The 72,089-nt window shown below is 37.0% G+C and overlaps 4 protein-coding genes across 9 annotated transcripts; 2 read left to right on the forward strand and 2 right to left on the reverse strand.

The window, feature by feature from the left end:
• Positions 1 to 33,020: 33,020 nt before the first annotated feature.
• On the reverse strand, positions 33,021 to 33,956 carry LOC113305858. The gene is made up of 2 exons (XM_026554853.1): positions 33,838 to 33,956; positions 33,021 to 33,644 (listed from the first exon to the last, which is right to left on the reverse strand). The coding sequence occupies exons 1-2, from the start codon at positions 33,913 to 33,915 to the stop codon at positions 33,021 to 33,023; spliced, it is 702 nt and encodes a 233-aa protein (XP_026410638.1). The 5' UTR covers positions 33,916 to 33,956.
• A 195-nt stretch (positions 33,957 to 34,151) lies between these two features.
• Positions 34,152 to 39,992, forward strand: LOC113302341 (putative threonine aspartase). 2 transcript variants are annotated; one of them, XM_026551246.1, is made up of 11 exons: positions 34,152 to 34,319; positions 34,424 to 34,474; positions 34,915 to 35,035; positions 35,157 to 35,238; positions 35,548 to 35,626; positions 35,966 to 36,104; positions 36,723 to 36,895; positions 37,393 to 37,556; positions 37,934 to 38,060; positions 38,140 to 38,244; positions 39,675 to 39,992. In XM_026551246.1, the coding sequence occupies exons 1-11, from the start codon at positions 34,176 to 34,178 to the stop codon at positions 39,789 to 39,791; spliced, it is 1,302 nt and encodes a 433-aa protein (XP_026407031.1). In that variant the 5' UTR covers positions 34,152 to 34,175; the 3' UTR covers positions 39,792 to 39,992. The 2 variants fall into 2 exon arrangements, with proteins under 2 accessions (XP_026407031.1, XP_026407032.1); XM_026551247.1 differs by having other exon boundaries at positions 36,726 to 36,895.
• Positions 39,993 to 40,153: 161 nt separating this feature from the next.
• On the reverse strand, positions 40,154 to 44,721 carry LOC113302342 (tetraspanin-10-like). 3 transcript variants are annotated; one of them, XM_026551249.1, is made up of 11 exons: positions 44,543 to 44,721; positions 43,926 to 44,038; positions 43,738 to 43,792; positions 43,571 to 43,623; positions 41,929 to 41,976; positions 41,717 to 41,765; positions 41,544 to 41,627; positions 41,401 to 41,468; positions 40,972 to 41,097; positions 40,807 to 40,882; positions 40,154 to 40,503 (listed from the first exon to the last, which is right to left on the reverse strand). In XM_026551249.1, the coding sequence occupies exons 1-11, from the start codon at positions 44,594 to 44,596 to the stop codon at positions 40,435 to 40,437; spliced, it is 795 nt and encodes a 264-aa protein (XP_026407034.1). In that variant the 5' UTR covers positions 44,597 to 44,721; the 3' UTR covers positions 40,154 to 40,434. The 3 variants fall into 3 exon arrangements, with proteins under 3 accessions (XP_026407034.1, XP_026407033.1, XP_026407036.1); XM_026551248.1 differs by having other exon boundaries at positions 43,571 to 43,626; XM_026551251.1 differs by having other exon boundaries at positions 40,154 to 40,518; positions 43,571 to 43,626.
• A 93-nt stretch (positions 44,722 to 44,814) lies between these two features.
• Positions 44,815 to 48,438, forward strand: LOC113302343 (tRNA(His) guanylyltransferase 1). Of its 3 annotated transcripts, none has more exons than XM_026551252.1 (9): positions 44,815 to 45,159; positions 45,387 to 45,498; positions 46,321 to 46,472; positions 46,746 to 46,877; positions 46,974 to 47,018; positions 47,330 to 47,499; positions 47,635 to 47,720; positions 47,898 to 48,002; positions 48,194 to 48,438. In XM_026551252.1, the coding sequence occupies exons 3-9, from the start codon at positions 46,369 to 46,371 to the stop codon at positions 48,326 to 48,328; spliced, it is 777 nt and encodes a 258-aa protein (XP_026407037.1). In that variant the 5' UTR covers positions 44,815 to 45,159; positions 45,387 to 45,498; positions 46,321 to 46,368; the 3' UTR covers positions 48,329 to 48,438. The 3 variants fall into 3 exon arrangements, with proteins under 3 accessions (XP_026407037.1, XP_026407039.1, XP_026407038.1); XM_026551254.1 differs by having other exon boundaries at positions 45,387 to 45,397; XM_026551253.1 differs by lacking the exon at positions 45,387 to 45,498.
• Positions 48,439 to 72,089: the final 23,651 nt, after the last annotated feature.

Genomic DNA, 72,089 nt, shown 5'->3' on the forward strand with positions numbered 1-72,089 from the left:
GATACATTACGGAGCCTCACAGTAATACGAAAAATATGGATCAGGGATGATGAATACTACGGAATACACAAGGATTCATTCTATCTTCAATCACTATTTGCATAACGACAATAAATAGACATAATCCTTGAAAACAAAAGATTTTAACCTATCTTCCATCAAATATTTGACAATATAGGCTTAAATTTTGTATTTTCAAAAGTCCATTCATTCTTTTATCAACATGTGAATACCGATCACGAACGAATTTACTTTTGACAAAGTAATCTGCACTTCTTGTGGATTTAACGCAGATAACATTTGAGTTAAAAACATAATCATCCAAACCATTGTGTATAAAGTTATTACACCACAGAGTCATAAACATCAAATCCAACAAGGATAAGTTTAAACAGACAATACCAAAGAAAGATATAGATAAGAGATATCAGTCACTCCATCCATAATGATCTCTTTCAATTTCATAAAACTTCTCTAGCAACTATGGAACAACATTTCCTGCAAAATCTACTTGCTCTCTGAGAACCGCATTTTCTTCTCGTTGTTCAGCAAGTTCTTCTCGAAGGCGTGACAGTTCTTCAGCTGGAGTCCTAGGATCTCTTGAGTCTACTCTGACTGTAGAGGGCATCATCTTCTCAATTCTTGACATAGTCATCACAGTTGGTCCTCCAAAATCAGAGCCAAGACAAGAATATTATAGTTAACACAAATTCTTGAAATGAGACAAGGAAAACCTGGTTTCTTTCTTGTGTTGTGTCTGACACTCGTCGTTTGATCAATGATAATTCCACAGAAGTCAATATTTCTCTCTTCAAAAATGTAGTAAATGAACTCAGTAAGTCCCTTGGTCCAAGAGTTGTTGTCGCAAGTACTGGGCATCATATTTGCCACAGTAAGTTTAGCTGCAACTTTGAGAAACAATCCTGCTCCTCTTACATAAACCTTACCATCATTCCGAGAGAGGTCTTTATCAAACAACTGTTTGAAGACACTCTCCCAAACTCAGGAGGGGTATATCTATCACCACCTAGAGGCACACTAAGCAGGTTGGAGATGACAGAACGATTCATAGTAAAAATAGTGCCTCCAACCATGGTTTTGAAGGAACAGAGAGCAGTGTCTTCATCATGAATATTAGCATAAAATTGAGCGACCATATCAATACGAACACTCCTTAAAGGTTTATGAATTAATCCCCAATTATGCTTATTGAAAAACCCGACCAAACCCGGAACATCTAGTTTGGTTGCATCATAGTACCTTTCACATATGGGTGCTTTGTTTTTGAGCACTAGGTACAGTTCGCGAGCGGCAGGGTTGATGAACCCAACACTAATACTAAGGTAAAAGAAAGGTTCATCTCTAGCTTGTTGGCTTGAACTCCCTATATGCCTAGTTCTTCTACTCATGATTGCAAAAATACAAAAACAAAATCGAAAACTTACTTGGTTTGCGAACTGGTGCTAATGGTGAATTACGAACACGGACTTAGAATAACAAACCGTTTTTAACCCAAGAAGCAGTGTCTTCTTCCGATTACAATGGTATAATCTATTTAGCAAGAGGATTGAGAGAAGAAATCGACGACAGAGGAGGGAGAAGTATGCGAACTGTTGGTTCTTCTCTTTAAGTTCTCGAACTGAAGAAGAAGGTGATGAGAACGAGAATAAGAAGAACTTCTTTTAGATGTCAAACAAACAATTTGACACGTTCGAGTACTAGACTCGTTCATGAGACGGTTCCTGAATCCGTGTGTGAACCGCTCGTGTGTCAACTAAGGACCTGTTTGTTACAAGGAGGACCATGAATCTAACAGTGTTTTCACATCATAACACCATGAGAGGGCTTCTTTCCAACAACTCTTACATCTTGAAAAACTGAGACCATCCCAGAACATAATTGATATAAAACTTTCAAAGAGCATTATCAGAAGTAAGGAATTTTTGAAGATCTGATTTCTCTTTTTCCATCATATCAGAAATTGTTCTTGACAGTAGTTTTTTCTGAAACTATCTTCAAAATAATTACCAGGAATTGGGTAATGACAAAATTTATTCGTAACGAGGTATTCATGTGACTGAAATTTAAAATCCGATTGAACCAGGACTTGCAGGTTATTGCTAGAAGATCCCAGAAGAGGATCTCATTGATAATTGAATCAATGTCAACTTCTACATAAATATTATTTGTCATGGCTTGGTTTAGCCTTTCAAGAGATTCTTGCTCATTCTGGAGAAACATATCAACATCAGAAGACAGGCTTTCAAGTTTCTTTTCAATTTCAGAAAAGATTTCAAGGGATTTTGTACCTGGTGGAGGTTTAGATAGAATTTCTTCTACAAATTTTAATAAATCTGTCATGGAAGAGAATTCTGAAATTCTGGATCTGGTGGTGCATTTATTGAGATAGCACCATCGTCCATAGAGTCATATCGCTACAAACACAGACTTGTAAGGTATTAAACATGTTTGTCTGCTCTGATACCAATTGAAAAAGCGGGGGTCTAACAACACCACCCAATATTTCGCTTAGCAATCTGTATGGACAAACTCGAATACACTTTTAATAGAATCAACAAGACTCAATCAATTTAAAGTATATCAACGAGTTTATATCTCTCTCTTTATTTGATTTACTCAAGCAGGAACTGCGAGTTCTAATCAAATGCAAGGAATAACTTGGATGGTACCAAAGACCAATATCCAAGGATCAATCAATGACAATCAACAACCAAAGGTTGGATTACTCTAATTGATGATCTAAACGCACAACCTGTATTATTTCAATTATATAAACAAATATAATGCGAAAATAGAAATAACACAGACACCAGAAATTTTGTTAACGAGGAAACCGCAAATGCAGAAAAACCCCGGGACCTAGTCCAGATTGAACACACACTGTATTAAGCCGCTACAGACACTAGTCTAATACAAGCTAACTTCGGACTGGACTGCAGTTGAACCCCAATCAGTCTCCAACTGATCCAAGGTACAGTTGTACTCCCTACGGCTTTGATCCCAGCAGAATACTGTGCACTTTATTCCCTTAGATGATCTCACCCACAACTAAGAGTTGCTACGACCCAAAATCGCAGGCTTTAACGATAAACAAATCTGTCTCACACAGATAAGTCTATCAAAGGATCAATATGTCTCCCACAGATAAACCCTAAAAGGTTTTGTTTCGTCTTTTGATAATAATCAAGGTGAATAGGAACCAATTGATAATCCGGTCTTATATTCCCGAAGAACAGCCTAGAGTTATCGATCACCTCACAACAATCTTAATCATATGGTAGCAAAATAAGATGTTGCGGAATCACAAACAATGAGACGAAGATGTTTGTGATTACTTTTTATATCTTGCCTATCGGAGATATCAATATCAAGCCAATCAATTTGATTGTACTCGTACGATTGAAGATGCAAGATCAGATCACACAACTACGATAAAAGTAGTATCGGTCTGGCTTCACAATCCCAATGAAGTCTTTAAGTCGTTAACCTGGTTTTGGAAGAAGAAAACCAAAGGTTAAAGGATAACCAACTCTAGTATGCAAACTAGTATCACACGAGAGGTGTGGGGATTAGTTTTGCACAGATTCTAGAGTTCCCCTTATATAGTCTTTCAAATCAGGGTTTGCAATTAAGTTACCTTGGTAACAAAGCAATCAATATCCACCGTTAGATGAAAACCCGATTTAGATTCAAGCTAATATTTCTCAACTGTTAGATGAAAAACTTAGCTTGTTATACACACTTGACAATGCACGCTTCTAGGTTTGTTATCCGTACCCACACGTATGCACTTGTTGGTTCAACAATAGTTAACCAAATGGTTAGTCATATGAGTATTCCATATCAACCATGTTCTTCTTCACCATAACTAGTTCAAATGACTTCAAATGAACTAGTTAGAGAGTTGTTCAATTGCAAGGAAATATCATGTACTACACAAGACACAATTGAAGCAAAGATGATTTGATTCCCTCGAATCGATTCATGAACTTTTATAGCCACGGTTTGAAAACTGTATACCTTAGTATTTTTAAGTTTAAGTTTAGAAATCATCTTCAAATATATAACCTTCTCAAGTTCGCAGATTAGGTTCGCGGACTTAAGTTACCAGACAGAGTTTACAAACTCCAGCAGAAATTCTCGGGTATGAGAACTTCACCGGGTTCGCGGACTTAGCTTCACACAAGTAGTTTGTCAACTCCGGCAGAAATTCTCGGGTTTAAGAAATTCGGCAGTTCGCGGACTGCAGTTCGCGGACTTGGCTCACGCCATTCTTCCGGTTCTCTTGATCAAAAAAGTTCGCAAACTTTGGTTCAAGGAATAGGACTTATACATAAATGTGTTTCCACAACAATGCTTATGTCCACCATTGGTTATGTAATCTAAACTCTCATTTCAATCATTGAAACATTCTTAGAGGACGATATACAGTTGTTAAACCATTTCTCGTCAAAGCAATTTTCAAGATGATTGAAAAATATCATGACTTTCGTCACATGGTAAAAATGCGAAAATCTTACCAACTCATATTTCGAGATATAGATAGGCGAGGTATACTCGGCTCGAAATACCAAATGTGTATAATCAAAGTCTATATATAGCATACGACTTTTTGTCTCAAGAAGTAGGAGATAGAGTAGATAGACTTTTGAGTGATAGATAAGTTCAAGTCTTTACATACCTTTTTGTCGATAAGTTCCACCGGTTCCTTGAGTAGTTCTTCTACTTGTATGATGAATCTCCATGAAGTCCTTGAGCTCAACTACACTTTCTATCCTAGTCCGAGACTTAGCTATAATAGACTAGAAATCAAGACTTATAGTTTTGATCACTAACATTGACAAACATGCTTGAGATAGAAACACATGCGAGTTCGACCGAGCAATGCTCTAACAGTTTGTGATGTTGATGTTGAAAACATGATGCTTAAGGTTAAGAAATATGTTAGCAGTCATCAATGTGGTGTGGGATGTGAAAGGCTTTTCCACAGGCTCAGCAGTAAATTTGTTTCTAGTCTTATCAAGGATGAAATCAGAAGTGATCTGAGTTTTAAAGCTTCTAATTTGAAAAAGTTTTTCAAAACTAGCTACGAGATCAATGTGAAATAGTATCAAGCATACAATGGAAGGGAGAAAGTGTATGAGGATATATTTGGTGAGGATGCCATGTCGTATTCGTATCTGGTGTGGTATGTAGATACCATTCGCAGCACAAATCCTGGGAGTTGGATTGATTTTCAAGTTCAAATGGATGAAACTGAATCGAACGAGGATAGTTCAACTGATTCAGAAGTTGAAGCACCTTCAAATAGGTTTGTGCGCCTTTTTACTGCTTTCGAGGCATTCATCCATGGTTACCGTTACCTTTGTCCCATGATTTATGTCGATGCTACCTTTCTTACAGGGAGATTTAGAGGATGCCTCATGGCTGCAACCGCTATCAATGCTGAAAATGGTAATTTTTATGATAATGCATCCTTTTTACATATGTGCATAATGTCTCATGCATTATTTATTTTGGCTTCATAATGTCTTATGCATTATTTATTTATATACGTAATATCTTATAGATTATTAATTTCACTTTTCTGATTATGCATCATTTTTTTTAGATGCATAAGACATTGTACATTATTTTGTTTTAGCTGCATAATGTCTTATGCATTATTGTTTTCACTTTTATGATTTATGGATTTTTTATGCACGTGCATAGTGTCTTATGCATCATTTTGTTTAGATGCATAAGACATTATGCATTATTTCTTTTTAGCTGCATAATACTTTATGTAGACGTTGCCTTGATTTTATATTTTTTTTAAGTCATGAAACATGTTTTCTTCTGTGCATAGTTCTTTCCACTAGCGATGTCCCTAGTACCTGTTGAAGATAATGATAACTGGGAATGGTTCTTGAGGAATTTGAGTAATGTTCTTGATCATGATCAAAGGCCAATCACATTTTTATCTGATCGTGCAGAAGGATTAAAGAGATCGATTCCAGTTATTTTTCCTGGAGCCTTCCATAGTTTATGCTATTATCATCTTAAGATGAACTTACCTATTAATGCTTCTAACGAAAGGTATGGTGCTCTTATTGATGCATTGCAAGCTGATGCTTATGTTCATAGTCCCGAAGGTTTCCAAACTGCCTTCACTACAATTAGGTGTCTTGGTTGTGATTGGGTTGCAGACTACATTAAAGATATCCCTCCCGAGAGGTGGTCAAATGCCTTTTTTCAGGGATGTAGGTATGGAAGGACATCTTCTACTCTTGCTGAATCCTTCAATAGTTGGATGAAGGTACACAAGAAGTTCCCTGCAAATGCTCTGCTGGATATGATAAGGAAGGATATGATGAAGATGATGTCAGAAAAGAGAAATACTGGTAAAAGTTTCATAACAATTCTCACACCGAAGAACGAAGCAAAGATGAAGGCTCTTATTGATGAGGGTTTAACCTGGATGGTTATACAGTCCGATACTCATGTTTATGAAGTGGAAGGCGGTGAGAGTTCTCATAGTGCTAAGCTTGAAGCAAGGACATGTACCTGTCAGAGGTGGCGCGTACATGTGTTTCCATGTGTGCATGCTTTTTCTTCGATAACAATGTCTGGTTCTAACGTCTCGTATTTGGATGATAAGGGGCACCCCAGGGAGCCAAATGCTATTCGCACCCCAGAACAAGATAGGGGCACTCCACCTTCTTCTTCCTCTTTTGAATTTCATTTTTGGCAGGAAAACTTTGCAGACACACGGGCATATTTTGACTCGAGATTTGAAGGTCTTCTAGAGAGACTCAATGGCTGAAACTTTTTGAGATGATTTGATAGTGTATAACAGAGTTATTACGGGCAATTTGATCGCTGAATTTTGGTTGTATATTGTTTCCCAACAAAACAGGAGAGGCTAGTTTTCTCGGGTTTCTGGGAAAGTTTGGGCAGAGATTTACGTGGATATTTTCACGGGAAAGGTTTTGTTTGGGCCTGTGATGATGAAACAGGTTTGGTAAATCCTTTGGTTTCGAGAAAATAGCAAACTTTACGTGGATTTAACAAAACAGAGAGGAATATTCTCCCGTGAGATATTATCGAGATTTTGTGCCATTTTTGGTTGATTTGGGCGTGGCTGAGTGTGTTTGACAACATCAGAGATGAGTAAGAAGCATGGTGGGAGTGTGCTGGCAGAAAATCAAAGCGTGAAAAGGAAAGAAAGGAAAGTTATTATTTCCGAGAACAATTATCTTTACTGTCGAGTTATGGGAGATCTTTTTGAGTTATGAGGAGTAATCCTTGGGCCTGTCGAGTATAAAAGAGTTTCTGGGGTCAAAGAGAGGGGGATCGAGTGTTTGGGGAGAAGAACAGAGGGTTGCAGAGCAGACTTTTCTGCTGCTGCAGAAAAGAAGAAGAAGAAGAACAGACTACGCTTGTAGTCTGTCGTTTAAAACTGTCACTGTTTCTACCTGGAACGACAGTTTTCTGCGACAGATAAAAACAATAGTTTTCTGTAATATTCATTGTAACAGCTTTGTAACGCCTTTACAACGTTACGAAACTCAGTTTTCTTATCTCTTCACCTCTTGTAAGCACTTTTGAGCAATAGAAAATGAATTTTGAGCGTGTCTACAATATGAGGAGTTAAACCCCTACTCTGGGTTGACGGATGAATCCGAATTTCATACATGGGTGAATTTATTTTATTCTCTATATGACTTTTCCACTAATTAAAATTGTTTTATGATTTGAATTAATTGGTTGTCATTTAATTTGATGGGTCATGCTTGCTTGGATGTTTTGATGCCCCATACTTAGGATTTACAACTAATATTTTGGGAATCTACCTTGGAAAAAACCAAGAGTCCATGTTGTTTTACTTATTGAGCGATAATTGTTGAGAATGAATAATTGAGCCTTATGATTATGAATTCGGTGAAATCCTAGTCCCAGTAACGCTCTCTTTTGTCTATTATTTTCAGTAAACCTTTAAATTTAATCTTCACAAGTCTCAGAGTTCGAATCTTATTTAGTACAACAATAATCACATCACAATACATATGGAATACAAAAAAGATAAAGAAACTTTAGTAGCTCCTATTCCACATGTCTAATCTTCAACATTCCTCGAAATCTTTGTCACTTCCAAGTACTCCAATGATCCCAAAGGTTGTAAGTTTAGCATCACCGTTGTTGAAGATCCGTAGCTATAACAATGAGAAAGCATTGGTCTCGATCATTGTCATACATCGTCATAATATTATTACACAGCGTCAAAGTCCAATAGTATCATAACTTCAACAATAATACTATGGTGATATGTATCACTCCCCCTTAGTCAATACTCCATATCACATGGAAACCACTCCCTCTTACACAATGATCCGAAAACCATATGTATTTGTAGTGTGAACTACATATTAATTCTCCCCCTTTTTGTCAATAAAATTGGCAAAGGTACAAGAACGGGATCATAATGAAATTTCCGAGAGAGACATTTCATGACAAAAGGAAAAATACACACCAACTAATTTAGATGCAATCATAAAGCCGAAGCTAAATGCATTCATCAAGGAGTTTAAAGATACAAGATAACCCCTCTAAAATTCCACATCCGCACACCCCTCAAGATATGACCATTAAGCACAAGTTCAAAAGAACTCTCCCCCATTTGATGTCATTCCCGAAGGAACAACAAGAGCGACCTTAATTTCGAAAGAAAATAAGGATTTTTATTGGACACCAAACCATAGAAATGATTTTTATATCCAAAAACTCAATCAAATTAATCACAAGTAAACCCATGATTAATTTAATCAGAATATGCAATCAAATTAACCACAAAAAGTGATTAATTCAATTGATTATGCTCAACATAAGAGAACCTATGGAGACACAAAGATACTCAACTAGATTAATTACAAGAGAACCCATAATTAATCTAATTGGAATACACAACCAAACTAATTACAAAAGTAATCAATTTAATTGTCATTTGTTTTGCTCGACATAAGAAAACTTACGGAGCAATAACTAAATAACCAAACAAGATGATTAATTTAGTTCAATGTGCTCGACATAACATATCTCACGAAACACCAACTAAGCTAACAAACCAACTTGGTTGTATAGTGCTCAACATAAGATACATTACGGAGCCTCACAGTAATACGAAAAATATGGATCAGGGATGATGAATACTACGGAATACACAAGGATTCATTCTATCTTCAATCACTATTTGCATAACGACAATAAATAGACATAATCCTTGAAAACAAAAGATTTTAACCTATCTTCCATCAAATATTTGACAATATAGGCTTAAATTTTGTATTTTTCAAAAGTCCATTCATTCTTTTATCAACATGTGAATACCGATCACGAACGAATTTACTTTTGACAAAGTAATCTGCACTTCTTGTGGATTTAACGCAGATAACATTTGAGTTAAAAACATAATCATCCAAACCATTGTGTTATAAAGTTATTACACCACAGAGTCATAAACATCAAATCCAACAAGGATAAGTTTAAACAGACAATACCAAAGAAAGATATAGATAAGAGATATCAGTCACTCCATCCATAATGATCTCTTTCAATTTCATAAAACTTCTCTAGCAACTATGGAACAACATTTCCTGCAAAATCTACTTGCTCTCTGAGAACCGCATTTTCTTCTCGTTGTTCAGCAAGTTCTTCTCGAAGGCGTGACAGTTCTTCAGCAGCTGGAGTCCTAGGATCTCTTGAGTCTACTCTGACTGTAGAGGGCATCATCTTCTCAATTCTTGACATAGTCATCACAGTTGGTCCTCCAAAATCAGAGCCAAGACAAGAATATTATAGTTAACACAAATTCTTGAAATGAGACAAGGAAAACCTGGTTTCTTTCTTGTGTTGTGTCTGACACTCGTCGTTTGATCAATGATAATTCCACAGAAGTCAATATTTCTCTCTTCAAAAATGTAGTAAATGAACTCAGTAAGTCCCTTGGTCCAAGAGTTGTTGTCGCAAGTACTGGGCATCATATTTGCCACAGTAAGTTTAGCTGCAACTTTGAGAAACAATCCTGCTCCTCTTACATAAACCTTACCATCATTCCGAGAGAGGTCTTTATCAAACAACTTGTTTGAAGACACTCTCCCAAACTCAGGAGGGGTATATCTATCACCACCTAGAGGCACACTAAGCAGGTTGGAGATGACAGAACGATTCATAGTAAAAATAGTGCCTCCAACCATGGTTTTGAAGGAACAGAGAGCAGTGTCTTCATCATGAATATTAGCATAAAATTGAGCGACCATATCAATACGAACACTCCTTAAAGGTTTATGAATTAATCCCCAATTATGCTTATTGAAAAACCCGACCAAACCCGGAACATCTAGTTTGGTTGCATCATAGTACCTTTCACATATGGGTGCTTTGTTTTTGAGCACTAGGTACAGTTCGCGAGCGGCAGGGTTGATGAACCCAACACTAATACTAAGGTAAAAGAAAGGTTCATCTCTAGCTTGTTGGCTTGAACTCCCTATATGCCTAGTTCTTCTTCTACTCATGATTGCAAAAATACAAAAACAAAATCGAAAACTTACTTGGTTTGCGAACTGGTGCTAATGGTGAATTACGAACACGGACTTAGAATAACAAACCGTTTTTAACCCAAGAAGCAGTGTCTTCTTCCGATTACAATGGTATAATCTATTTAGCAAGAGGATTGAGAGAAGAAATCGACAGAGGAGGGAGAAGTATGCGAACTGTTGGTTCTTCTCTTTAAGTTCTCGAACTGAAGAAGAAGGTGATGAGAACGAGAATAAGAAGAACTTCTTTTAGATGTCAAACAAACAATTTGACACGTTCGAGTACTAGACTCGTTCATGAGACGGTTCCTGAATCCGTGTGTGAACCGCTCGTGTGTCAACTAAGGACCTGTTTGTTACAAGGAGGACCATGAATCTAACAGTGTTTGCACATCATAACACCATGAGAGGGCTTCTTTCCAACAACTCTTACATCTTGAAAAACTGAGACCATCCCAGAACATAATTGATATAAAACTTTCAAAGAGCATTATCAGAAGTAAGGAATTTTTGAAGATCTGATTTCTCTTTTTCCATCATATCAGAAATTGTTCTTGACAGTAGTTTTTTCTGAAACTATCTTCAAAATAATTACCAGGAATTGGGTAATGACAAAATTTATTCGTAACGACGTATTCATGTGACTGAAATTTAAAATCCGATTGAACCAGGACTTGCAGGTTATTGCTAGAAGATCCCAGAAGAGGATCTCATTGATAATTGAATCAATGTCAACTTCTACATAAATATTATTTGTCATGGCTTGGTTTAGCCTTTCAAGAGATTCTTGCTCATTCTGGAGAAACATATCAACATCAGAAGACATGCTTTCAAGTTTCTTTTCAATTTCAGAAAAGATTTCAAGGGATTTTGTACCTGGTGGAGGTTTAGATAGAATTTCTTCTACAAATTTTAATAAATCTGTCATGGAAGAGAATTCTGAAATTCTGGATCTGGTGGTGCATTTATTGAGATAGCACCATCGTCCATAGAGTCATATCGCTACAAACACAGACTTGTAAGGTATTAAACATGTTTGTCTGCTCTGATACCAATTGAAAAAGCGGGGGTCTAACAACACCACCCAATATTTCGCTTAGCAATCTGTATGGACAAACTCGAATACACTTTTAAGAGAATCAACAAGACTCAATCAATTTAAAGTATATCAACGAGTTTATATCTCTCTCTTTATTTGATTTACTCAAGCAGGAACTGCGAGTTCTAATCAAATGCAAGGAATAACTTGGATGGTACCAAAGACCAATATCCAAGGATCAATCAATGACAATCAACAACCAAAGGTTGGATTACTCTAATTGATGATCTAAACGCACAACCTATATTATTTCAATTATATAAACAAATATAATGCGAAAATAGAAATAAAACAGACACCAAAAATTTTGTTAACGAGGAAACCGCAAATGCAGAAAAACCCCGGGACCTAGTCCAGATTGAACACACACTGTATTAAGCCGCTAAAGACACTAGTATAATACAAGCTAACTTCGGACTGGACTGCAGTTGAACCCCAATCAGTCTCCAACTGATCCAAGGTACAGTTGTACTCCCTACGGATTTGATCCCAGCAGGATACTGTGCACTTTATTCCCTTAGCTGATCTCACCCACAACTAAGAGTTGCTACGACCCAAAATCGCAGGCTTTGACAATAAACAAATCTGTCTCACACAGACAAGTATATCAAAGGATCAATATGTCTCCCACAGATAAACCCTAAAAGGTTTTGTTTCGTCTTTTGATAATAATCAAGGTGAATAGGAACCAATTGATAATCCGGTCTTATATTCCCGAAGAACAGCCTAGAGTTATCGATCACCTCACAACAATATTAATCATATGGTAGCAAAATAAGATGTTGCGGAATCACAAACAATGAGACGAAGATGTTTGTGATTACTTTTTATATCCTGCCTATCAGAGATATCAATATCAAGCCAATCAATTTGATTGTACTCGTACGATTGAAGATGCAAGATCAGATCACACAACTACGATAAAAGTAGTATCGGTCTGGCTTCACAATCCCAATGAAGTCTTTAAGTCGTTAACCTGGTTTTGGAAGAAGAAAACCAAAGGTTAAAGGATAACCAACTCTAGTATGCAAACTAGTATCACACGTGAGGTGTGGGGATTAGTTTTGCACAGATTCTAGAGTTCCCCTTATATAGTCTTTCAAATCAGGGTTTGCAATTAAGTTACCTTGGTAACAAAGCAATCAATATCCACCGTTAGATGAAAACCCGATTTATATTCAAGCTAATATTTCTCAACCGTTAGATGAAAAACTTAGCTTGTTATACACACTTGATAATGCACGCTTCTAGGTTTGTTATCCGTACCCACACGTATGCACTTGTTGGTTCAACAATAGTTAACCAAATGGTTAGTCATATGAGTATTCCATATCAACCATGTTCTTCTTCACCATAACTAGTTCAAATGACTTCAAATGAACTAGTTAGAGAGTTGTTCAATTGCAAGGAAATATCATGTACTACACAAGACACAATTGAAGCAAAGATGATTTGATTCACTCGAATCGATTCATGAACTTTTATAGCCACGGTTTGCAAACTGTATACCTTAGTATTTTTAAGTTTAAGTTTAGAAATCATCTTCAAATATATAACCTTCTCAAGTTCGCAGATTAGGTTCGCGGACTTAAGTTACCGGGAAGAGTTTACAAACTCCAGCAGAAATTCTCGGGTATGAGAACTTCACCGGGTTCGCGGACTTAGCTTCACACAAGTAGTTTGTCAACTCCGGCAGAAATTCTCGGGTTTAAGAAATTCGGCAGTTCGCGGACTGCAGTTCGCGGACTGAGTTCGCGGACTTGGCTCACGCCATTCTTCCGGTTCTCTTGATCAACAAAGTTCGCAAACTTTGGTTCAAGGAATAGGACTTATACATAAATGTGTTTCCACAACAATGCTTATGTCCACCATTGGTTATGTAATCTAAACTCTCATTTCAATCATTGAAACATTCTTAGAGGACGATATACAGTTGTTAAACCATTTCTCGTTAAAGCAATTTTCAAGATGATTGAAAAATATCATGACTTTCGTCACATGGTAAAGATGCGAAAATCTTACCAACTCATATTTCGAGATATAGATAGGCGAGGTATACTCGGCTCGAAATACCAAATGTGTATAATCAAAGTCTATATATAGCATACGACTTTTTGTCTCAAGAAGTAGGAGATAGAGTAGATAGACTTTTGAGTGATAGATAAGTTCAAGTCTTTACATACCTTTTTGTCGATAAGTTCCACCGGTTCCTTGAGTAGTTCTTCTACTTGTATGATGAATCTCCATGAAGTCCTTGAGCTCAACTACACTTTCTATCCTAGTCCGAGACTTAGCTATAATATACTAGAAATCAAGACTTATAGTTTTGATCACTAACATTGACAAACATGCTTGAGATAGAAACACATGCGAGTTCGACCGAGCAATGCTCTAACAGTTTGTGATGTTGATGTTGAAAACATGATGCTTAAGGTTAAGAAATATGTTAGCAGTCATCAATGTGGTGTGGGATGTGAAAGGCTTTTCCACAGGCTCAGCAGTAAATTTGTTTCTAGTCTTATCAAGGATGAAATCAGAAGTGATCCGAGTTTTAAAGCTTCTAATTTGAAAAAGTTTTTCAAAACTAGCTACGAGATCAATGTGAAATAGTATCAAGCATACAATGGAAGGGAGAAAGTGTATGAGGATATATTTGGTGAGGATACCATGTCGTATTCGTATCTGGTGTGGTATGTAGATACCATTCGCAGCACAAATCCTGGGAGTTGGATTGATTTTCAAGTTCAAATGGATGAAACTGAATTGAACGAGGATAGTTCAACTGATTCAGAAGTTGAAGCACCTTCAAATAGGTTTGTGCGCCTTTTTACTGCTTTCGAGGCATTCATCCATGGTTACCGTTACCTTTGTCCCATGATTTATGTCGATGCTACCTTTCTTACAGGGAGATTTAGAGGACGCCTCATGGCTGCAACCGCTATCAATGCTGAAAATGGTAATTTTTATGATAATGCATCCTTTTTACATATGTGCATAATGTCTCATGCATTATTTATTTTGGCTTCATAATGTCTTATGCATTATTTATTTATATACATAATATCTTATAGATTATTAATTTCACTTTTCTGATTATGCATCATTTTTTTTAGATGCATAAGACATTGTCCATTATTTTGTTTTAGCTGCATAATGTCTTATGCATTATTGTTTTCACTTTTATGATTTATGGATTTTTTATGCACGTGCATAGTGTCTTATGCATCATTTTGTTTAGATGCATAAGACATTATGCATTATTTCTTTTTAGCTGCATAATACTTTATGTAGACGTTGCCTTGATTTTATATTTTTTTAAGTCATGAAACATGTTTTCTTCTGTGCATAGTTCTTTCCACTAGCGATGTCCCTAGTACCTGTTGAAGATAATGATAACTGGGAATGGTTCTTGAGGAATTTGAGTAATGTTCTTGATCATGATCAAAGGCCAATCACATTTTTATTTGATCGTGCAGAAGGATTAAAGAGATCGATTCCAGTTATTTTTCCTGGAGCCTTCCATAGTTTATGCTATTATCATCTTAAGATGAACTTACCTATTAATGCTTCTAACGAAAGGTATGGTGCCCTTATTGATGCATTGCAAGCTGATGCTTATGTTCATAGTCCCGAAGGTTTCCAAACTGCCTTCACTACAATTAGGTGTCTTGGTTGTGATTGGGTTGCAGACTACATTAAAGATATCCCTCCCGAGAGGTGGTCAAATGCCTTTTTTCAGGGATGTAGGTATGGAAGGACATCTTCTACTCTTGCTGAATCCTTCAATAGTTGGATGAAGGTACACAAGAAGTTCCCTGCAAATGCTCTGCTGGATATGATAAGGAAGGATGTGATGAAGATGATGTCAGAAAAGAGAAATACTGGTAAAAGTTTCATAACAATTCTCACACCGAAGAACGAAGCAAAGATGAAGGCTCTTATTGATGAGGGTTTAACCTGGATGGTTATACAGTCCGATACTCATGTTTATGAAGTGGAAGGCGGTGAGAGTTCTCATAGTGCTAAGCTTGAAGCAAGGACATGTACCTGTCAGAGGTGGCGCGTACATGTGTTTCCATGTGTGCATGCTTTTTCTTCGATAACAATGTCTGGTTCTAACGTCTCGTATTTGGATGATAAGGGGCACCCCAAGGAGCCAAATGCTATTCGCACCCCAGAACAAGATAGGGGCACTCCACCTTCTTCTTCCTCTTTTGAATTTCATTTTTGGCAGGAAAACTTTGCAGACATACGGGCATATTTTGACTCGAGATTTGAAGGTCTTCTAGAGAGACTCAATGGCTGAAACTTTTTGAGATGATTTGATAGTGTATAACAGAGTTATTACGGGCAATTTGATCGCTGAATTTTGGTTGTATATTGTTTCCCAACAAAACAGGAGAGGCTAGTTTTCTCGGGTTTCTGGGAAAGTTTGGGCAGAGATTTACGTGGATATTTTCACGGGAAAGGTTTTGTTTGGGCCTGTGATGATGAAACAGGTTTGGTAAATCCTTTGGTTTCGAGAAAATAGCAAACTTTACGTGGATTTAACAAAACAGAGAGGAATATTCTCCCGTGAGATATTATCGAGATTTTGTGCCATTTTTGGTTGATTTGGGCGTGGCTGAGTGTGTTTGACAACATCAGAGATGAGTAAGAAGCATGGTGGGAGTGTGCTGGCAGAAAATCAAAGCGTGAAAAGGAAAGAAAGGAAAGTTATTATTTCCGAGAACAATTATCTTTACTGTCGAGTTATGGGAGATCTTTTTGAGTTATGAGGAGTAATCCTTGGGCCTGTCGAGTATAAAAGAGTTTCTGGGGTCAAAGAGAGGGGGATCGAGTGTTTGGGGAGAAGAACAGAGGGTTGCAGAGCAGAATTTTCTGCTGCTGCAGAAAAGAAGAAGAAGAAGAACAGACTACGCTTGTAGTCTGTCGTTTAAAACTGTCACTGTTTCTACCTGGAACGACAGTTTTCTGCGACAGATAAAAACAATAGTTTTCTGTAATATTCATTGTAACAGCTTTGTAACGCCTTTACAGCGTTACGAAACTCAGTTTTCTTATCTCTTCACCTCTTGTAAGCACTTTTGAGCAATAGAAAATGAATTTTGAGCGTGTCTACAATATGAGGAGTTAAACCCCTACTCTGGGTTGACGGATGAATCCGAATTTCATACATGGGTGAATTTATTTTATTCTCTATATGACTTTTCCACTAATTAAAATTGTTTTATGATTTGAATTAATTGGTTGTCATTTAATTTGATGGGTCATGCTTGCTTGGATGTTTTGATGCCCCATACTTAGGATTTACAACTAATATTTTGGGAATCTACCTTGGAAAAAACCAAGAGTCCATGTTGTTTTACTTATTGAGCGATAATTGTTGAGAATGAATAATTGAGCCTTATGATTATGAATTCGGTGAAATCCTAGTCCCAGTAACGCTCTCTTTTGTCTATTATTTTCAGTAAACCTTTAAATTTAATCTTCACAAGTCTCAGAGTTCGAATCTTATTTAGTACAACAATAATCACATCACAATACATATGGAATACAAAAAAGATAAAGAAACTTTAGTAGATCCTATTCCACATGTCTAATCTTCAACATTCCTCGAAATCTTTGTCACTTCCAAGTACTCCAATGATCCCAAAGGTTGTAAGTTTAGCATCACCGTTGTTGAAGATCCGTAGCTATAACAATGAGAAAGCATTGGTCTCGATCATTGTCATACATCGTCATAGTATTATTACACAGCGTCAAAGTCCAATAGTATCATAACTTCAACAATAATACTATGGTGATATGTATCACTCCCCCTTAATCAATACTCCATATCACATGGAAACCACTCCCTCTTACATAATGATCCGAAAACCATATGTATTTGTAGTGTGAACTACATATTAATTCTCCCCCTTTTTGTCAATAAAATTGGCAAAGGTACAAGAACGGGATCATAATGAAATTTCCGAGAGAGACATTTCATGACAAAAGGAAAAATACACACCAACTAATTTAGATGCAATCATAAAGCCGAAGCTAAATGCATTCATCAAGGAGTTTAAAGATACAAGATAACCCCTCTAAAATTCCACATCCGCACACCCCTCAAGATATGACCATTAAGCACAAGTTCAAAAGAACTCTCCCCCATTTGATGCTCATCAGGGTATTGGTCTGGCGGTTTACAACATGCGGCGTACACTATGTCTGTTACAAGATAGTGTCATAAGAGTGAGGCGGTTAGTAAATACAAGAAGTAATGGTGAAACGTTCCCTTATTATGGAAACATCAATTCCAGGCGTTACCCGTTACCGCTTTCTTCCATTTACTCAACCGTTTCCGCTTCTTACGATGCTAGGGTACGTTTCGTTGCGACTTGTATAAATAGGTCTCACCTATTTCCACCAAAAATAAGTTTTGGTCAGGAGAATACAACACTCATAAATCACTTGTTAGCTTTCCCATCTGTTAGCTTTCCACTTTCTGATACAAGTCGTCAAATAACTACTCTTCCCGAATCAACTATTCTGGTCTCAACACTCTCTTCGCTTCCCTCCCTAGACCAACCCTTCTCCTTCACTTTGTGACCGAAGAAAGTCTGGAACGTCCATTTCTTGTTTTAGGACGGATTTGTACAGATTGATCTCTCGAATCAAAGTACTCCCTTGCAGTACATTGTTTAGGGTTTAGACTCGTTTTCGCCCACACACTCGAAATTACCAAAATCATCAGAAACCGTTTTCACCCTCAAAAAATTGGCGACAACAGTGGGAGATTAATCTATCGGTCACAATTTCAATTCCTGATTTCTGATTCCATCTTTTCAACCCAGATATCGAGATGATGGAAGCAGACTAGCCGCCGCCTCGTTATCATACGACTCTGGAACGACTGGGGACTTAGGAATGATTGGGAACTTTTCACAGTCACGGCGTCGCCGCCCACAAAACTCAGATTTACATCAGGAAGATCCATTTTGTTGGGAGACTCTAAAAAGCAAGTAAGTCTCGTCAGAGGAGTTGCATGTTTTACTACCTAGGATTTTCACATAGATAGTAGAAACTGACAGCCATGTTATCCCCATGTTTCATCCCATACTTTCTACTGAAAACACAACATTCACAACTCCATGACTCTCCTGGGGTATTTATGCCACATATACTCATAACCAAAAACAACATTATTCTAAAAAAAAAAAAACAATTCATTCCAAAAGAATAATCCAAAACCCTCATAGGTAACAATTACCTATCAACCCAAAAATCCAGAAAACCAAACCATAAACTAGGCACTCTGTTCGCCTTTCAAAAAAAAAAAAGGCCTAAAAAAAGAAGTTCAGAAGACAGGAGTACATTCAAGGAAAACTATCTAGTATTGGCTTGCTATTCTTGGAGAAGCCTCCTTCGTGCTTTCGAGAGCCGCCCGTTTCAGCTTCAGCTCCGTGGACAACCTTTCGATCTCCGTCTCTTGCTGTGCGACCTCATCCGTGGAAGGGCCTTCGGCCGCCATGGTCTGCAACTTTTCGATCTCAGAGAAACCTTCAACAAACCAGGGAACATTGAACCCATGGTCTACGCACACATCACGATGAAACTTCCAGCTTGAGACCACGTCCTCAGAAACGGTATGTCCAGTCACTTTGCACGTGTCGTCAATCGAAGATAAAGCTTCCTCCACACGCTTGACCAACGCAAACCGACTAGTAAACTTTTTGGTTGTGGCGATGTGTCCATACCTTTCCCATATCTTGGTATATAACGTCTCGTATTTGGCTGGCACGCTGAAGCCGCCGATCAACACATGATCTGGATAAGGAACTAAGTATGGAGGAGCGAAAACGGCGCCCGCAACCGAACCGGCAACTGGCAAGGGATTCCTAACTACAATGGCGCCAGCGGTCGCTGGAGCATTCTCCGCTACTTGAGCCGCAACAACATCTTCATCTTGATCGACCTCCATTTCCGGGTTGCCAGGCGCAGCTGCCACGGTTGGAGACAAAGCTGTATCTCCACGGTTTTCCGCCTCGGGCCATCTTCAGGAGCGGGTTCTCCCTGCGATATCGTGGTTTAGACATTTTTCAAAAAAAAAAACAAAAAAAAAGGAAGGAGAAGAAGAATGCGTGGAAGACTCACTGATTCACTTTCAGACTGACTAGAAGAAGACTCAGCGCCGCTGTTGGAAGAGTTATTTTCATCATCACTAGATTCCGAGCTTTCCTCCTTTTCGAGCTCTTCTTCACCGCATGAAGGCTCGGCATTGTCACCCTCTGCCGCGAGAGCCTCCGTTCTCTGAGGCTGAGCATTACCACCCTCTGCTGCGAGAGCCGCCGTTTTATGACTACGTGCAAGCTGGGCAAAGGCGTTCACGCTCTGGTTAAGGAATAAGGAAAGATTTTCAATAACGAAAGAATTGTGCAATCCGACTGAGTGGGCAAGAAAAAGAATACATACCCGAACGTTGGAAGAAATGAAAGTCACAAGGGCCGTTGAATCTGATCAAAAACCATCCGCGCGATCTTTCGACCTTCGCTCCTTCTTTTGAGGACTTCCGTGTTAGGAGATTTCCGTTTGGGCGAGGAAAGATCCCTTAACAATGGATGTCTTGCTAAAGTTGCAGCAGAAGGCTTACCACAGGTATTCTTCACTACGTCATTCACGAATCCATGAATGGCAAGGAACTCATCCTGCCAGAATATGTTATACTTAGAAGTTGTTGTTGGATTTCGTGCCGAGAGCAAGAAGGGAAGACTTATACCCGGCGCAAGAGCACTAGCATCAAGAGCAGCTGGCAATAATTTTTCTGGAACGACCGACTGACGAGAGAACGGGACCCCTTGGTCAAATCCCATATGTCGAGCCACCCTGTCAATGTTGTAAAAGACTGCCTGACAAGATCCTCGAAAGAAAGACGGTACATAACTAGGCGTGCAACTTCGCATGAACACAACCTCGCCAATGCTTGTATTCTTTTCAGAAAGCAAATATGTATTTGGAACAGAGGCAAAAGTGTCTATTTTAAATGTGGAGCCGTGCACCGGAGCCCATGGATGAAAGTTGATTGTGTAGGAGTTGTCAAGGAAGTCAACCAGGTTCGAGCCAGATCTTGGGCGCCTGTTCACCCAGCGAAGTATCCTAGAACCACCCCAAGACTCGGGAAGTAAAGCCAACGGTTTGGGAGCGCACTTCTCGAAATACTCCCACAACCACGCTTGAAGGAAATCAACATGGACGTACGAGTCTACTTTCATGTAGCCATTTGAAGCACGCATGTCCGCAACCAGATGATTCAAATGTGTGTACAGAGAACCGAGAAACAAGCCGCCAATAGGGAGAACAACACCTTTCGCTAATCTGATGGCAAACTTAATGAGACCCTGTCTTATTTCCTTCTTACCAGAGCCATCGTAAAAAATGTCCCTGGATAACCAAAGAACCAAGAATGCCGCGACATAAAGCGTACTGTTCTTTTGATCTGGCTCCGACTCATATGGGAACCATTGAGACACCCACCAGCTGTAGAAACACCTCGTCTCATTTTCCTTCCGAACAAAAACTTTTGAATTCGCAACGAGAGCAACATGCATTTGTTCTTCATCTTCAGACAAGGTGATATCAATATTCCCTGTTATGGGAAGGTTCAGCAAGAAAGCCACATTTTCCAAAGAGACAATCATTTCACCCCACCTGCATATGGCCGTGTGAGTGTCTAGACACAATCGGGAGACGAAAACAACTAAGCTCGGGATATCTTTCCTGATTTGAAGCGCCGCAGAAGCTGTGACAGCGCTAATGATTTGCGCTTTGATCAAATTTGCTTTTACGCGGTCCTGACTTATCATGAATTGTATCCACTTGTCGAAAGAACGCAACAGACTCTGACAGATTCTGAAGTCAATGGAAGAAGCATGATACTCTTTCCTATGAAGGCAAAATCGTATTACACAGCCTGGTCGAACAGACTGGGTGTCTCCTTCACCCTCTGAACCGGTCAGAAGGACGGGCACAAACTTAGGATGATTTCTCCTAGATGTGGCGAACATTGTGAAAAATTCATCATCCATGTTTGGCTTAGAGCTGCCAATATTTTTCAAAAAAGTCCCGGCAGGGATTTTCTCAGGCGACATCCTAACGAGCCTTCTTAAGCTGCTTGCGCTTTCAACTACAACAAAGAAAGGGGTACGAAGAGAAGTTACTACAAAGTGCATGAAAACTATTTTATCAACAACGAAGAATCCATTTTGGACGCGAACCAATTTGTTTTAAGTTGCAAGTCATAACACTCATAACCGAAGAAATGGGGACTGGAAAACCCTACGTTGCCGCGGAAAGCACGCCCCATGCCAAAGTCGTACCTTGCAGCGGAAAGTACGCACCCGTCCAAGAAAGCGCACCCCCACCGCGGAAACTATGCACACGATCTCCCCAAGGAAAAGGAGGAAACCCTAAAAACTAGGTTTTCGTGGGAAAGGAATTGGTGGCAGTCACCTGCCCGTGCATGCCTATTTTGCATAATAATTGAGGTGGCTAACATTACTGCGGTGATCACGCTTGAAATATTTGTACAAATTCATGGAGGATACACCTATGGATAGGGTTTGCACCAGTACAAACAAAAAATATTGAAAGAGAAACGCTGGAATACATACCTGGAATATGCTTGCCCGCTTTATTTCTACCACTCTACAGCTAGCACAAGGATGTGAGAACAAAGATACAAGATAAAAGGAGAGCAAACCCCTTTTATAGGCGTGTCACTTTTGGAATTTGAATAAGGAAATGATTTCCTATTTGAGCTATGTATGGAAAAAGGCAATTGGGCCCGCAAGAAAAAGCTCCACGGTGCCAACAATCCGCGCCACGCCAAGCCAGCGCCGTACCAAGCCAATGGCACTCCATGCCAACCCCCACACCATGCCGTGCCAGCACCCACGCCACACCAAGCCCAGGCCAACGCTCACGACATGCCAAGCCCACACCGACGCTCACGCATTGCCAAGCTCATGCCAACGATCACGCCATGCCAAGCCCAAGCCAGCGCCTACGCCGAGTTTATGCTAACAGCCCTATTCCAAGCCAATACCACGCTGGCGGCTCTATTCCGAGCCAATACAATGCATGCGGCTCCATTCCAAGACGCACAATACCTGCGGCTCCCATTCGAAGCCGACCAACGCCAGCGGCTCCGTTTTTAAGCCACACCATGCCAACGGCTTGCCAATCTAATCCAGCAACGACAACCACTCCGCGGCCTAGATAGCAGCACCACGAGCAAAATCTACGCAAAGTCACCAACACAAGAATCACGAATTCTCCTTATCTCCCGAAAAAAGGTTAGACGGATCTTCCTGACCATCTCTTCATGACTTGTTGTTTCGATTTTGTCCTTGTCTGTCACCATCTTATGCTTACCTCGCAACAAAGCCCCTGTTCCGAGATAAGCAGGGTACTTAATGTTGATGGTGGTTTTTAGCTTAGGGTTAAAATCGTAAAACCTTAGTCAAGCAGTGACGTCACACGTGAGTAATAATGTCGCCACTAGCACATTTATTGAACCATTCGACACGTCTGCATAAATTACCGGGGTACCTTTTTTTGTATGCCATGCTCCACGACAGAGCCCTCGGTACTGACTGGCGTCATCTCTACACGTGCCAGCCACGCATGCTAGCCAAACGTGCCAATGGCATGCCATGCCAGCCACATCTCCGCGCCAAAGGCATGCCAACCATGCTATCCGCACCACTGTGACGATGGCATGCCATGCAAGCCACATCTCCGCGCCAAAGGCATGCCAACCATGCCAGCCGCACCAACGTGCCAATGGCATGCCGTGCCAGCCGCATCTCCGCGCCAAAGGCATGCCAACCATGCCAGTCGCACCACCGTGCCAATGGCATGCCGTGCCAGCCACATAACCGCGCCAAAGGCATGCCGACCATGCCAGTCGCACCAACATGCCAATGGCATGCCGTGCCAGCCACATATCCGCGCCAAAGGCATGCCAACCATGCCAGCCGCACCACCGTGCCAATGGCATTCCATGCCAGCCACATCTCCGCACCAAAGGCATGCCGACCATGCCAGCCGCACCACCGTACCAATGGCATGCCGTGCCAGCCACATCTCCGCGCCAAAGGCATGCCAACCATGCCAGCCGCACCACCGTGCCAATGGCCTGCCCTGCCAGCCACATCTCTACGCCAAAGGCATGCCAACCATGTCAGCCGCACCACCGTGCCAATGGCATGCCATGCCAGCCACATCTCCATGCCAAAGGCATGCCAACCATGCCAGCCACATCTCCGCATCAAAGCCATGCCGGACATTCCTCCATGTCGTTGGCTGCCAAAACGAAGGGTTTCAACAATCAACGACCATCCTTCCCTCCGAGATGCAAATCTCAGCGGTCCAAGTTCGCCACCAAACGCATGGCAACTTTTGGCCCAATGCCAAGCCCTAATATTTGGTCGCGCCTAAAACTATCCTAGCTTGGCCGCGCCTAATTTGGCCACGCCAAAGCCATGCCGGCCATGCCCCCATGCCGCTGGCTGCCAAACGGAAGGTTGAAACAATCAACGACTGTCCTTCCTCCTGAGATGCAGATCTCAGCTGTACAAACTTGCCACTAAACGACATGTGGCAATCTCTTGGCTATGGTGCCAACTCTTGGCCACGGTGCCAAAGCCTTAATTTGGCCATGCCAAAGCCATGACAGCCATGCCTACATGCCGTTATCTACCAAACGGAAGGTTGCAACAATGGACGGTTGTTCTTCCTCCCGAGATGCAGATCTCAGCCGTACAAACTTGCCATCAAACGACTTGTGGCAATCTCTTGGATACGGTTCCAACTCTTGGCCACGGTGCCAAAACCCTAATTTAGCCACGCCAAAGCCATGCCGACCATGCCTCCATGCCACTGGCTTCCAAATGAAAAGTTGCAACAACCAATGACTGTCCTTCCTCCCGAGATGCAGATCTCAGCCGTACAAACTTGCCACCAAACGACTTGTGGCAATCTCTTGGCTCCGGTGCCAACTCTTGGCCACAGTGCCAAAACCCTAATTTGGCCACGCCAAAGCCATGCCAGCCATGCCGCTGGCTACCAAACGGAAGGTTGCAACAATCAACTACTATTCTTCCTCCTGAGATGCAGATCTTAGCCGTACAATCCTGCCACCGAACGACTTGTGGCAATCTCTTGGCTACGGTGCCAACTCTTGGACACGGTGCCAAATCCATGCCGACCATGCCTCCATGCCGCTGGATGCCAAATGGAAGGTTGCACCAATCAACGGCTATCCTTCCTCCTGAGATGCAGATCTTAGCCGTACAAACTTGCCACAAACGACTTGTGGCAACCTTTGTTTACGCTGCCAACTCTTTGGCCACAACACATACTTAGCTATGACAATTATTTGGACACGGCACCAAACCCTAATTATCCAAGCCAAGAGCATGCACAAGCCATGCCAGCACCGTGGCCACGCCACTGGCTACCAACGGAAGGTAACCACAATCAACGGCTAACATTCCTCTCGAGATGCGAAATCTCGGCCGTCGAAATTCACCACCGAACCGGAAAGCCTCTCAATCTTAACTTTCCAAACAATATCAACATGCTACACGTTTTCCACGAAAAACTCGGGACATCAAAACATGTCACAAACTGGGGGACGCTCATCGGGGTATTGGTCTGGCGGTTTACAGCGTACGGCGTACACTACGTCCGTTACAAGAAAGTGTCATAAGAGTGAGGCGGTTAGTAAATACAAGAAGTAATGATGAAACGTTCCCTTCATTATGGAAACATCAATTCCAGGCGTTACCCGTTACCTCTTTCTTCCATTTACTCAACCGTTTCTGCTTCTTACGAGGCCAGGGTTTGTTTCGTTGCGACTTGTATATATAGGTCTCACCTATTTCCACCAAAAACAAGTTTTGGTCAGGAGAATACAACATTCAGAAATCACTTGTTAGATTTCCCATCTGTTAGCTTTCTACTTTCTGATACAAGTCGTCAAACAACTACTCTTCCCGAATCAACTATTTTGGTCTCAACACTCTCTTCGCTTCCCTCCCTAGACCAACCCTTCTCCTTCACTTTGTGACCGAAGCAAGTCTGGAACGGACATTTCTTGGTTTAGGCCGGATTTGTACAGATTGATCACTCGAATCAAAGTACTCCCTTGCAGTACATTGTTTAGGGTTTAGACTCGTTTCTCACCCACACACTCGAAATTACCAAAATCAGCAGAAACTGTTTTCACCCTCAAACAGTTATGTAGAAAAATGATTTTCTTCTTTTGACTTACCCAAGCATCTGGCCTCATGAATGCAAACTCCACATACCTCCGTTGAATACTCACATCATTCTCTTCATTTTTCCGCTTCTTCCACAACATGTAACTGTAGAAGCGCATTACTTGTTCTTCTAGGTATTCATTGTTCATTAACTGCCTTATTACATCTCCGTGAAACCGAATATCCCATAAGTACGGGTCTTCTCCGTCTCTGATACCCTAAGCCGAATTTCTGCAGAAGACATAATTAGTGAGATATTTTATTCAAGTGACATGCGGCAGAACCATAAACTAGAGGGTTGTGTTATGCATGGATTGTTTTAGAAGCATAATTTATTATGCATGGTTTTTTTTAAGCATAATTTGGTATGAATTTATTTCTTAAGAAGCATAAGATGTACTGCATTGATATTAAACAAGCATAAAAGTAGTTTTGATGTACTTACAGGTTGTTGGCGTTCTCAAAGTATGTATCTAGTACTTCCATCAAGGCTGGTTCTATTGTATCTTTGTAATCTTGAAAGCATTCCATTGTTTCCAGCGGAGGTAATTTTCTGAACGACCTTCCAACAGTCGTACGAGGATTTTCTTCTTCAACTTTATTCTCACCAGGCTTGTCTTTTTGCTTCTGCTGCTTCCCTAGGTCACAATCTTTGAGTAGTACACTGGTTGTCCTTTCATTCCATGTTGTCCTTTGTTTGATTCTTTTTACCTTGCTTCCTGGTTGGTTTTCCCCTTTATGTTCCTTGTCCCCATCCTCTTCTGCCTTCTTGGTTGGTTTTCCTTTTGTTGTGTATTTCTTCACAGGTTCCCTCTTTGCAAATCCTGTTCTTAGTTCAAATTGTTCTCCCAGTTCATCTTCCTACAGATTCATGTAGCCAAAAAGTGTAAGATATAAACAATTTATATTAAAATTAAGTAAATAATAGTTGATTAAACAACAAAACAGTAACATAATAAATAGTATATAGTTGATTAAAAATAATAAATAGTATATAGTTGATTCGACATTAAAAAAAAACTTCAAGCAGTTCATGCTTTTTAAAATACATAATCTGCTTTATATTTTCTGTACCCTTTCTTGTGTGGTAATTATCCCTATCTCTGCAGCTTCTGCAACATCTTATGTGGTTGGAGTTGAGGGATTATGTGCGGCTTCATTCGAGTCATTTTCAACAGCTTCTTCTGTGGCTGGAGTAAAGGATTCTATGCCAGGTTCCTCACCGCATCACTGGACATATCAACGACCATCTCCTTATTTGCATCAACGGCCGTCTCAACAGCTGGTTGTTGCGGCTTTTATGTGACTAGCTCTTATGGCATCTCAACAACTTGTTGTTGTTGTCCTCCAACACTATCTCCTTGTGAAATATGGAGATTAAATGTGGGCCCTTCAGCTGCTTATGCTTTCTTTTGAGTTTCTGGAATATGTTCACCATCTTCTCCTCCAGAACCATCTTCTCCTCCAGCTCCATCATCACCAACCAAAAATTCTTTTTCATGTGCTTCAATTCTTTCTTGAGTTGTTGTCAGATTTGGTGTTGTTTCCAATTCCCCTGGTGTGTATGTTTCCTTGTCGCTGGAGAGATTAACAGCTTTTTCCAGGTCCATGAACTTGTAAGGTGAAGACTGGAGTCCTTGACTAGCAGTTTGGTCTTGGCTATCAAGTCTGATAATTTCCGGCAATGATTCTTGTGTAGGTGGTTCAGTTGAAGATACCACTTCAACAAGTGTCTCATTCCTTAGAAAATTTTGACTCAATGGAACGCTAGGCCCAGCTGATGATACATTGACGCTAGGGCCACCTGATGATTCCAGTTGCACCTCCTCTTTTATGACTGAAGCAATGAGAAACTTCTTCACTTCATCGTACAACTGAGAATTGAAGTCTCCTCCAGTATGTCTACATTTCTCCTGAGTCTGTTTGATGTCTTTTAGCATTTCTTGGATATTCTTCAACCTTGCTCCAGGACTATCGGGAAAGTTTTCTTCTTCAGTAATCTGTAACGCATCATGAAATGCATCTTCATACTTGTCCCTGTTCTCTTCAAGATCCATTGCGATGAGTTCATATATAGTTTTCCTGTCTCTTGGTTCTCTTGGTTCGCAGAGTTCCAACTCCATTGGACTATACGCATCTCTAAAGTTCTCATGAAACTGCAACATGATTAATAACACTCATCGGGGAATGCATAACAAATATAACAACATTTTTTTATATGCATAACATATGATGCAAATATTTTAAATAATACATAACTAACCATGCATTAAACATTGGAGCAGCATAACATAGTATGCACTCATATTTCACAACCCTTCTTGATACTTTGTCATTTTTAAACAATGCATAACTGGTTATGCATTCACAATTGCATATGCATAAGATGTTATACAATTATTTATAAAGGTTCGTAACATATTATGCACTCATATTTCACAACCCTGCTTAACACTTTGTCATTTTTAAATAATGCATAACTGGTTATGCATTCACAATTGCATATGCATAAGATGTTATGCAATTATTTATAAAGGTTCATAAACAAATGCCTTTAAGTCTGTAATATGCTTCTTGAGCATTGATTTCTTCATTGCTGCAAAGTCCCACCTCACAGCTCCTGGTGTAGCAGTTTCACTGACCTTGACGTCGGATGATATCTCAACTATGTTAGAGTGCTCAGCCAACCAAAGCTGCAAAAAACAATAACTAATAAGATATTATATAGATTTGATTTATTGACAGAGATTAAGTAAAAAAAAAATCAAACTCGCAAGAGAATATACAGTGCAACCAGGGCAATTCCTGATAAGAAGATTCTTTTCTTTCACAGTTTTGATGTCGTCCATCAGGTGTTCGTGAATCAGATCAGGAAATGATACAAAGTCCATGGTTTGCAAATTCTTCACCAAACCAACATATGAGACGTACAAATTGTCTCCCATTGACCCACAAAAGAACAAGACGACTAGTATGTAGAGGCAGACAAGACAGACAACTTCCTTTTCATGACCTTTCTTATCAAGTTTTTCCAACACCAGCCTTTGAATATCATATACCTACACCTTTGTTATCCGTGCTTTGGGATCTGTACTCACTTTACCTTCCGCTGTTTTGAATGGGAATTACTTGACCAAGGCAAGTGACTGAGTTAGATCTACCTCTTCCTTTAAAGTCAGAATATTTCTTCCTCTATCTCCTTTAACTCTTGGAATCAGAAAAGTAACAACAATCTCACTAGTCGTTGACTGTATAAACTTGTTTTCGGACACCTTGAATGAATGCTGACTCAAATCATCATGGTTATATGATAAAATGACCTCATCCATCAGCTGTCTGCTCTTACCATCCAACAATGACATATCCGCAGTAGATAACCAGTTATAGAATTTCCCAAATGGACTCACATTCATCATACTAGCATGCGTTGGAGTAAAACACCTCTTTCCTTTATTTTTGTGAACAAGGTACCTACCCTTAGAAATCCTTCTCTATAAGTACCTTTCTGAGTTGCAGGTTTGGGTTTAGGTTTAACTGCATAAATAAAAGAACAAAAAAAAATGCATTTTACTAAGTTAGAACCGCTATTTTGACTACATAACCTCCCATGCCTCTTATTCAGGCATCTGCATAAACTGTTATGTACATTTTTACCATGCATAACCTATAATGCACTACTTCTTAAAATGTATTTTTTTGCAGATTTATCATGTTGCATAACCTATGATGAGATATTATGCACACCCAGACGCATAACATATTATGCATTTTTTTAAAGAAGCATTATGTGTTTTACAAGCTGTTAACTACAAAACTAGCAGGTAAATGATCAAGATAATTTTATTTACTGATGTATAACAGGAATTCAACGCACCTGGTTTATAGACGACACATTGCTGATCAGGTTCTTCTTCTTCTTCATCTTCTTCTTCACTTTCAGATCTTTCAATTTGCTTTTCCTTATTCTTCCTTTTGACGTCTTCTGATTGTTTGGCTTCACATCTTTTTCTTTTCTTTTTCTTATCAACAACTTGCTTGACTGAAGACCAAATAAACATTGAAACAAATCAATCACACTAAAGAAACAATATATCACACAAAAAGGAAATCACAAGCAAATCTTACCAGCTTCCTTTGGTGCAGCTTTCTCTGTATCATCCTCATTCTCTATATCATCATCCAAAACTTCATTTGGTGCAGCTTTCTCTGCTTTCTTTTTTCTCTTAGTAGCTTTATCATCCTGAACTCTAGATGCACTAATGTTCGCAATTAATTGCTCCTCAGCTTGCCGATCAGAAACTAATAGCAAACAAGAACAAAATCATGCATAACATAAAAGATCAAGTTATGTTCAAAAACATGAAAGATGTAGGCAAGTTAAGTTCTCACCATCTTCTTTTAAGTCTTCGTTTTCTTTTCTGCTTCAGGCTTAGGTGAACTAGGTGATACCTGATCTTTCAATCTCTGCGACTTCCTTGATTGTGGGTTGCTTAAGGATCTTTTTGACACACAAATAAATAAGTTATTCATATAAGGTTATGCAGTAACTTCGGTAAGCATAACCTGTCATGCATCTGCATAACAAGTCATGCACATTTATTTTATTCTGCATTACATGTTATTCAGATTTTTTTTGTTGCATACACACATGAAGGAATGTAAATACATACCAGAGACTTTCTTTTTCTTCTTGGCAGCATCGTGCTTTACATTGGTCCTAGTCTCCTTTTGTTGATGGTCACCATCAGTTTCCCCTTTTCCATATTCTAGGTTATCATCATTAGTAGGTAAAAATGATGTTAAAACTGAAGTAGATTAAAATGAAAAAGTAAAACTTAAAAATGTGTAAGTTTGACATGTAATAATATGGGCATAACAAGGCAGTTTAAATTTAGTTGCGCAACTTGTTATGCAGTTCAAAACTAGTTGCATAACATGTTATGCAGAAGTAGTAATATGGGCATAACAGGATATGCAGTGATGAATAACTTGTTATGTTATGCAAACACAAAAACTTGTAAGTTTGACAGGGTGTTATGCAGGTTTTTTGATAAGCATAAAGTTGTCATGCAACTGCATAACAAGTTATGCACATTTATTTTATCTGCATAACTTGTTATGTTGTACAAGCATGAATCACACATGAACTAGTGAAGATGCATACTAGAGACTTCCTTTCCCTTCACAACATCGTGCTTTGCCTTCATTTGCATCTCCTTCAGTGGTTGGTCACTATCACTTTCTCCTTTTTCATCTTCAACATCAACAGGTAAAAATGATGTTAAAATAGAAGATTGGGTAAGTTATAAAGCAAAAGAAATTATGGGCAAACATATTCAGGATGAAAATCTCACCAGAAACATTTTTCTTCTTAGATTTTTTTTTTCTTCATATTACCGGCTTCTGGTTCATCATCGGCAGTTACTACAACAAAAATTAAAATTAAAAAGAATAAAACTGGAAAAAAAAACAAAATCAAACACTAAGAGATGAAGTTAATGATAAATCTCACCGTTTTTTTTTTCTGTTTCTTCGACTTGATTTTTTCTTCTTCGTCTTTTAGGTCATCAACATCAAGAACAAAAGTTAAAATCGAAAAAAATCAAATCAAATCTACTGAATGCATGCAAGAATACAATCGATTAAACTAGTTTTAATACCTGATTTCTTCTCTTTCGACTCCTGAAGACGAGTTTTTGTTGGTGTTTCATTCATTTCTGATGAACTGAATTCTAGGGTTTGTAAACTGTAAGTAATTTATAGGGTTTTTTAGAGTTTGAAATTGATTTCTAGTGTTTAATCAACTTCAATCATCGATTTAAATGATCGATTTCTTCGAATGATGTAGAATTTTTTTCTCTGCAGATCCGTTACGGAGTTAATGGAGGAGGAGAAAAAAACTGGTGAAGAAGAAAAGAAAGTAACGGGTGAAAAGTAAATGCTGTGACCGTTCAGGCAGTTAACCGTTGAAGGGTACTATTGTACTTCTGCACCTTTTAAATATGTTTAAATAATTCTGGGTGCGACTGAATCCAAAATTAATTGTGGGCCTGACGGTAAGAAGAAAAAAAATTTGAGCCTGCGCCTAATTTTCTCAAAATTGGTCCTTCCACCATCCAAATCAGCCGTGCTTCATCGACTTATGCTCTCCGGATGACAGATGACGCTCTAACCTCCTGCAAGGAATACCATTCCATCTATTGCTCCTCATATGATTATTTGACATAATTAGAGGGCGAATAGGGATTCATGGTAAAAAAGATTAACGACAAAGTTCAATTACATTTGATTGCAGAAAAGGCTAAAAAAACATTCTCAATCGTCAAGAGGACGAATTTCCTATCTTGTACAACCCATCATGACACTTCTATTAGTCTTGCTATTGATAAAAGGGCTCATGACCATACATTGATAGTTTTATCACGAGTGAAGACGCTCAACTTCTGCAACTCGTTTGTGGCGACATACATAGTGCTATCATTAGAAGACAGCTCATTGGGTACCGATGGAGAGCACAAAATTTCAAAGAATTTGAAGAATCATAAATGTAATTTTATCTTTTTAATTAGTTTTAGTTTCATTATAGCGTCATGGACCTTTCGCGTTGCACTCTTTTCCTTAGTCAAGGGTTTATCACCATCGGTTTTCCTTGACAAGCTTTTTAATGAGGCAACAAAAGCGAGTCCTGCTTTTTAAGTTTATTTCTTATGTATTCCTTGTGAAGCGGGCGACTTGGGTTGACATCGAGGACATATCCCTGTCTAGGGCAACCTTTAATGTTCTAATTCAAGCTGCTTAGCCGATTTATATTAATAAATCGATTTACTCTCAAAAAAAAAATCTCACTTATATTTAGTAAAATCAACATCTAGTGCTTACTGCAGAATATGACTGTCCTACACTAAGCAGAGAACTTAATGTTGATGGTGAATTCTTGACATGGAACAAAATTTTAAAGTCATAGATTTGTATATAGCTTTAGACGAATACATAATTTGGCAAGAATGACAAATCAATTTACAAACATTTTGCATTTAGAAAACTACTATAATGGGATCTAGAACCAGAAACTTCTATCACGGAGGTAAGACAATTTGTTGGCACAAAATCAGATCTGACAAAGTCTTCCCATGCCGATCGATCCTCCTCGAACAGTTTACTCCACCGTCCAAAATGTTTCTTAACAACGTTGAGAGAATGAATTCCTTTCACTTCATAAATCTCAACATCTACATTGTCATCAACCCATTTGTTTCTCTTCTCAATTTCTTCCTTGCTGGGAAACGATGATGAATCCTCAAGACATGAAATCACGGCTTTTACCCAGTTGGGTGTTATAATTAGCTTCAGCTTCTCAATGTCTGGGAAGAAATGAGGAATGATGGAAAAGTTCATGTCATTGACTTTATCGCCAACCCGACTATGAGCTATTTGATATAGAGGAATCTTTTGGCCTGATGGAGCAAGGCTGGGATTCATGGCTGAAGATTGCACCAATGAGGACGGACAATCTGACAAAATTCTCCATGTGGGTGCTGCATTTACATCATGAGTTTTCTCCGGATATTCAGAATGGCTACATGACTCTGCCACTTTGGTTTGCTTAGCTCCTGTACGCCAGAAAATAGATTCACGTCCAACCTGATTACCAACCAACTCTGAATGATTAAATTTATCGTATACAAATAAGTCAGTAGACTCAGTACCCATCTTGGGTCAAAAAACTGAACTCATGCTTATAAATTTATACATTCTTCCCCAAAGAAAATAGGCTACGCTAATCTCTAATCTAAGTATGTCAAAATTAAGGAAATGAAGGAGTAACAGAACTTACCAATTTCTTTTCAAGAACAATCTCTTTTTTGTTCCCTGTGCTGAAATCCATAAACATAAGTACATAACAGATAAGCATATCTCTTAATGCAAGTTACTAAATTTGGTTTATTGAGAAGTAGAACTAAGAGTTTGGTGCAGATTGGCAAGCAAGAATCTGTCATAATTTTGTGTGCTCCCTATAAACTAATTATTCAATAAGATAAAAGTAAACATCGCTGAGCCATAAACAGATGATTTTGTAATTTATTACTACTTGGTGTTAATAGTGCCCAATATATATGAAGCGAGTGGTGACTGCCCTAATTCGTTTCCCATCAGAAAGGGAGACGAAAAAAAATGGCGGGAGAGGGAGTTATGGAAAACCCTAGATTTTTCATCGCCCTTCATGTTGGTGCAGGATACCATGCTCCTTCAAATGAGAAATCACTCAAATCAGTTATGAGGAGAGCTTGTCTTGCTGCTGCTTCTGTTCTTCGTCAGGTAAATAAGTTCTCTTTTTTTGCCCCCCAAAAAGTTTATCAGAATCTCCATTTCTAAATCTCGATCGAAGTTAAAATGAAGTCAGTTTATTTCTCTATTATCAGGGTCCTGGTGTATGTATGGATGCTGTTTCGGCTGCAATTCAAGTATTAGAGGTACTTTCGCGGATTGAAATGGAAGTTATTTTGTGTGTTTTTATCCTTATTAGGGTTTTGAAATCTGATAAGTTAAAACTTATTTTTAATTCTTGTATTGTTACATAAGTATTTCTCATGAAGATGATATCTTTAGTGTGTACTAAAACAGATTGTAAGAGGATTAATATGAGTACCGAGAGTTAATAATTCAGTTTTTTAGTTTTGGTTTCATCAGTGACTTGATGTTATAATGCGATGATCTGTCAAGAACCAGATTAATTACCAATACACCTCAAAAACCTTAAAATCTAATTACTGACCTAGTTGTTATGTAGGTTGTCAATGCAGTAAAGTAGAACAGTCGATGAGCGCACTCAAAGTTTAAATTTCCTTCTATAAAAGTAAAAACTAGTCACTATTGAAAATTTTCTTACCATCATTTTCTTCAAAATGTCTAGGATGACCCAAGCACAAACGCTGGCCGAGGTTCTAACTTGACAGAAGACGGTCACGTCGAATGTGATGCGAGTATTATGGATGGTGCATCTGGAGCATTTGGGGCTGTTGGAGCAGTTCCAGGTATTTTTCCTTCTGGAATGTTTTAATTTCCATCCATCCCAACATAATTGGGAGGCTAAAAAATTCTCTATGTTTTAACTATGAGGTAGGAGCAGCTAATCCTTCTTTCTTTGTAGATCAGGTGTGCGTAATGCCATACAGATTGCTACTTGCTTGGCCAAGGAGCAGACAGGACCATCTTTGTTGGGACGAATACCTCCAATGTAATTAATTAAACGATCACTCATCTCAAGATTATATACAATAAAGTAGCCCTTCTGTATCATGTCTAGTCACTTCGACCACAATGTAGGTTGATTTGGTTCCTACGGTTGACTGCTTCATACTGACAACTATGACTAGATTTTATTTAAATGCACAATACTAGGGGTCATGCATTAATATGGGAGGTTTCAGAACTTCTTCCTGGTGCTCCTGGTTAAGGCTTAAATGCATACCTTATTATACTTATTGTTCTGATGATTGATGGCGTATTATGATGGATCTGATTCCTGGTTCATGTATTTCTGTAGCTTTTTAGTTGGTGAGGCTGCAAGTGAATGGGGAAAGTCTAAGGGCATTGTTTTTGGAACAGTAAAGGAGGATAATGAGGTAATATTTTCTTTGATGGCAAAGTTGCTATTACAGTTATTATTGTTGATATGTTGTTTCGCTTGTAAGAGTAGGGATAATCTGAATTAGTGGAAAAGAGATTCAGAGAACAGAGTCAATGTAATAAAGAAAGTGCGGAGCATGAAATGTTTGGCGCAATGAACAATTATCATTTCCTTGACAAGATAGTAGATACTCCCACCAAAACAGTCTATACTAGTGGGTTGTTATGATGATAATGTTGTATTGTCATTCGTTGAAAGTGTCTTGAACTGACCTATTGTTTCATTAGTTATTTTATAGTTTTCACTTACTTTATTAATATTATTTGATATAAAGTGGCTGGTGACAGAGAAAGGGAAAGCACAGTGGCTGAAATACAAAACAATGCTTGATGAGGCCAAAACAAGGAATGAGCTCTCAATTATGGAGCCACAGTCATCCAGTGCTCAAGATACTGCACTGCAACCAATTTCAGGTATCCAATGTGAATATACTTCATTAGTGATTTGCTGCATTACATTTTCCTGTCAATGTCACTTGAGAAAAAATGGAAATACGCGTTTGAAGAATTGTATATCAGTCTTGAGGAACAATGTTTGAACTCAAAAGGAAAGCATAAATCATTATAGAAATAAAGTAAAGGTTTCAAACCTACTTAGATATATAATTGGATCATCAATACATTTAGCAAACATAACTATGAAGAAAAGAAACAAATAAACCTATTTCTAGAATAGGGATGCTCACAATCTCCCAGATCAATAATTCGGTTCATAATAATCTCGACCAACATTCTTTTACTAATTTATATCAAACTCAATACGACAATTTAATTACTTATACTTCTTAGCAGCAGTGGAAGCAGTGTAAACAACAATTAATTAGTTCATATTAGTTCAGAAGGCCAATGGTTATTCACTTAACTTATTTCAGTTTTTACATTGTTCAGTCATTGCCTCATGCTTGAGACTAGGTATTTCAGTTTCAGATGTATGTGTAACGTTTGATTGCTTGCATGACTCTTGTGGTTATAGAATGAAGACTGAAATTCTTTGTCTGACTTGCTTAATTCAATTACATTTTTATTTAAAAGCAGTAGGATCTCAACCATGTGATCCTTTCAAGCAGAACAGGAGGAAAGACCAACCTAGTTTTATGCTGGATGCTTCTGAAGATGGTTCAGTGTCTGATACCGTGGGGGTTATTTGTGTTGATGCTGAAGGACACATAGCATCGGGGGCTTCAAGTGGCGGTATTGCGTTGAAGGTATCTTTTATCTACAATGGCCCCAATACTGTGCTGAACTTTTTGTAATAAGCAAATGCTGTTTGCTGGTTGTTTATTATCTGGACTTATTGGGTCTCTTTCAGCGTCAGTTCTATCTTAGTTTACATATGGGAATTTGATAGAAACATTCTGAATGTGATGATCATTTCTTAATTGCATAGTCAGGCTGTCAGCAAGAGTGTATCTATGATATGGTTGACCCACTAATTTTGTCTAAAATAATAAAATGAGAATCACAAAAAATGCATGGAATCTAGTTTTAAAACACAAAGCGTGTTTGATAACTTCTTGTTTAAACCTTGTGTCAGTTGTATTGAGGGGATAGTACCATTTGAGGCTCCTTATTGTCATGCATGTGAGATTCCGTTAGAGTTGTTTCAGTACGATGGAAATTTTTTGCTTTCAATTTGTTTTATCAAAGAACGTTATTCTGTTTAAAGAATTGGCTCCACTGAATGTTTAGTGACTTACTACAGGTTAATGGGCGTGTTGGTTTAGCAGCAATGTATGGTTCTGGCTGTTGGGCTAGCTCAAAAGGTTCCTCTGCGGCTCCTGACTTAGTAGGTTGCTGTGTTAGTGGCGGTGGTGAATACTTGATGAAAGGATTTGCAGCGCGCGGGTGTTGCTTTTCATCATCACTGTATGCTAACTTTATACTCAAAAATGCTGTTCTGCATAAGTTAAAAACATAATAAAATGTGAATGATGTGTCTACCTCTAGGAAAAAATGATGGATATATATGATGAAAATGACCAGGCATCTTGGAAGGGTGTCTCATGGGGTTGATACCTTGATCTTGGTGTAGTAACCTGATCTATATCCCCAAGTTGATTGTCAAGATTTAAATGACCAGGCCCATAATCTCAACTTGGGCCAAAACATGAAAACTCCTATTAAGACCAAGTCCACGTTGAGATTAATACCCGTTAGAGAGTAGGACAGCATTTTCTTTTTACTCTTCTTTCATTTCCTTGAATGTTTTTCGGACACTAATGAAACAGAAATTGTTTCTGTAGATCAGAAGACGGACCAGCATCTGCTTGCATTAAAGTTTTGAGTTCTATTATACATGAAAGCAGTAACCAAGGTGCTGACAGAAGTGCTGGAATTTTACTTGTTCATGCTGACGCACCCAAGACCTTGGTATGCTCCCTTCTTGTGCATTTCCATCAAATTTATTCTAATGTGTTGGATGAGATTCTTATCTGCATGTACATTTCAGGATTCAGAAAACTGTCAACAGCCGAGAACCATAGAGATTGCAGCAACCTACTCATCATTGTCCTTTGGAATAGGTTATTTTGGGAGCTCTATGAACCAACCGAAGGTATGGACTCTTTATTACATGTCAGTTGTGAAATTCTTTCATTAGGTCTATAATTGCTTGCCAGCTTCAGTAATTTGAGTTTCTACCTTGAAGTCCTGAACTTAGCAAACCAGGCTATTATCTGTTGGTGCGTGGCTTTCGTTTATTTTTACTGGCTGATCAAAAACCATTTATAGGGGTCTAGGATGAATGTGATTGACAAAGTATGTAGTTCTCTCCACTTTTGAACAAAGGCAAGCTGTGGCCCTATGCCATGGAACAATCCCTCGGAATACATCAGTAATTCTGGACATCTCTGGAAGACCAAGTTCAATGGTCGTTCCAGGGAAATGGGGAATTTCAGAAAGTAATCTTCTGAAATTACTTTCCTAAAAGGCTTATATGTATATATTAATGTTAAGTAAGGGGTTTCTGAATCCATTTTTGTGCATCCTATTTGGCTGGGGTGCACATAAATCGAAAGACTAAGTTCATTTCATTGTTACTCTTGGGTTCTAGTACCCATCAATAAGAGTTCTTTGTGATGTATGCCATACAGTTTTTCAAATGTATGGCAGGACAAGAAGTGCATCTGATTAATCATAAACTCCATGTACTGGCATGGTGTTGTCAGGGCTTTGGAAAGCTGGGGATCCACCAACTATTCCCTTAAAATGAGTACTAAAACAAACATAATTTTGCAAGGTCATATATAAGTGGTCTTGTTATCTTGTATACCTGTGTATAAGTTAGTGTGTATAAAATCTAACTTGTATACGGGTATATAAGATAACAGGACCCTTTATCTACTGACATTGTAAAACTATGTATATGGGTATACAATATACAATTAATTACTTCACTTATATACGGTATACCTGTATATATACAAGTTAATAAAAGTTGACAACAGAAGGTTAGGAAAATAGAATTTACCTGAAAATGGACTTTCTGTTTCCTTCCATTATCTCTTCGCAGATATGATTCTTCTGGCCCTATTTCCGACCTGACTAAAGGTGGGACAATAGGGCTGGGACAAACGGGGGAAAGGAGGTGGTGCCTTTCCCCACAGTGGATTAACAGGGGGGTGTACTTTTTGTGGCACTTCGGATAAGCGCCACATCACCTTCCTCTTACTTTTTTATCGATCCCGCATTCGTCCCACATTCTTTGCCTTCACTTTTGTCCCACGTTCAGTGTTTTCGCCCTATTTCAGGGACCTCTGAAGCAAAGCATGAAAACTCCATAGACAGGCTCTTTTCCCACCATTGTATTTGCTTTTTCAGGGGTTTTAGTGTTTCCCAACTATGCCTGCCTTGTCATTGAGAAATATAGAGCCAAGTGAATAGTCATATGTACGACTCTGTAGAGGATTCCATATCAAGCTCTGGTAGTATATGGAGAGTTCATAAACTTCTTTACTTGACCTTTTTTGCTTAAATTTTGTGCAGGTTTCAGTTCTTAGAAATACCAGACAGCAAAGCTCATCTGGTATTGACCATTTTGCAGCAAAGATAGATCTTACGGCAGGCAAAAACCTCCACAAGAAGAAATCCAGACTGGTTTAATTTGGAATGTGTGAACTGCAAGAAATTTTCATGTAGAAATAGAATCTGGAAATAGTAATTGTGCCAGAAATTTGAAATGCAAGAGTCAACAGTAATGGTGATTACCTATGGATTGCTTTGATGTTTAGTACGTAGCTGAAAAACTTTAAGCTGTATGGCTTTGTGTGAGGCCCCTAATTCATATCCTTTTCTTTTTCTTCAGTCTCAACTTTTTTATTTGAAAACATTAAACATGAATGGAATCACCTGCTTGTGCAATGTAGTAGATACATATGCATAGTTAGACGCTAACAAAATTTTAAAACAGTGATCTGTTCAATCAGTGATTCATACCTAAAGTGTGCAAAGATATTGTCCTTAGATAAGCTATATAGCAAGAAAGAACGATTTTTATACATTTTGAACACTGTTATAGTAAAAAATTACTCCAGTGTCAGTAGATAACATTTATGTTTATAGTTCACTGCAGAAGTTACAATAATCAAGTTCCTAATAAGTTGGTAAACTACAGTTTCTTCTACTACAAAAAATTTCAGAACCAAAGCTCCAGTGATTTCTTCGGGAATTTCATTTTCCAGTTTTATTGTCACTTGGTGCACCAAGTATCACCAAGCCACAATGTTTTGCCCTAAGTAAGGACTTCTTAAACTTTGGATGAACTCCTCTCAGCAGCATTTCTTCTCGCGCAGCATCCCACAAGGTAAATTATTGGCTAACACCAAACAAACTAGCAACATCGGTACAGAAACCACAAAACAGTAGAGATGACATCAAATACAAGAAAAAACTTGAAATGCAGATCTCTTCTGATCATGATCCAGAAACAAACTCTTGTTTTCAATCATCCGATCCTTGTGTGAATCCACTTAAGCTTTCATTTCCGCCTAATGTCAATGGTTAACCCACTGGATTTGGATGACTGAAATCAAGAGTAGTAACTTCTCGTCACCAGGTTATGCACCCGAGGATTCCATTGGTTCTTATACAAGCCTAGAAAAGGTGAAGAGCTTCTTACCAAAACCACAAACAGGATCACATTAAAAATTGCAACTACTCTCCATTCAGATTTCATATATTGAGCAACTCCAGCTCTGAAACAACCAGTTAAAGGAATAGATATTATATATGTTAGGTAGATCAAATAACAACAAAGAGAAAATGAAAATGGTCTCATATTTACTTGCAAGAATCACAGTTGTAGCACTTGACTGCTCGGATATTTTTGTAAAGTTTGCAGTCAATGGCAGTGCTGATCGGACCGAAACTGAGGTCATAGAACGAAGCATTTTTTGCAGGATACCCACACCTTGAGAAATATCAACAGATGTCAGAAAATTGTAAGCCCTTCAGTAGTATATCTCAGGAAAAGTTTAAAAATGACTTGGAATTTTAAATAAATGAAACACAAAAGGATAGAAGAAATAAAGCAATGCAGAAAAGGGTTTGGCGCTCTTTGGAGATAACTTTATAATAACTACCAAGGTAACCTCAAGCGTATTAGTTCTCAGTCTCCATTATCACGGACCAATATATTTATGATAAAACCACATAATTGAAAGATGATGCTGCATGGACTATATATTTGATAAATCAAGGAAAAGTCACCTACTCGGCTGGCGGACGACAACAACCAGCTTCTATGGGGGTCAATTTTGCCATTTTTAACTGTTTAAGATTCTGCATTCAGAAATCAAACGTCAAGGCGACACCAAAAAGAAAATTAGACATAAACACGGGACAATATAAGCTGACCTTATACTTCTTAGGCAGGTCATTGCAATCTTTAGAGTGCACGAGACAACTTTTCAAGTGTTTCCAATTCTGAGTGTTATTTAACTAAAAATATATCAAATAAATTGTTAGTTAAGCCTAGAAAATATAACTAGTTTCAACTTTTACATATGAAACTAAAACCAGTTCCTTACATGTTTTATGAACCAACTACTGTAATCTTGAAGCTGATACTCCTTGTACCTAATATAGAAGAATAGTGGTTGAAATAATATTCTGAAAAAAACCCATTAATTTTCTTTTTCGAGAGGATCAGCTGAAAGTGTACCCAATCCTGCTATTAACAAACCGTGGAAAGAAAAACAAAATACCATAGTTAGTTCAGAGGGATAGCATGCAGTCTCACCTTAATCCAGCCACAGTATGTCCAGATCCGTTGTTTGTTACAATAAACCTACAACCACAAGAAACAAAATTTAATAGCAAAATAGATTAGGATGACTTGCTACTGGACTTCAATTATACCTAAGGTTATTGACAAGTCAAATAAATAGTAAGCAGAGCTAAAAGGAGGAAATGAGACTTCCTGATTTGATACATTAAAGTGCAAAGTCGAGTGGAGTAGTGAAAGCGTCTTAGCGGGATACTGCTGCCTCTTGGAGTATCTAACTACTTTTGGATAAATGCTGTTAGATATATGGACATCCAACTCAAATACATAGGAAGGGCTACATAAGATCATTGTCTTCATAGTCTACTGGGTTTCCACTGTGAATATTTTCAACATGCTCCCTCACATATGAAACACTTCTTAATTGGGTTGTGTGAAACATGTTGCCGTTGGGCTCATCACATGTGGGACTCACTTGGATACCATGTCAAGTTTATGGACATCCAACTCAAAACCAATTGGCAATGAGTAGTGTGTCCTAGAAATCATCTTTACAGTTTACTAGGCCTTCAGTCCATGTGTGAGAACCTACTTTCAACAAGTATCCTTTCTGGTTGCAAGTATTGAATATATGCCACATTGGAGATGCAAATCCCTAATGTGGCTACATAGGATAATTGTACTCTATGACCTCCATGAAGCGAGGTGAGAGTTTGTTGAGAGTATAATAGGCTCACATAGAAACTGACAGCCTGATGAAACTTGAACACAATGATCTTGGACTACTCCACCCATTGCCAATTGGTTTTGAGTTGGATGCCCACTAACTTACTTTAGTATCAAAGCGTAACCTGCACGTAAATGGTCCAACGGTCACTTGTTGTCCACGTTACCAATGAAAAAAACCACGTGCTAACGTCAAAATAATGCATGTGAAAGGTGTCTTCTTGTTGAGAATAAAATCTGGAGCATTATAATAAACTTAGAAAGCTAAAGGCCTAATGAACTTTGAACATAAAGATCTGGAGTTGCTACACTCAACGCCATTTTGAATCAGACGCCCACAAAGATAATACGCCTGCTGAGGTGGAGTAGTTTATTAGAGCATCTCTTACGGGGTTTATAATAGTTCAACCGGTTATAAGTAATATTAGCCCAAAATCAGTACACTCGAGGTTTGTTAGAGCATCTCTTACGGGGTGGAGTAGTTTTGACCCTCCAGTCCACCCCTTTCACAACATTGAGTACGTTTGGTGGAGATTTCTGGGAACTCCACCAGATATCGTTGCAACAAACAGTTTATTGAAATAAACCTTTGTATTTTTATGTACTCTGCCTCATAATATTTGGTTGGAGTTTCCAAAGTGGACAAACTCCACCAAAGGCACTCAGCTCTTCAAAAGGGGGTGGAGTGGAGTGCCAAAACCACTCTATCCCATACAAGTTGCTCTTAAGCCTTCAGTTCCCATCTTATGTTTACAAACGTCATTTCCTACATCTTTCACTCACAGTCGACATAAATGGATAGCCCAAACAAACATGCATTAGAAGAGAAAAGTTTTCACACTGAGACTTTAGGGATGACTAACAACAAGTTCACTGGATGTTTGAGTAGATCAAATGAACAAGTTTCATCTTTGTCATAGGAAATACTTACGCCAGCACTGTGAAGACAAGAAGTCCCACCAATATTAACCCCAAAACTGCAAGATACAGCAAATGTAGAGTCAAGGACATGATGGACAATATCTACTTCGTCAAATCTGATTTACAAAAGAAAAAATTAACAACAGAAAGCAAAAAGAAATAATTTGGAAAGGATACAATCCATAGTAATATGGAGATGTCTTTATATGCACCCAAATACCCAATTAAGGATCTGAAAAGAAAAGAAAACCGAGATTAACAGGTTTTTGTTACAAATACGGAAAAATAGTAAAGAAAATTTGGAAACCATATAACATAGAAAGTTGAAAATGGTAATGAGGAGTAAAAGAGGTGGGAAAACTTACATGAGAAGAATGAAACCACCAAGGGCCAGTACAGGAAGAGTAAGAGACTTTCGACAACCGTCATGGTGAGTGCTCATCCACACCCCAAAACAAACAATAGCTACTGCTAACAGCTGCAATTATCAATTTAAGAAAATCATAAATCTGCTTAAGAAATTTAAGTTCTTGTTACAAACTTAGTTTGGGTTTATTCGGTCAAAAAAATACGCAAACAATTAACATGACACAAAATTAGGCATTCAGGTTTCACTCAATTTTGAAAATTTGTACATGGAACCACAAATTGAAAACGAAAATGAGGCACATTTTACGCAACGATTTTCATAAATGTTTCTTACTCTAAAAACCCCCACAATCCACACAAATACTATATCAAAGAAATAATGCATTCAAATTCCTAAGAAGTAACAAGTAGAATCAAAAGAGAAGAATATGGGTAAAAATAGAGTATTATGAGAACCCAACCCCTGAAAGAAACATACATACATTCATAGATATGAAAATGAAGTCATTAATGAAAGTTATGAACAAAACCTAAAACTAGGGAGAAGAAATGAAGCTCAAAAAAAACGTAAGGCAGAAAAATAAAGTTTGAAGAAACAAGAAGTAGTGGTTACCATGGTGAGAAAGTTGATCCATCTAATCAAGAAAGTGCTTGTTCCCATCCCCATCTTCTCTTCTTTCTCTGTAGAAATTTCAGTGGTTACTCATAGTCACTTGATGGACTGTAGGAGTAGAGAGAGAAAGAGAGAGAGAGAGGAGTTTAAAGCAGATAGATAGGAAAGTAGTTTGAGTTTTAATGAAAATCAGAAAAATCTAATAATTAAAACATCACTCCTCATGGTAAAAGAGTACCATTCCTGAGGTGGCAGTATCACATTCACAGTTTCAAATTTCAGAAAGGATGTTTTATGGTATTTAGGTTCTGTTTAAGGGTTCATTAGTCTTATCAAGGTGAAATTGAGACACAAAACGACAAATACGGTGGGGCCAGCATAAAAATACTGCAGTGAATAGTAGTGGCACCCACGAATTAGGGTTTTAGATTCTCCAACAGTAGCTGGGGTTTTTTTGTTGAAGGAAGTGGAAGGGTTTTTCTGGTTCCTGTATGTGAAACCAGCCACTGACGAAGAATAGTTGCAGTTAGTGTTGAGGCTTTTGTGGGGGAGGGGGCTTTTGGTCAAGGTTGACAATTTTGAAGAAGAAGAGAAGCTTGCTTGTAGCACCTCCAGTGGTAAGACTTCTTACAACATTGGAATTGATTGCTTGATGTTAATTAGGACCTATGATGATTATGATAACAGTGTATCCCATTTTTTTGAATTTAGGAAAACATATTTCTCTATGATCAATTCCTTTCTCTGCTTTGAATTATTGTTTTGTTGTTTAATTTGTATTCTAAATGTTCGACGAATGTCCACTTAGACAACTTGGGCTCATATATCTTCCGTTGTAATATAGGTATCTAAATGGTAAGACTTCTTCTTCCTAGGGGCAAAGAGATATCGTCTGTTTCTTCTTTCTAAATCCCAGAAGTGAGATCAATACTATGTGAAGCAGATATTCGAAACCGGTAACAACAATCATTTTAATTCATTGATAACAACACCCAGCTTTTATTTCAAGTAATTGCTGCTATGAGCTCCAGTTTCTAATAATTTAGTAGTGGGGTCTAACTGTTTGTAGAAATTCCTAATAGACAAACTAATTTCAAGTTTGATTTAGTCTTTTAACAATTTTTTTGATCATTGTGGTGTCTGTCTGGATTAGGAGATATTACATTTTCACTGAAAGTTAGATTATATGTACGTGATGTAAAAGATAGCTCGGTTACTCGCTTTGCCTGAAACTGAGCAGTAAAAATGCAGGATGTATATATCAAAGTCAATTTTGTTAGTTATCCTAATGGACTACTTTTTTTCTTCCTCTTGGAGTCTTGGTCAAAGACTCTAGAGTGATACAGTTATGTGATTTGTGCGAAATGATTATAACTGTCGAACTGCCTACCAAGGACAGACCTGTGCAGCATGTCAAAGTCCTCCATAATAACATCTAAATAAGCTGACAAATAACAACTCTTCAATGCATCACATGTGACTGCATAATATATTTTACAAGTTTCGGATTGGCAAGCGCATAGCGCATGACCAACACTTGACTTCGATTGATGACTGCTTTCAAGAAAAGAAAAATTACGGAACGGAAAAATTGACTTTAGTTGAAAGGGAAAGGCAGGCGCATCGCGCATACGTCTTGACTAGTGGATATAGAAGATTCTGCCATTTATGTGATTGAAAATTATTTATTTAATCAGGAACCAAACTTCAGCCTAATTATCTTGGTCAAATTATTTGATGGATTTCATGTAAATTATCATTCTTTCTATGTGTTTCAGAGGGAGACAAGAAGGTAGAAGTCTGAAATTTGGTGACATAGTATAAAAATGGCAAACAGCAAGTACGAGTATGTGAAGTCATTCGAGGTGGAGGACAAATTAATGCCATCTACATGGATTGTTCTACGAATAGACGGCCGTCATTTCCACCAGTAAGTTCACTTCACCTATATATGTGTTGTATTTTGAATTATACATTTTTTCGAAAGGAAGAAAAAAAAAATCCATCAAGAAGTTCAGTTTTCAGATTGAGCTCTCTGAAAGAAGTTATGATTTGTGTAATCTCATATTTACGCCTCTAATTGATAAAAATATGTTTTAAAAGAACTCAACACGCATCACAAGGGTAATCTTCAACACTTCATGGTCTCCACGATGTAGTTGTAAGGAACCAATATTCTAAGGTCGTATGGTTGTTGTTTTAGATTCTCTGACAAGCATGAATTTAAGAAACCAAATGATGAGCGGGCTTTGGAACTGATGAATGCTTGTGCAGAGGCAATGTTTGAAGAGTTCCCAGATTTAGTCTTTTCATATGGAGTTAGTGATGAGTACAGGTAATCTTATGAATTGATTTTATTATTACTCCATTATTTCGATGTGTTTTCTTGTGATGTTAGTTTCTTATATGCTTGCTATTAATTGGTTTTCAGCTTCGTTTTCAAAAAAACAACAGAATTTTACAATAGGCGATCCAGGTTTGTTACCAATCCTTTTTATTGTTTCACTGTTTGCCCACTAAAAATTTAGTGCTGAATGTCTTGCATAAATGTTGTAGAAGTTCTGCAACCTGTTAGAATTAATTGAAGCATTTTAATAGGAAGGACAAACAAATATTTTGCTGTCATAATGACTTCGATAATCTTCAAATTTTTGTATATCCAAAATCATGCTGGTGTAATAATGCCAATTTGTCTGACTTAGAAAACATCATCCATCTTGTGGTATTAGTTTTTCCATCTAGTATGGTGTTGATTTTTTCAGTTTTTCTTTTTTGTGATGTATGCAGCAAAATAGTTTCCATCACTGTTTCTTTTTTCACATCTTTCTATGTCATGAAATGGAAAGATTTTTTTCCGGACAAAGATTTGAAGTCCATACCTTCTTTTGATGCTCGTACCGTTTGCTACCCCTCCACCAAGATTGTTCGAGATTATTTGGCATGGAGACAAGTAGATTGTGAGTAGTTAACGGAACCATCTTCGTTTGATTCTGACTGTTGTATGTGGCAGAAGAATTTTGATCTTCATCTTTTAGGTAAAGGTGTTTTTATCCCAATGGACTATAAACTCGCCACTGCATTTTCTTTTGTAGGTCATATTAATAATCAGTACAACACTTGTTTTTGGAAGCTGATTGAATCCGGAAAGACCAAAAGTGAAGCTCAAGATAGATTAAAGGTAACAAAAATAAAAACTATGTGATGAATATGTATAATTTGACAGGATTTTTTTTTCTTTAAAAAAATATGGGGAAAAAAATCGTTTAGTTTGTTTTCCGTGTATCAACTTTTTTTCTCATAGCTTAAGATTTCAAAAGGTTTCTTGGACATGATTTAGTGAACGCTGTTTTGTTAGGGTACTCAAACCCAGGACAAAAATGAAATTCTTTTCCAACTTGGGGTAAACTACTCCGATCTACCAGCCATATTTCGTAAAGGATCCTGCGTGTTCAAGGACAAGGTAAATTCTTGTTTCGCGTCATCGCTTTAAAAACCATATATTGCACTTTGTTTACAGATGCCTGATGATGTGTTACAATCAGGTAGCTTCTTATTTGGCATCATCATTTAAAAACCATATCTTACCCTTTTTGATAGATGCGTGATGATGTGGTACAATCTCATAAATGTTTTGTTGCTTTCTATACTCAGGTCGAGGAGATAGTGAAGTACAATGAAAATGGACAACCTGTCAAAAGATCAAGAAATAAGGTGATTACTGATCATTGTGATATTATTGGTGACAAGTTTTGGAAAGATCATGCAAGCATCCTCGAGGACGAGTAGAAATCATCAGAGTACATCGACCACAAGCTCAGTTTCAGAATAATCTTGCTCTGTGTTATAGGATTCATCAATTCTTTTGGTATTAATTATAGAGATTTTATTTTATTTTATTTTCAAAACCAAAATTTTATTAATTATAATTTTTGTTAGTGGGAGAGCAAAAACGGATGCTAGGAGTGCAAAAATCGTAGTTGACTCACAAACAACACCTATCGATCATGGTTTTCAAATTGTGACTTTAATACCCCACTAATCACACCAACTGACCATACAAAAATGACACAAATTCCCCTAGAAACCTCCACTACCATCATCTACACCGCCAAACATTGATGATGGCTATCACCTTATCAGAGACATAGAGATATTATTCAATACCAGAAATCTTGCTGGGGTTAGAGCAGTTCCTATGAAATGAACAAACCATCAAGTTTGTTCGTTTTGCTCTCATTATGGACTCAACAAACATGAAAATGGATGTTCAAACCAACAAATTTGTTGGTTTGTTCATTGAGTTGGAACATGTAGCGCGCTTGATGAAAAGTCGGGTGATCTTCGCTCCACCGCTGGCGGTTGAGCCAAAAACGCTGGGGATTGTCTTTCCAGCGCGCGCTCTTGATTAAAGCGCCGCGTTTTTTATAGAAGCGCCAACGGCTTAATCTGGACAGCTGAAAATTGTTATGATCTAACGGCTATAATTTTTGAGTTCTATAAATACTCCTCATTTCAACTCCAAATTCACGTTAACACATCTAGTCTTCTTTACTCTTCTCCGAGTTTAAAAACATTCTTCAACTTCAACAAATTTTTCTATTCTTGAATTTTTCAATTCTTGAACATGTCTTGGCCCTTGTTAGTTTGGAGCGCTCCGTTTACTAAAGAAGAAGATGAATCTATTTGCAGAAGTTGAGTTTGGAAATAATGTCTGACCCAGTACCCATAAGATAAACATCCTTTCGAGTTCAGGATATTCATGTACATGCTCTGGGTTTCTGGGTTGGTTAAGGAAAAACTTCAATGCTGAACATTTAATCCCACCTCCTTTCAATTGTTTATATTCTACAAGTATTTCTGAATCTATAAACGAGGGAAAAAGCGTCTCCCATTTACTATTTGTTATCCATTCGTCTTGGTTGAACGGTGGCGGCTCTCTTATTCCACGTGGGATCCCACAAATGAATACAAATCAAGGAGCGTTATTCATATTACAAGTAAATATCAACTCCAAATTCACATTCACACATCTAGTCTTCTTTACTCTTCTCTGAGCTTAAAAAAATTCTTCAACTTCAACAAATTTTTCAATTCTTGAACATGTATCACCCTTGTTAGTTCGGCGCGCTCCGTATACTAAAGAAGAATATGAATCTATTTGCAGAAGTTGAGTTTGGAAATAATGTTTGACCCAGTACCCATAAGATAAACATCCTTTCGAGTTCAAGATAGTCATCTATATGCTCAGGGTTTCTGGGTTGGTTAAGGAAAAACTTTAATGTTGCACATTTAATCCCACCTCCTTTCAATTATTTATATTTTATAGGTATTTCTGAATCTATAAACGAGGGAAAAAGCATCTCCCATTTACTATTTGATATTCATTCGTCTTGGTTGAACGGTGGCAGCTCTCTTATTCCACTTGGGATCCCACAAATGAAATACAAATCAAGGGGCGTAATTCTTATTACAAGTATAATATCAACTATGATCAATTCTTTTGATTATTTATTAATTATTTAAAAAATATAATTTAAGTTAAGTTATACAAGCTTACCAATTTCAAAATCAATGAAATGGAATGTGTGCGTCGTCGCCCACCACCTTTCTACCATTGTTGTCGGAATTTTGTTATTGTGTTTTCTAGGCTTCACACTATAAGGCGCACGCCAGGGATATCTGTCAACCCTTTCTCGGACTTGAGGAGGAAAAACTCCATAAATAGCCTTTAAGTCTTAATATCCACCTCTCGTTCTAAAATAATCATCAGACCGATCTTGATGCCCCGACACATGACCTTGTACTAATGATGGACCAACAACGACACTCGACGTAACAAACTCTGCTTCCCGATTTTGAGAAAAATCTACACCTGTGGCAGGCCGCGGTGCAGGTTCATTTCTTCGATCTCTTTTCTTCTTTACACTATTGACCGTTTTTCTTAAAAGGCCGCTCATATTGTATCAAAAAAATTTGATCTAGAATAAGGAAATAGTAGTGGTGTGATATAAATGAAGTCAGTTTAATCCAATTTATAGGTTTTGAAATATAGACGTTGGAATTATGGCCGTTGGAGATATGAACGTTGGATATTTTGTATATCACGCCCGCGTTGACAGGACCAACGCCCGAGTTTGTTCAACCTACGCCAGAGTTTGTATTCTCAACGCCCGCACTTTTTATTCAAACTCCAGCGTTTGTCTCAAGAACGCGCGCTTGGTTATCCAATTCTCAGTGTTTTACCATTGTGGAAAAGCCAGTTTGGCCATCCACCTGGCTCAACAAAAAAATGGATTTGGCCATTGCCGTAGGAACTGCCCTTAGTGAAACTTGAACCTAAGAATTGGGGATAAAATGGAAGAGAATAAAAGAAATATCGGTGGAGAAGCCAATGGAATATGTAACAACAAATTATCCAAAGATATTAGAAGTGTTAACGGAGAGAGGGAAATTTGGGTCTAGAGAGTCATTGCATAAAACTGGAGAGAAAGTGGCGGAATTATTAGGATATTCGAGAATTCACTAATTTTGGGATTTTTTTTTTATTGCTTGTTGTTTCTGTGAGATTCCTCCTGAATTGATGATAATGTGAGGAAGTTTTTTGATGAATTAATGGGTTATTATAACTAGTTAAGATTAGGAAATGCAATTGTAATACGATTTTTGGTAAGTAATGAATATGTTGCAGAGGCTTAACCTAGATTTTTGATCAAGTAATAATTGATTATGTTGCATACATCTATCTTTCTTGGAATTTCATGCCTAGCATGACAACGCCTTCCACTAAAGAGGTATTGGATGCAATGGAGTTGAAATAGAAGACCAGACATATTAATTGGTGTTGGTGGTGGAGATGATATGATGGTGGTGAACCGGTGGCGTAGACAAGATTTAAGCCTTATATTAGCTTCAAAAATGTAAACGGGCTGTGTGCAAGTGAATGGAATGTGTGTCAGTAAAGGTATTTTGGTCCAAGTTAGAAATATATATTGAATGAGTTCTAATCAGTGAGTTGGCTATTGAATGAGTTCTAATCATCACTGCTCGGTCGAACTTGCAAGCGTTGTTGTCTCAAGCTTGTTTGTGAAGTTTAGTTTCCAAACCAATAAGTTTTGATTTCTAGTCTACTTATAGCTAAGTCTCGGATTAGGATCGAATGTGTAGTTGAGCTTTAGACTTCACGGTGTTCATCGATTGAATACGAAGAACTATTAAAGGGAGCTTGTGGAACTTCATCAACAAAAGGTATGTGGAGACTTGAACTCATCTATCACTCAAAAGTCTATTTCTACCCTATCTCCTATTTGAGACAAAAATTCGTATAGCTATATAGACTTCAATTATACACATTTGATATTTCGAGCTGAGTTTAATTCGCTTACATATTTCTCGAATATGAGTTCGTAAGATTTCGCTTTTACCAAGTTCATCTTATATTCTTGACGAAAGTCAAAAGATGATCATGTGAAAATCGCTTGGTAACATCTTATATGATTTGTGTGAGACAGTTATTTGGTGTAGACTCGGAATGTTTCGTACTGATCATTTGATCATTTGAAAATAGCTTTGTAGCTAATAGTTTGTGCGAGGCAGCTATTGTCGTCTTCTAAGAATATTTCAATGATTGAAATGGGAGCTTAGAACAATTAACCAATGATTGGATATATCACAATATGCGTACTTGTATGCTAACTGTTGCAAGTTACTCCAAGTCCGGGAATCTAGTGTGCATACCCGTATGCATACTGATTCAACAGTTGAAGTCCGGGAACTATAGTATGCATACCCGTTTGCATACTAACTTCAACTGAGTTCGGTTGTGTACGACAGTATGCATACCCGTTTGCATACTGGTGAACACAGGCCAGGTCCGGAACTCTAGGTATGTGTACCCGTTTTCATACTTGAGTGGTTAAGTTCTAAAATCGGTTAACTCGTGAACAAATACATTTATATAATAAGGAATGCAATCTTTTGCAAATCGTGGCTATAATGTTCATGAATTGTTTCGAGTGAATCAAAACCGATTTTGCTTCAATTGTGTCTTGTATACTTCTATGAGAATCGTGGCTATAACTAGGTTCATTTGAGTCATTTGTACTAGTTGTGTTAAAATGAACAAGGTTGATATGAAAGTGTTCATATGGCTAACTTCGGTTAACTATTATTGAGCCAACTAAGTGTACGCGTTTAGGTACGGTTACCCATATCTAAATAAAACTGGATTTCATTTTTGTGTAACAAGCCAAGACAAACTAACGGTTGAAAGATATTGGCTTGAATCTAATCATGTATTCATCTAACGGTGAATATTGATTGCTTTATTCCAAAGCTATCAAAACCTGATTTGAAAACTATGTAAGGGAGAACTCTAGCAACTGGGAAACCTAATCCACACACCTCATGTGTAATACTAGTTGCGACTAGAGTCGATTCTCATTTAACCTAGGTTTTTCCTAAAACCATTATAAGTTAACCACTTAAATACTTCATTGGGATTGTGAAGCCAGACCCAACTATTTTCTCTGTAGTTGTGTGTTCTGATCTTACTTTGTTCTATCGTATTGAGTAATATCTTCTCTAAGATATGCTTGAGATTCAGTATCCGATAGGTAAGATAAAAAGTAGTCACAAACATATTCGTCTCATCGTTTGTGATTCCACAATATCTTGTTCCGCTACCATACAGTTAAGATTATTGTGAGGTGATTGATATCACTAGGTTGTTCTTCGGGAATATAAGTCCAGTGTATCAATTGGTTCCTGTTCACCTTGATTTATCAAAAGACGGAACAAAACTCGTACGTATTTCTGTGGGAGACAGATTTATCTATTCAATAGAATTTTCTATGTGAGATATATTTGTTTATCAAGTCTTCGACTTTGGGTCGTAGCAACTCTTAGTTGTGGGTGAGATCATCTATGGAGAATTCGGCATGGTTCTAGAGGCGTAAGGAACGTGACTGTACCTTGATCAGAATGAGATTTGTTAGGGCTCAACTACATTCCAGTCTGAGGTTAACTTGCAGTAGGGTAGTGTCTGTAGCGGCTTAATACAATGTGGTGTTCAAATCTGGAATATGTCCCGGGGTATTTCTGCATTTTCGGTTTCTCGTTAACAAAATTTCTGGTGTCTGTGTTATAATATAACCCCTATAAAATAATAGCTTCCGGACCGGCAAAATTTATCAATTTATGGCGATATTAATAATCGCATAAATTAATAATTATTAAATTATATACTAGTTAGTTTATCAAAATATTTTTTAATTCTAAAAAAAAATATAATCAACAAAATGAACCAATATACCTTATTTCATTGCTAATTGTTTTCGTCATTGTAAGATTCGTTCAATGGATGACACTGTATCAAAGAATCTAAGTGAAGCGTCGGATAATAGAGGAACTATAGAATTGCAAAATTTAATCAATAAATTGAATTATCACAGTGGAATGGATGTTGAATTTATTTTAAATTGCCCACAAAAGGATAATATTTCAGATTTGTTGATTGATGAAGAAATAATTGAGACTGTCATGGGAAAAGACGAAAGTGATGATGTCGAAGTCGATCATATGAAATTGTAGTCGCAGAGCCACCTTGAATAGGTTTTTATTGCATTAGGAAACGACAACACCAAAAACTCTTCTGATGTTAAGAAAAATCCAAGATGAAAATCAATGTGACGTCAATTTTAAGAAAAACAAAGTCACGACTGAATCATTCTTTACCAAATTAGCACAAGTAAAACTAAATTTATATAAATTGGAGAGTTATTAATTTATATATTCGAATGGACCTATAGAAAGCTAAAAAAAATTATTATTTTATAAATTTAGCGAATTATTAATTTAGCACGTTGGACCCGACTCGGGACCGGCAAAATTTATTAATTTATCGCGGATTAAATTGTAGGGATTCTACTGTATTTCTTTCCACGTTATATTTGTTTATATAATTGAAATTTCACAGGTTGTGCGTAGTTCAATAAATTAGATAATCCAACCTTTGGTTGTTGATATAAATTGATTGACACTTGAACACTGGTATTTGGTACCGTTCAAGTTGTTTCTCATAATAATCAGGCTCGCAGATTCCATCTGTTTGATTTGCTGATTACATTGAGAAATAGAGATATAACTATTGGTTTTCCATTGATTGAGTCTGACTGTCTAGTTGATTCTCTTGGAAATTATATTGGAGTTTGTCCATACATATTGCATAAACGAAATATTGGGTGTGGTTGTTAGACCCCCACTTTTTCAATTGGTATCAGAGCAGGAAAACACGTTTAAGACCTTATAAGTTTGTGTTTGTAGCAATCTGACTTTATGGACAGTTGTGTTATCTCTGAAAAACATATCACCAAAAACAAAAGTATGTTTCCATGAAATCTATTAAATAGAAAGATGTTTCTACCTCTCAAATAGATGAACATCATGTTCCCATAAAACAGACAAGTATTGACAAGTGTTACCCTGATTCTTTCACTGACGAGTCTAACTCTGAAGTTGAGGCATCCAAAGGAAGTGCAATGATTCTGAACCGTGTTAGATTCCAGGCACCCGAAATCATTAGGCTGAAACACAAAGTCAATAAGATCATTTCTATAGTAAATGATCGTGATTTATAAATAAAAGCTCTTCGTGAGGAAAACACTGAAGCCTGTTCATCTCAAACCTTACTCAATGCCAAAATCAAGGAGGATGCTTTGGAAATTGAACATCTATTAAGTAGACTCTCTATTCAGGGTAAAGGATGTTCTGGGTAGACCATTATACCATTCACTTCTAAACCAACCGTGAAGTTAGAAACCGCGACCATGTATAATCATGATCCTCTGACAAAAACAGTTCCAGAAGTTGAAATACCCTCTCTTCCGATTTCTAAAGATGCTCCTGTGACTTCCACTCATCAACAATTCATCACATCTCTTGGAAGGAAGGAGTCTCCTAACGATCCTGTTAATCCTACTTACTCTAATCACTCTCGTGATCTGATATGTCTTTTTGTGATTCAAAAGGACACGTTCAACAGATATGCAATGTGAGGAAGAATGACTATTTCCTTGGTCATATTCAACACACCTTAGATTTAATACTCAAAGGTGTAACTGACATTCGGATGTCTAAACCAACTGGTTTTAGTACTTATCCCGTCAACTCTTCCAGGAATGTGAGTTCAGATTACTCTTCCTTTTTTCGAACGACGAATAATGATTTTAACATATATCGTCCAAGGAGAATTCGTCAAGGTCCTTCTCAACCTAAAGCGGAGAATGATGTTCAAGAAGTGAGAAAGTGTCCAAAAGATGGAAACTGCAATGGAGATATGAAGTTCAACCTTGATCTGATAATTGAGGGATAAAATGATCTTATCGGAAGGATGACGAATGCCTCCAGACAAATTTTTTCGGGTAAGAATTCAAACATATTCTCGTATTTTCATGACAACAAGTTTTATTATAACTTTTCACATCAAAAAGGATTCTCTCCTAGAATTGGAAGGAAAAAGAGATTCAACCGTGAATACCATTCATTTAATGAGCTTAGGGCTCATACTTGTGGTAATTAATCACAAGGATTGAAATCTTACTCATGAAAAATCCTATTGAGTAAGACTGTTCTAAACAGGTGTGTCTGCTGAAAAATATTCTCTATTTTGTTTGTGCTACTCTTTTATCGGTTGCTAGCCAAACTTTTGTCCACAGGCATTGTTGCATAAGTTCTTTGAATTCCAAAAAAAATAAATATTATTTTCTATTTTTGTTTTTGAAATTATTGCGGAGTGTGATTGACTATGGATACAAGATCGAGATAATACTACAACAACGTGTGATACTTGATAATAGGTTCGGTGATAACCAAACTCTATAGGATCCTAATACAACCTTCAACTTTTCCAATAATTCCCTTTTTATTCTTTCTAACTTATGGATACTTTCTAGCGGGCTTGGGCCTTAGTCCCCTGCGTTTCATATTAGGTTCACCTTCCCTTCAGGGGCTCCCTAGTCCCGCTAAGGGGTAAATATTTTCATGTATCAACACCTGGCTCTTAGGATGGTTTTCTAAAAATTCAAACTTAGGTATTTATAAACCAAGGATGTTTGGACACCCAGGAATTTCCAAAACTGAAAGTATTCTCAAGATATGCAATGAATGGCAAAATTTGGTTTTCCTAATTTCAATAAATGCTTGTCCAATATTTCTGAAATATCCTAATAGAAAATCTCCAATTAGTAAATGCACATTACTAATTTTTATTCTCTAAAGATATGCATTTATTGCTAGTAATTAAAGCATATAAAACCAAAAACCTTAGTTAAAATATTCTTAATTTATTTCGGCACCGGATCACCTTGAGTACCAAGGAATATCTTCGAAGAATAAATGATAAGAGTTACTGATCATGTTCAAAGTATGTTGACATCTTTTCACTGCAAATCCTTGTTTCATATTTACATGGATTTGCATTCTTGGAATCGGTTATACCACATTTCCAAACAAGTTTAGAATTGGTTTGCCTGTATTCCAAAAATATTGTGTTATTGACCACACAAAATCACATACATGGGTTCAATCGGTTCTACCAATCACTATGATCTGTTATACTTAATTATGGAAATACTTGTGATCGGTCACACCAGTCACTAGGATCGGTTACACCAGTTACAAGGATCGGTTCCATCTACACATGGTATACTTGTGATGGGTCGCACTAGTTATCAGGACCGGTTACACTAATTACAAGGATCGGTCACACACGCATGATCGGTCACACCAATTACTAGGATCGGTCACACCAATTAGAAGGATGAATCATACCATCACATGGTGACTACTTAGGATCAGTCACACCAATTAACAAAACCGGTCATACCAAATCATAAGTCAGGCATTGTGATTAGTTATACTAAGATACATAATCTAAGTTAATTGGTTCTACCATCTCACACATATTGGTTATCTAAAGATTTGAAATGAATAGCCGAACTAATAAGCCTAATGATTTCCCTTTCGATTTACGAAACAAGTTCATGAATGTACTTCCATATTTGGACTCAACCCAGATTGTATTTGGAATGGACTTAGATAAATCAATCTCCACTAAAACACATACATGATAACCAATTGCTATTTTTAAATTAGTTTCATCAACTTTAACATGTCTTCCTGTTGTTTTACCCAAATGCATAATAATATTCTCCTTCCAATATTCAATTCTCAATCCAAAAAAAAAAAAAAAACCCAAACAAAAGCTCAAGTTGGCAATTGGGTAAAAACTGAATAGTGCACCATCATAGCTCATTACTTAAGGGTGCATAGCAACTATCATGAATAATGAAGCAAGCATGCTAAAGTGCTCCCCAACTTGAAGTTGTAAAAACATCAATAAGCCATATGTAGGGAGGGGTAGTTGGTTGAAGGTATATATATCGGAGATGCACTATTAAGCTTCATAGCTTAGCCGGTAAATGTAGATGAAAAAATATAGCATTTACCCGAGAACTGACAGCTGAAGAGTACTACGACTGAGACATGAAATAAACCTCAAGGTCAAACGTCTAAGATGTCAACCAGATGTCCAAGAATCGAGCCAAAGGCGACTAAACAAGACATAGACATAAAGATAGGCGCGGAAGATCTGAGTCTGAATGTGAAGCTAAAAAGATTCTCGATGCTGTCAGTCGAGGGAGGCCTGGAAAGCTGGGTAGTCATAACGAATAGCTGTTCAAAGTCAGTACAAGCATAAGGCAGGAAACTGTTTCATCTACATGTAATTGTCATGTTCATATCATGTATAAATAGACGGAAAGGATGATGATGTAAACAAGTTCATTTTGATAATAGAAAATATACTTCAGATAACTCTCTCTCTTCTCTCTATGATTCTCTTCTAAACCGCCATTAACTACAACCAACTTAGAAGATAATTATCTTTCCTCTCTTCTCCTCCTAAACGATAAGAGAAACTTTGAAACCCTAAGCAGCCGTCGGGAACAAATCTGAGCATAACATCACAAATAACTTAATTATCTCATCAATTTCATCATTTTGTTCCTTTGTTTTTCTGTTTAATTTTTGTTTTGCTTTTTTAATTTTCTAGATTTAGGGTTTATTTTACCCCTGTTTTCTTCTTGATTGTGTTTTTTGTTGCTGATATCTTTTGTTAAGAGTTTGATGTATCACTTTGCTATTTTGTTTCTGTGATTTTGGAAAATCTTTTGAGGTTTTAATCATTTGTTAGATTTGAGTTTTATTTTAGGTTTACTGGATTTCTTTATCTTTTTCATTTGTGGGCCTTTTCATGCTTTGGTATGTTTTTACTCCATCTTATCATGAGATTGCTTAATTTTACCGGAAATGTTGTTTTTAATAGAATACTAATTTCAGTAGGAACAAAAGAAATACCAAGTTCTTCAAAAGTAGAAGCAATTAAAGCAGCAACAACACCAACAACAGAAACCAAAACAACAACAACTTCAACAGTAGTAACACCAAATTCTAAGACTCAGACACCGATTCAAACCTACTCAAGACCGATTCAGACCACCTCAGATTACTTCAGGCCGATTCAGACACGGTTTGTTACTTCATGTTACTTCAATTTGATTTTAATTTGTGACTCTAGTTACCTGTTTATGAAAAATTTGGAGAAATGGATGGATCATTTGTTGATCCTGACTTAAATGCTTTGTGCAGTGTTTTTAAACTATTTGGTGTTATCTTCTACAACCCAAACATGGCCATTCAACATAGTTATGAAAAACATGAGAAATGGATGGATCATTTGTTAATTATAACTTCTATGTCTTGTGCAGTGATGTTAAATTGTTTGGTGTTGTCTTCTACAACCCAAACATGGCCATTTAACTTAGTTATGAAAAACCTTGAGAAATGGATAGATCTTTTGTTGATCCTGACATCCCTGCCTTGTTCAATAATGTTGAATTGTTTGGTTTTGTTTCTAACAATCCAACACATGGCCATTTAACCCACTTAATATTGTTCTGTGTATGTGGTTTTTGAATTTGAAATTGGTTGTAACGGTTGTATTATATGATCCATGGAGAGTCCAAAGTCTTAAAGGTGATAGCTTACATTCTGAAACTGTTGTAAAGATTGTAATTCTCAATTGTCAATCGACTCAATCTTGTAACAGTTATCAAGCATATTAATGTATGAGGTTCGCCTGCTTTTCCCGAAAACAAAAACTTAGAAGATAATCAGAAAACCGTAACTTCATGTCACCGGAAACCTGATCAGAGATCAGTGAATAAAGTGAGAATCAAAATTGTACTCCGAGATTAAGGACTCCGATCAGACATTGTGAAGGTATGTACGACGGTAAATTCGACGTATCTTTACCTTAAACATGTGATTTGTACCAGAAGTTTAAATTAATCTGAACTATTTATCGGTAACTGAAAAAGCGGGGGTCTAACAACCTCACCCAATATTTCTCTTAGCAATCTGTATGGACTAACTCCAATATACTTTCAAGAGAATCAACTAGACAGTCAGACTCAATCTTAATAAAAAGTATATCAAAGACTTATATCTCAATATCTAAATTCAATCCACAATCAAACAAATAAGAATTTGCGAGCCTGATTGAATATAAGAGAAATAACTTGAACGGTACCAAAGACCAATGTTCAAGGATCAATCAATTTCAATCAACAACCAAAGGTTGGATTTACCAATTGATCGATTCAACGCACAATATTAAGCCACAGTTTGCAAAGATTGCATTCCCTATTGTATAAATGTTTTAGTTCATAAACAAACCGATTTTAGAAAGTAACCTGCTTAGGTATGCAAACGGGTACGCATACTTAAGTGACCGGATTGAGTTTGTTTTTACTTCCAAACTCCAGTAGAAATTCACGGACGTGAAACTTCCGCTAGTATGCGCACGGGTACGCATACTCACCCGGATTCCCAACAACCACCGGTACGCGTACGAGTACACATACTTTAGGTTCCCGGTTTTGGACTTTTACACAAATTTGAGAACACACTATGTTTATATCCAATCATGGTTACTTTTTCTAAACTCTCATTTCAATCATTGAAACTTTCTTAGAGGATGTTAAAATAGTTGTTATCCACAAACAAGTTTCATCAAAGCGATTTTCAAGTTATTGAAATAATCAACATGACTTTCGTCACGAGTAAAGATGAACTTGGACAAAGCGAAAGCTTACCGACACATATTTCGAGAAATAGATAAGCAAGATAAACTCGACTCGAAATAACAAATGTGTATAATCAAAGTTTATATACCAATACGACTTTTGTCTCAAAATAGGAGATAGAACAGATAGACTTTGTGATAGATAAGTTCAAGTCTCCACATACATTTTGTTGATGAAGTTCTACAAGTTCCCTTGAGTAGTTCTTCGTCTTCATTCGATGAACGCCGTGGAGTCTAAAGCTCAACTACACTTACTATCCTAATCCGAGATTTAGTTATAAGTAGACTACAAATCAAGACTTATAGGTTTGGCAGCTAAACTTGACAAACAAGCTTGAGATAGCAACGCTTGCGAGTTTGACCGAGCAATTCTCTAACAGTAACATCATCTTATTAACAACAAACCTTTGTAGAAATTTAGATAGATTCTCATGCTAATTAGGAAAATAATCAACATTCTATGATCAAAATCAATAATAAACCTTATAAAGTACAAATCTATAATAATCATTAAGAAAATAACATGTTGCTCTAAATTTTATTCACTAAAATTGTAATCAAGAAAATTCTAGATTAGATATCAAATTTTTATTTTCATCAAATTTTTTACCATTGATCTTTAGATCTAATCATGGCGAATATGTTTATAGGATTAGATTCTCCGAGATCATCATTTTAAAGTTTAATCTCGTTTAAAATCATCAGATTATGCTCAATTTAAAATGTCTCATTCAGAACCTTACGGTTTAAGAACTGGGTTCACTAACCTTCATATATTTCAAATATCTGATATCCATGGTTCGCGAAGTGGTTCGCCAACTTACCCTGAATCCAAATTATAGTAATTATGAAAGACTCTATTTTGATGTTTGAAACCTTCCCATTTTCCATATATATAAATATCATTGCTTTGGCAATTTTCAAATGAGCCACAACATTAGTTCTTGAACAGTTAATTGTATTGAAGTAAGATTTCTAAGGACCAATGAACATCCATTGCTTCAATCATATTTCGAGATGTTTAACAAGACAAGCTTGACTCGAAATTTCTTCTTTGCAATAAATATACTAGAAGTCACATGGCATAGTCTCATATAGATAGAACGGTATTTTTAGTAAATAAAATGCTTCAATCTTCATATACCTTTGTCGATCTTCAGTATTCGAGGGTTGTTTTGTGATGTCTGATATTCATAAACCAACTTTTATACCTAGTCCGAGACTTGGCTTAAGTAGACTACAAATATCGGTAAAGTTTTGTTCAACTAACACTGATAACAATCTTGAGATAGCAAAACTTGTGAGTATGACCGAGCATTACTCTAACAACAAGTAGTACATATTTAATCTATATGGTTTAAGTCCTTACTATTTGTGATCAATTACGAGACTCGTTGTTGTAGAATTCGGATCTTGAAAGATAGATAACACAAGTTTCATCTTGGCAGAATTCAGATCCTTTTAATTTGGATACAGATAAATTGATCTTAAATATTGATTTGTGAGATCATCCAAGAAATCTTCTACACAGTTAGGTTCACATATTTTGTTGTCTACGCATATTGATTATGGAAAAGATAAGAGAAAAACTCTACATACATATTGTTAAAGCATCTTTAATTAGATCTACTTGCAATTGTATTAGGTTTTGTCCATACAGGTTTCCGAACTAAAAAGTAGGTAGTATACATGGTACCTTCTCATTTTCAATTAATTTGGTTAAATAAGTATTTCTAAAAGCCCAATTGCCAGAATCATTACAAAGATTTTTGTTTATTTGTCCTGTCTTGCTTATTTGTTTTACTTTTTTTTTTTCTTTTCAAATAGAATTTTATTTTACTCATCATAATAATCAGCATTGAAACTGAAAACTTCATTATTTGAATGAAACACAAGCTTTGGTATCTATCATTACCAAGATACTTTCATGTCTTATCGGATAAAAAGATAATAATTAGTTTTCTTATTTATTACTGCTAAGAATTTCTTAAATGTGACTAAAAACTTAAACCTAAAATTTTTAAGTACTTGATGAGTTCTCAAATTCTTAAGGACATTTGATTTTAAAAACCAGACACTAACATTATTAGAATGTATTAGTTTATTTGTGGTAACTAGGCGAATTAATTAAGCACAATATTCAAATAAATCATTTTTTAATTCTTCTTTAATTAAAAGCAACCAAAATCTTTACTTTTTTCCTTGTTTATGTCTGGTTTTCTTCCCGATCTCCCCCATTTTCATCACCTTCTTCACTGGAAAAGCTAACCAACAACAATAGATATAAGTTTTGGCTTCCAATCAAGCCTTAGGGGATTACAAGTAAATTTTCTAAAGTAACATAAAAGTTCAACATTTTCTTTTATCCTGATGGAGTTGGGTTTTCTTTGAAGGAGATTCCATTTCATCTTGAGTTTCTTCATCAGCCTATTGTCATCAAGTTCATATTTATGTACATATTGAAGAATCAAATGTCGGATCGACAGAAAGATTCACAGGAAGCAGGATAAGGTAATGGTTGTAATTTGTAAATACAGATTTCAATTTTGATCAAAATCAATAAATTGATCAAAACAAAACAAGAATAAGATGTTTCCATTCAAAAATAAGAACAAGAGTTTCCATTTCACTGATTTAGTCTTTTAGTTGATTCAAGTTTGACAAAATTTATAGTTAGTTTTTTCCTGAAAAACAGAGCACACATTCGAATATGTCGCGATTTAAAAGATGACAGGAACCGGGTCCAGTATTTGATAAATCCGTTGTTTTATAAGGCAAGATTTCCAAATACTACCTGATGAATCACATTTTCATTTAAGAGTCAGAATCCAAATTAACTACTATATTTTCATATATTATATTGGGTTTTGTTATCTTGTGCACCCATGCACAAGATAAGAGCCAATCATTGGCATTGAAAATGATAAAAAGCAATAAAAAAATATGAGAGATGGTTTTTTTTGCATTGGAGAAGGTAGATGTTCATGGATTTTTTGAATTTTTCTCTATACAAGTGCAAACTTTACCTTCTCCAATACAAAAAACACCATCTCTCATATTTTTTTATCATTTCCAAATGATTAGCTCTTATCTTGTGCATGGGTGCACAAGATAACAAAACCCATATATATTTTACTTCATCAACTATGTCCTATATATATTTTGAACACTTTATCATTCTTTAATAGAATGCAGGCTTTGTTATTTATGATTACTACGTGTTTCTTCAGTGCGAATAAAAGCTTAAACCTAAAATTTTAGAGCACTTAATAAGTTTTGAAAATCTTAATGACTTTTGATTTTAAAAACCAAACATTCACAATATTAGAATGTCATGATGTTAATTAATTTTGTTTTAGCTATGTGAATCATCTCTTTTTATTTACTGTATTATTGTGTTTGAGTGGACACGATATTTCAAATGAATTATTTCTTATTTGTATAATACATATTATATATTACCATATGAATCACATTTTTATTTAAAGTTCGTAATCCAAATCAGCTACTATGCTTTCATATATTACATATCACTTTATCGATTATCTCCAACATACTTTAGAAAAAGTTACTTCTAAAGTTGTTTTTTCAAAGAATTAATTCATAATTTAGAAATCTTGTGTCTTGGATGTAGAATGCATCAGGTAATGCTTTCTTTTCATCAATCATTTCAGCTGAATTTTGCTTTTTGGCTATGAAATTGAGTTAAGAAGGTGGTACTTGCACAAAAACACCTCTTCGTTAATATGCGACTCTCTTTTTATATTTTTCACCCTTAAATATTTTTGATTAAGTATATCCATATTCCATAATAATTTTACTCAATAGCTCATAATCATTGACAAATATTTCACCGGCTTTCATATGCTTTAAGTGTGTTGAGCGTAATCCATGTGATCGAAGTTTAGACTAGAGCCTTGTAACAAAATGAATAAGGTAACCCTTCCTTACCATTCTCCTTAAAAACAAATGATCATTATTAGAGCATTGCTCAGTTGAACCCTCCAAGCGTTGGTATATCAATTTTGATTATCAAGTTTAGTTCCAAAACTCAAAGTCGCTTGATTTTATTACTAAAGTCAACTTCGTTAGGTTAGTCTAAGAAGATATAAATGTAGAGAATTGATCTTGTTACTCGCAAAAAACTGAAGACGTGTCGACAACAATGCATATATCATCCTTATGTTCGAGGTTATTAACTACTAACATGAATTGCTTCATTTCTATATTCTTTCAAGTCAATGTTCATTGAAAACATAATATACGAAGCAAAGTTTGTTTACAATGACTTTAGCATTGGTGAACTGGTTATTATACTATGATCTAAGTATCACCAAGGAATGATATAATGGTCATTTCTATAACTTGAGTATATGGAGTTATGAAGTATAGTTTATTTATGGACATCGTGTTATCGATATTGCACTAATTGGTAGTTCGTTATTATTTAGTGTGTTGAACTTCCAGATGAATCCATACCTTGGGATTATATTTGAAATCAATCGCAATTACATGGTCTAAGGAAGTAGACTTGCGAAACTTATTTGGTAGTTAAAAAAGTGATTCAAGATCTAATCTAGGACCATACCTAGTACGGATCTAATATAGGACTGATCCTAATAAGTCTGGCCAAACTTTATATCTTTTATATGTCTGTCATCTTTGGATTTCTGCAGACATCGAGGTATACATAGGTTAGGCTAGGAATGCTCAAAAATGTCGAAATAGTGATTTGAACATGTAAATCATAATATCTTATTATTCAAGTACTTTCCTTTGATACTCAAGGAATGATCCTGAAACCTATTTTTAAATACATATGGAAAAGTGAGGGTACAACAACCTCACCCAATATTTCACTTAGCAATCTGTATGGACTAACTCCAGTATACTTTTAAGAGAATCAACTAGACAGTTAGACTCAATCTTAACAAAAAGTATATCAAAGAGTTATATCTCAGTTTCTCGATTCAATATTTACTCAAGCAAATAGAAATCTGCGAGTATGATTGAATACAAGAGAAATTAACTTGAACGGTACCAAAGACCAATGTTCAAGGATCAATCAATTTCTATCAACAACGAAAGGTTGGATTTACAAATTGATCGATTCAACGCACAACCTGGTATATTTCAATTATATAACAAAATATAATGCGGAAAAGAAATAACACAGACACCAGAAGTTTTGTTAACGAGGAAACCGTAAATGCAGAAAAACCCCGGGACCTAGTCCAGATTGAACACACACTGTAGTAAGCCGCTACATACACTAGCCTACTACAAACTAACTTCGTTCTGGACTGTAGTTGAACCCCAATCAATCTCACAATGATCCAAGGTACAATTGCACTCCTTACGTCTATGATCCCAGCATGATATTACGCACTTGATTCCCTTAGCTGATCTCACCCACAACTAAGAGTTGCTACGACCTAAAGTCGAAGACTTTAATAAACAAATCTGTATCACACAGAAAAGTCTACATAAATAGATAAATCTGTCTCCCATAGAAATACCTACGAGTTTTGTTCCGTCTTTTGATAAATCAAGGTGAATAGGAACCAATTGATATACCTGAATTATATTCCCGAAGAACATCCTAGAAATATCAATCACCTCACAATAATCTTAATCGACTAGCGAAACAAGATATTGTGGAATCATAAACGATGAGACGAAGATGTTTGTGACTACTTTTCTATCTTGCCTATTGGAGAAATTAATCTCAATCCAATCTTACGATTGCACTCAATCACGATAGAAAAAATAAGATCATATCACACAACTACAAAGAAAATATTTGGGTCTGGCTTCACAATCCCAATGAAGTCTTCAAGTCGTTAACCCACAGGGTCTTCGCAGAAACCTAAGGTTAAAGGAGAATCGACTCTATCTTATACAACTAATATCACACAGGAGGTGTGGGGATTAGGTTTTCCAGTTGCTAGAGTTCTTCTTCAACCCACTCAAGTATGCATACCGATACGCATACTTAAGTATCCGATTGAGTTTGTTTTCAGTTCACAAACTCTAACAGAAATTCACGGGATGTGAACTTCCGGCAGTACGCGTACGGGTACGCGGACTTAGTTTCCGGACATCCTGAACCAGTAAAGTACGCATACTTTAGTTCAAGGAGTTTGTACTTACACAAGTATGAGTTCACATACAATGTTTATATCCATTCAAAGTTATATATTCTAAACTCTCATTTCAATCATTGAAACATTCTTAGAGGATGTTAAATAAAGGTTATTCACACACTATTTTTCATCAAAGCGATTTTCAAGATATTGAAATAAACAACATGAATTCCGTCACTTGTAAAGATGAACTTGGCCAAAGCGAAAGCTTACCAACACATATTTGGAGAAATAGATAAGCGAGATAAACTCGGCTCGAAATAGTAAATGTGTATAATCGAAGTCTACATAGCAATACGACTTTTGTCTCAAGATAGGAGATAGAGTAGATAAACTTTTGAGTGATAGATAAGTTCAAGTCTCCACATACCTTTTAGTCGATGAAGATCCACCAGTTCCTTGAGTAGTTCTCCGTATTTGCATGATGAACGTCATGGAGTCTAGAGCTCTACTACACTTTCTATCCTAGTCTGAGACTTAGCTATAAGTAAATTAGAAATCAAGACTTATAGTTTTGGCAACTAAACTTGACAAACAAGCTTGAGATAACAACGCTTGCGAGTTCGACCGAGCAGTGCTCTAACAACATAGATAAGAAAAAAATATTCTTACCACATCCCAAAAGGTTGTATATCTCTAGTTACCGTATTAGTAACGTACATGGATGTATGCTATATAATAGCATTTTTAACCTGTGAGAGATATCAGTTTAATATAGCTGGAATACAATTTATATTTGTTAATTTCATGAATAAGCATACATTGCATATCTTTTTTTTTTAAGTTGATAATACCTTATGTTCCGATCAAGACTTGGTCATCACACAATAAATAATAGAGTTTTTATTCTTACGAACTCATCCCTTATCACAAATCTTGATTAATCGTGTGAGAAACCAACTTGTTAAGAGATATGAGTAATCTAATTAGGTGAAACATCTTATGTGGCCTTCGTTTAAAATCTTCTTTGGAATCAATAATATTTTACTATAACTGCTGGAGAGAAACTAAATCATATTATTTTTAGTTTTTTGATTGATTAACAGTACAGTTATCCTTGATAGATTAGACTTGTTTATTTTATGGTCATTCTCTTCTGATATAAGGCCACTCAAATTTGTTTGAGAATTCGACTATTACAGATATCGTGTTTCAAGATCTCTATATACAAATGTTGATCAGTTAACGTTAACCAACTTTGTTCCGTATGTATTGATTAATAGTGGAATCAAGTTGTTTGCAGTGGTTACTTTGAAGATTGAAGACTTAAAAAAAAAATTCTAAGCTTTGTGATTCTTCTTACACAGTTATTTCTCTGGAATCCAAAAAGCAATTCATCTTCATAGACATAAGGCTTGCAGAAAGATCGAACAGACTATCTAGTTACTTAGATAGAACTTGTTCACTGAGATTGATTATTTTAGTGTCACTATCTTACTTTGATCTTTGACCAAATGAATATATACCAACTAAACGAAATATCCTTTACTTCACTATATCTTTGATATAAAGATTAATATGGAAGATTGATAAGTCTGCTGGATACCGAAATAAATTTAGTACTTTGTTGTTTCGGGTTATGACTCAAAATACTTGAGGGCGGAAGTCTTCACAGCGGTGAAACAACTCAAGATTCTAGATTTTTTCTTTGAACTCACGTGCATGGTCCAGACTGGTTGTAGGCACATGGATACTGAAGGAACTGAGCAACGAAAGATTATTCACTTGGTTTCAACTATACGAAGTTACGGTTGTCAATTTGTATAAAAACTTAATTTTGAGAGTATTCAAAATTGGAATAGATCTCAGGTTTTTTCTGCCATCATTTTGATATCATAATTGGAAAATAAGTTCATAGAATAAATCAAGTTACATTCATGTTCACGAACTGATTTGGTCAGTGCACGAACTTCGAGTTTATTTTTACTTGATGAATAAATCTCTTATTACACGAACTAATTGATTTTGATATGTTCTTGAACACTTTTGAGTCCTCAAGTACACAAACTGATTGATTTCAAGTGGTTTTGTTAGAGCATCGCTTGGTCAAACTCATAAGTCTTGATATGTCAAGCTTGTGGCCAAGCTTAGTTGATCAAAATTATGTCTTGATTTATAATATACTAAAGTTAGTCTTGGGCTAGGATTAGAGAATAATAGTTGAGCATGAATATTCACCAATCGACCTTGAATATTGAAGAATGAAGACCACGTCAACGGGAACTTCATCAGCGAAGGTATATATGTGAAAACTAATTATCCTAATTACTCATATTTTCTATCGTTCTATCTACTGAGACAAGTCATATGTCTTTAGTATAATGATAAACATTTGCAACACAAAATGCAAGCTACGGAGTAAGTCAAATTAATTCTTAAAGTTCACAAAATGGTTTACCAGTTCACAAATTTCAACTTTTAAATATAAAGACTTAATATATTTATTCCAACTAACTCGCGTACATGAACTGACCTGATCAGTTAGCGAACTAGTCGATTTTGATATAGTACTAGACATTATATAATTCAAAGGTACACGAATTGTTTTGACATTTCACGAACTAGATGACTTTGAATATTTCATGTATATATTTTGTTTCCAAGTATACAAATTATTTTGGCAGTTCGCAAACTTTCCCAAATCAAAAGGTTCTTGAGTTACGATACAACTTTGAGTTCACAAACTGTTTTAACAGTTCACGAACCAATTCGGTCTTATGATAATTATTCTACTTATGCTTGACGGTTCCGGAACCACTTACCACGGGTCTCTGGCATTGGTGCATTGATGTTGCACACATATTTTTTATAATTCAAATCAAACTTCTCACATGCTTTCATGCACAATTTATATGGAGAAGTTTAGATTTACTGAATACAAAGCAATTCGTAAACATGAAAACTACTTCGCGAACCTACTTTGTTTGGCATTGTTCATCAATATAAACAGAGGACTCCCTGCACACTAGAAACTCAATCCTGGCACTTATGTATCCTAGTTGTGGCTAGAATCATCCTCTAAAAACCTAGGTTTTATCTAATAAAATTGTATTAGGTTACGACAATGGAAGACTTTACTAAGGGACTCATGAAGCCCAGCTAGACTATCTTTTATCTGATAGTTCTTGTTATCTGAATCTTATTCTGATTGATCTTCTAAGGTTTCAAGACTTTAGATTAGGAACTTGATATATAAAAATCACAAAGTACTCTTCTTCTGAGACTTTGTAATTCAACAAGATATGTATCTAATGTTTTGATTTGTTTAGATTGTTATTGTGAGGTAGAATTGATTAAGAACGGGAAATTGGGGGATACTTAAATTAATTGGGGAATAGAGGTAAAGGATAAAAACTGGATCCAAATATCAATTCAGGGTCACCCCTTATCTAAGTATATTTATAATACCTAATCTTCCCCTCACTAATCAGGTTTAGTATTTAATTATAATTAGGAAAAATCTTGAGTATTTGTTAAATGATTAGTGTGTATTTTTATTTGTATTTGGGTGAGTGAGGTGAGAGTAGACGGAGGGAATTCTTTTTGAGAGGAAACTTTTTTTGGTGAAAATGAAGGATAATTGTGATGAGAGAATTGCTGTTGTTGAACTACAACAAGGAACATATCTTGAATCTTCATCTAATGACAACACCTCACAATTGCAACTCTTTGTTGAGCCAACTCCCTTGAATGATAATTTTTACGAGCGTGGAGAGGTTTTTGAAAAACCTACACAAGAAAGTAAACTTGCACCACATACAAGCATCCCCAATACACAGGTAAAGCTGCTAAGAGGTTTAAAATTTGATTTTTTTTATTTGAATCCACCATTTTTGCAGCGGAAAAATCTCAGTGCCAGCATGATATTCGTACTACGGCCATCCCGGAAGCCCGATATCCCTCCTTTTGAAATTCATTCCGGCATAGTATTTAACCAAAAAACTATGTCGGTACAAAAGTTACTTTTTACCTACCACGGAATATTCTATGGAATATGATACCGGCATGGTTTAATCCTAAGGTTACCATGCAGGTACTGCATGAAAAACATACAGGAAGCAGTGTCTTCCAAAGCTAAATACCGGCATTGTAAATTAATTAATTTCCACGCTGGAACCGTGTACCCGCGTGGAACCATAGATAACAAGCATGCCGGCACATCTGTTTCCGGAGTTGATTTCAAATGAAATTTGTTTGCCGGAAAGCGTTTCAAATTTGGTCTTCAGTTTCGGTTCAGTTCGACCATGCCGGAACCTTGGTCGAGCATGCCGGAAGTGAGGTCTGGCATAATATTTTAATTTTTTTTGGAACTAATTTATTTTCTTTTCATTCAATCTTTAGGTTGTGACATATATTGATCCAACAAATGCAAGACCGCTTGGTCGGGATACGTCGGAATATTATAAAATGCCTCCGGTATGTTACCAAAGTATACTCTTCACCTAGTATATTGAACTCTACTAATGGATTGCTTGTAATTAACCTCCTTATAATCTCCCCGTGTTGTCCTTATGTAGGGAATAAAATCTCCAGAGGAAGCAATTGGTTGAGGTAAAGAGACGACTCTTAAGAACATGTGTGTATTGGTGAGGAATACTCTAGGTTCAAAGATCCGTTTTGAGATGGTTTGCGAGAGAAGTGGGGGGTACAAGGAGAATAATAGCCCCAAGAGAAAGGGTTATGTATATATAAAGAATACTAATAGGGTATACAAGACTAAGACGAGAAAGGATAATTTCCCCTTTAAGCTTGTATTCAATCTAAGAGACAAGGACAGGGACAAAGAATGGGATTGTAAGGTGTGGTTCGGCCGTCATAACCACCCGGATCCGAAAGAATTTGATGGTCACTCCCTAGTTGCGGAGCTAAAACCTCATGAATTGGAGGATGTAAAGAGATTGACCAAAGCATGTATCAAACCAAGAAAAATTCTCAGAGGCTTCAAGGAAAAGGATAAGACCAACGTGTCTTCTCTAAGTACAATTTATAGCGCACAAGAAACTATTAGAAGGGTGGAATGGGACGGGAGGAGCGTTATGAAAGAATTTGAGAAGATTGTTTGGGATCACAACTACACATGTATCATTAAAAGAGGGCCAGACAGCAAGCCCCTTCAAATATTCATTTCGCATCTTTTGCTTACAAAATTGGCTTATACATGTTTTGGTGTTCTTATGATGGATTGTACTTACAAGACAAA

Source organism: Papaver somniferum, chromosome 8, assembly GCF_003573695.1.
Source record: "Papaver somniferum cultivar HN1 chromosome 8, ASM357369v1, whole genome shotgun sequence".
Classification (NCBI taxonomy): Eukaryota; Viridiplantae; Streptophyta; class Magnoliopsida; order Ranunculales; family Papaveraceae; genus Papaver; species Papaver somniferum.

Excerpts from the sequence above, each read along its gene's own strand:
- LOC113302342 (XM_026551248.1), bottom strand. The coding sequence starts at position 44,596 with ATGGGGATGGGAACAAGCACTTTCTTGATTAGATGGATCAACTTTCTC. Across the intron at positions 41,977-43,570 it reads CTTGTCTTCACAGTGCTGGC|GTTTATTGTAACAAACAACG; the intron begins GTAAGTATTTCC and ends TTGTGGTTGTAG. Across the intron at positions 41,766-41,928 it reads CATACTGTGGCTGGATTAAG|GTACAAGGAGTATCAGCTTC; the intron begins GTGAGACTGCAT and ends CTTCTATATTAG.
- LOC113302341 (XM_026551246.1), top strand. The coding sequence starts at position 34,176 with ATGGCGGGAGAGGGAGTTATGGAAAACCCTAGATTTTTCATCGCCCTT. Across the intron at positions 35,036-35,156 it reads GGCTGTTGGAGCAGTTCCAG|GTGTGCGTAATGCCATACAG; the intron begins GTATTTTTCCTT and ends TTTGTAGATCAG. Across the intron at positions 35,239-35,547 it reads TTGGGACGAATACCTCCAAT|CTTTTTAGTTGGTGAGGCTG; the intron begins GTAATTAATTAA and ends GTATTTCTGTAG.
- LOC113302343 (XM_026551252.1), top strand. The coding sequence starts at position 46,369 with ATGGCAAACAGCAAGTACGAGTATGTGAAGTCATTCGAGGTGGAGGAC. Across the intron at positions 46,473-46,745 it reads GACGGCCGTCATTTCCACCA|ATTCTCTGACAAGCATGAAT; the intron begins GTAAGTTCACTT and ends TTGTTGTTTTAG. Across the intron at positions 47,721-47,897 it reads AAGCTCAAGATAGATTAAAG|GGTACTCAAACCCAGGACAA; the intron begins GTAACAAAAATA and ends CTGTTTTGTTAG.
- LOC113305858 (XM_026554853.1), bottom strand. The coding sequence starts at position 33,915 with ATGCTTATCTGTTATGTACTTATGTTTATGGATTTCAGCACAGGGAAC. Across the intron at positions 33,645-33,837 it reads TTGTTCTTGAAAAGAAATTG|GTTGGACGTGAATCTATTTT; the intron begins GTAAGTTCTGTT and ends GTTGGTAATCAG.